Source organism: Sciurus carolinensis, chromosome 10 (genome assembly GCF_902686445.1).
Source record: "Sciurus carolinensis chromosome 10, mSciCar1.2, whole genome shotgun sequence".
NCBI classification, from domain to species: Eukaryota; Metazoa; Chordata; class Mammalia; order Rodentia; family Sciuridae; genus Sciurus; species Sciurus carolinensis.
This window is the reverse complement of record NC_062222.1, coordinates 42476006-42548094: the sequence shown is the minus strand read 5'-3', so window position 1 is coordinate 42548094 and position 72089 is coordinate 42476006.

The window sequence follows — 72089 nt, the reverse complement described above, 5'->3', positions numbered from 1 at the left end:
ATTTTATTTTATGTCATCAAATCCTGTTTCATTGATTTTAGTATGAGCATGGCAAACCAGATTTAGAAATGTAAACTAAATGAACTGACAAGGAATTATGCTCTTGACTTAATAAATCATTACAAGGAATTCACGTAACAGCTGTGGGTCACAATTTCCTACATTAATTATTTCTCTTTTGGTCAGGAAATTTTTAAGACACAGGAAAATTTTTGAGCATTTATGTTTTTTCTTTACTCAAATGTTTCCTGTAAAAGTTAGGCTTGTTTTGCAAAGCTGTTCCTGAAGATGATTAACTTGGAAGATAGCATGATTTATGGTGTTATTACTTTGTATAAACAGTTCTGTCTTATGAGTAATGCTGAGGTCATGATGTTTAAGCACTGATGGTTTACCTTGAACCCAATGAACTTGACAAAACATACTTTAGGAAGAATTTAAACTAACTTGGTACATTAAAAGGGCTTTAAACAGCTAACATATTTGTACATTACAGTTGAATTCACACTGAGTTTTAAATTTGAAAAAGTCCTCTGGTAACAGACATCAGTAATGTACTAGGGTTGTAGTCTTGTGTGATCTTGATTTAGTCACTCCCTGTGAGGTTCCATTTCCTGTACTGTAAAATGAGAAGTCAAAGTAGTTGATGCACACAGTCTCTTACAGGCCTATACAACAAAAACACAAGTTGTCTGTCTATAAATATGGATTTTTGTCAGGGGCGGGCTCTGAGGGCCCCAGAGCCGCACCGTGGCCTGATCTCTAAGATGGCGCCTGGCAGCTTGCCAGACATAGCTGCACTCATAAACAAGTTTTAGGAAGTAACTCTGGTTGGCTGTTGTACATGAGGCGATCCTGGTATCTGCCTGGAGACTGTTCCTTGGTAGGCTGACTTTCCTGGTAGTCTACTCTCTGATAGGCTGATGTTCTCAATATAAATCTGAGACTTGTGGAATAAAGCCTTTTTGGTTCCTGTGCTCAAGAAGAGCGTACGCGTTGTGATTGTCCCCGCGGGCGGTGGGCAATCATAAGTGGTGCCGAGACCCGGGAATGAAAACTTTACAAGGATAAGTAAGAAAACAAGGTAAGATACTCTAAAATTTTAACAAGTTAAACTGGTTATAAAAAGGTCAAAAATAAACAAGTGAAAGGCAGCCTTGACGTTCGCTGTACGAGACTATCCGAACTAAGCGAAAAGCGGTCCACATTGAAGGTATTAAAGTGAAAGTAGTACGCGAAAGGCGGCTACACCCTGGACTAAGCGGAAAGCGGTCCAAAAACAGTGAACTAAGCGAAAGGCGGTTCAAGGACTAGATAAGCACGCGGAATGCGGCTTACATTGTACAAGATGGGGTCTGAAATATCAAAAGTTCGTATGCAACAACCCTTATGGGAAAAGCGACGAGTTAAAGTTCGCGGGAAAAGCGACGAGTTAAAGTTTGCGGGAAAAGTGATGGAGTTAAAGTTCGCGGGATAAGCGACGGAGATTGAGTGTAAGTGCTTTCGCTTTTGTTTTGCTAGTTAAAGTGCTCTGCATTGTTAGTTTAATAGAGAAATATGGGCACTGAAATGTCACGAATGCGCATGGAATGTCCCTTAAAGGATTTGCTCCGGGCCAATGGAATTTCTCTTGAAACTAAAACAGCCCGAACCAAATGCAGAGAGGCCATAAAACAAGGGGAAGAGGTTTTGGAGGAAATAAAAGAGGAAAGGTCTAAAGCATCAGAAAGGGCGTCAATAAGATCAGAGACAGACAAGGAAAATGAAACTGGGTGTGAGGAACAACTTGTTAGGAAGAGGGAAATCAGTTTAGGGGAGGGTCCCCCATTAGGAGTCTGCCCTACGTTATCTGCCCTTAAGGCCTGCTTCTCTCCAGGACCTCCCAAAGGGGGCTCCAAGTTTCTCCCCAAAGAGCAGTCGCCTAAAGAACCACCGGCTCCACCCCATTGCATCTCCTTCCAGAAACTTGCCACATAGTAAACAAACCAGCCCAACCATCAGTGGCATGTCCTAGTAAGGAGTATGATATAGTAGCCCCAGACCCCACAAATATTGGGAGATAATTGTTTCACAATTTTCTGTGTCCAAACCTGAATTGATTACTAACCAGGATTAAGGGTTAAAATGCCCTAGGCATCAAGTTTCTGCTGGAACATTTTCTCCCCTTTCAGATCCAAATCTCAGTCAAGGCTTACATTGAAATGTAAATAGAGAAAGCCTGAAGGCTCAATAGGAGACTGGTCTCAAACCCAAGGAAAAAAAAAAAAGCAAAAAGTCTTACCTGAACTCCCGCAAAAGTAAATTTTATGGTGCTTTACTAAAGTACTTAACGGCCGCTTCATTTTTCCAGGACTCTTGTTTTTTTGAATTCTACATTTTTTTTTTTTTTTGAGCTCGTGACTTTTTTGATCAGTTCTATTTTTTTTTTTTACTCAACTAGAGTTTTTGAACATCTCTTACATTGCAATGGAGATTCACCTATAAAGTTTCAAGGCCTTTGATTTTGTGTTATGTGTATGTCGTGCTGTCTGATGTCATGTTTTGTCTGTATCAAAACTGAGCGCTCCTAAAATTAAAATTTAAAAATGGATCCAGATATTTTTAATTCACGTGATTTAAAAAGGTTCGATTTAAATTGGGTAAACTAGTAGAAGTAAAATGTCTTGAAAATAACTTGCAAGTCTCTAGGTGGTCAAACTAATATAATGTTGATGTTTATAAAATGTCTAACATCAATTTTTCTAGGACTTTCCTCCAACAAGAAAAAGCTGGTAAATACCATTCAGGACACTTGTCTAATATCTTGGTTTTTTTTAAGAAAATAAGTGAATTAGAATTGACATGCATGGGATTACTCAAATGTGTTTGTACAGAAAATTGTTTTGTGTCATCACTAAACTAAAAACAAGGTTACTAAGAGTTATGTCCTAACAGGTACAATTCTATACACAAAGGATCCCAAAAGTTTCAACTGTGTTTCAATTAGAGTACTATAAACAACAAAATATTTAATCTTGTTAAAATAGAGTAATTTATCTAAATTCAGAAATTTCATAAGAGTTGTTTCAGAATGTGAACAAAGAGGTCAACAGATCGGAAAGAAAAAAAAATAAAAGGTTCTAGATATGGAAATATATTTAGTGAAAAACAAAATATTTCTGGGTAAGAAAGTGCTTATGTGATAAAATACATGAGGGTCTAAATAAGTGCTAAGAAAGTCTGTAAATAAACAAAAAGGGGGAATAGGGGAGACCTTCAGTTCCCCTAAAGATAAACTTTCTCTTTGCCTCTTTATTTTAAATTTTTTAACTCTGGATAATGAGGGTCGCTCTGCCACTGAGAGACATGGCAATCATAAACAACATGATAGAGTAACGGTAAAATGGAAGGATGTTCTTACAAGACAATGGAACAGCCTGGACCCGGTGCTTTACTGGAGCTGTGGTTCGGTTTGTGTGTTTCCACAGGATAAAACATCGCCTATCTGGGTTCCTGAGCGACTAACCCGACCAGTGCCAACACTACCAACAAGTAGCCTTTCCCCCCTTGAACTAACTTACAACCTCTTTTTGGTCTCTTAGGAGGAACAGTTAACTAACGAAACAACTGCTTCTCTCAATTGTGCTTCAGATTTGTGCTATCAATGTTGGAATGCTTCTAGGTTCCCGCTGGCAATCTTAATGTGTGTTCCTACCTTCCTACCAGTCCCAGTCTCTGTTACAGATGCAGAATTGCCAGTGTTACTATCTAAGAGACGAGAGATTTTGGCATCACAGCGGCTGTGGTCACTGCAATAGTGGTTTCTGCAACAGCAGCACTAGCAACTGCCATACCTACAGCAACAGCAGTCAATCACTTGGCTGAAAATACAGCTACAGCCTTACAGACTCAAGAAGCATTAAACAACCATTTTAAGGCAGGCATACTCCTTGTAAATCAAAGAGTGGGCTTACTACAAGAACAAGTGGATATCTTGCAAGAACTTTTGGGACTGGGATGTGTTTATCCTTTAAGAGCAGTGTGTGTCACCCCTATTGCTTATATAACCTTAGCTCTGTGGTTATGTTATCTAAAAATCTCTCTGTCTACCTTACTGGTAATTGGTCATCTATGATACTCAGAGTCAATGCCACCAGGGTTCAAGTTGCATCGGTATCCGAGATGTTCTCTTTGTTATCTAAAGCCCTGGGATTGACAAAACAGTGGGCTGGAACAGTAGCTGTTCTAGTTATTATCTGCTTAGGGATAGCCTATGTTATACGCAGCCAAATCAGAGCTCACCAAGATGCCCGATGTCATCAATGGGCTACAGTACAGACTTTGACAGCCATTGAGACAGGCACATCCCCCCAAGTATGGCTAAGCATGCTGGACCAGTAGTCAAAGACGGGTAAGATCCGTGGAAATGCATACCAACCTAAGACAGGGTTCTGACGCCTGGAGGTCAGAATTCCAATAACGGGTAAGGATGTAATTTGCCATGGACAACCTAAGACAGGCATGGTCCCAAGTCATCTTTTCTTTATTTAAAGAATAAGGGGGAGATGTCAGGGGCGGGCTCTGAGGGCCCCAGAGCTGCACCGTGGCCTGATCTCTAAGATGGCGCCTGGCAGCTTGCCAGACATAGCTGCACTCATAAACAAGTTTTAGGAAGTAACTCTGGTTGGCTGTTGTACATGAGGCGATCCTGGTATCTGCCTGGAGACTGTTCCTTGATAGGCTGACTTTCCTGGTAATCTACTCTCTGATAGGCTGATGTTCTCAATATAAATCTGAGACTTGTGGAATAAAGCCTTTTTGGTTCCTGTGATGAAGAAGAGCGTAAGCTTTGAGATTGTCCCCACGGGTGGTGGGCGATCATAGATTTTTAAAAATTTTAATAAAATTTTAACTTGAGAATAGATTTAGAATTGCAGAAATGTTGTGAAGGTAGCCATAACTTGTTTCCCGTTTGCATCTTGTATTAGTGTGGTATATTCATCATAAGGACAGTTCCTCTGGGCTGTCATAGTTTCTCAAACTCTTTTTTTGATGGCTGCTCTGATAGTTTTGAGGGCTAATAGATTAGGTATTTTGTAGACATTTTCTGGTATTATTTTATGATTAGATTAAGACTAGATTAAAGAAAGACCATAGAGGTAAAGTAAGCTTCCTATCACTTATATCCAGGGCACCTACTATCAATATGATTTATCACTGTTGATGTTGATTCTGATGATGTAGCTGAGGTACATATTTTTCTTGGTCTCTCCACTGTAAAGTTACTCTTTTTATTTCCCCTTTCCTTCATTCTATTAGGAAGGAAGCCAATATCTGCAGCCCATACTTCAGAAGTAGGAGTTACGCTGTGAGTGGTGGCACACACTTGTAATCCCAGCTACTCGGGAGGCTGAGAGTTCAAGGTCAACCTTTGTAGCTTACTCTGTCTTGAAATAAAAATTTAAAAGGCTGCCAATGTAGTTCAGTGGCAGTGCACCACAGGGTACACTCTCAGTCCTGAAGAAAAAAAAAAAAAAAAGAAGAAGAAGAAAAAGAAAGAGAGGGTAGAATATCCACATGAATTTTTTACGACTCTAATGATTAGAATTCAGTGTTCAGCTGCCTTACCTGTGCCCCTAAACATTTATTGGACTTCATACATGTTTCTCAGTTCTTTCCCATGGGACAAAATAACTAGAGTGGGTTGAAATTGGGTATTTCCCTTCCACCAAGGTTAGTTATGCTAAACCCTAGTAGGTTAACTCTTATAAAATGGTTTCTCCCAAGCTGGGTCTTGTTAAAAAACAGAGTGCTGTTGTACATCTCAAAATGGCCCTTTTCTCCTACCGCTACTGGAAGCCTGAGGGGATTTTTCTCAGGTTAGAAACAGGTGGAGCTCCTGGAAGTAAAACTCACAAAAGTGTGGGGGTCCCTATAACTGGGTCCCCCTGGAGTTTTTAACTGTCAGACTTGTTTACACTGAGCCTCCTGCAAGTTGTCAATTACAGTTGGGGGGTTTTCCTACTGCCATCTAGTTCCCACCAAGGTTCCGCCAGGTCAGCCACAACCCTCTATTTTCATAAACATTTCCTGCCAGTCAGTCTGCCATTGTTACTTTATCAAGTCAGAATTTAAAGAAAACTCTTGCATTAAGATCTCACTAAAGCACAGTTAAATCATATTGACAAAAAGCCTACATTTGTAAGCAGAGAGGTGGTTTTAGAAATATTTTGCCTTAGGATAGAGGCCATTATGCAACCTGCATCAATAGGTTCTTTACAGTATAACCTCCTGAACTGCAGTATCAGTCTCACCTGGGAACCATCCTGAAATTCCAATTCTCAGGCCTCACTCCAGGCCTACTGAATCAGAAGTTCTGGGGTTGGGGTGGGGGACACACAGCAATATGTAGTTCAACAAGCCCCCCAGGTGATTCTGATTCTCCTTAAATTTGAAAACTCTCTTATGGGGATCCATTGTTTTCTTAACTTCCCCAATCCTGATCCTTTCTTCTCCTTTCATGTTCTCACTAGTCTATTTTTTCAATAATAAATATTTCTTTTTCCCTTAGATGTGGCCACTGATGAAAATTTAGTAGGACTAATTTAAGCACCCAGCATGGATTCTTACCTAAGAAGGTTATGTTTAATTGGAGAGCAGATTAGCAATTAGCACTCAATTACTTTTAAAAAGGTTTCATCTCAGTCCTGATTAAGTCATTCCAAGTAGTATTTTACAATTGATAGAAGGAAATGAAGGGAAAAGGACAGATTTATGTATTTCTGCTTTGTTCAAGCTCCATAAAAATGTAGACTTTATTTCCTGCTGTTAATTATAGCATCAAATGTGTACTTTAGCTTTTACTGTCATGATTATTGTTAAAAGGAGGAAATAACTAGACAGTGTTGCTTCTAGAATTTCTCCCATGCTAATTTGTAACATTGGAGGAAGGGGATGGGGAAAAAAAAACATAAAAGGAAGTTTAAAGAGGAAAAAAATAGGAATAAAAGCATTAAGAAGGAGAGGTAAACATGTTAGATGGAATTGGGTAGAGGAGATTTTTAACAGTAGAACAATGAGAAAAAAACACACCATATTTGCAAAAATAAGTCACTTGTCAAACAACTTGCAGTCAGAAGACTGGACCTAATCCCATCTCTATCATTGATTAAAGAAGTTCATTCATATCTCTTGCTAGTACCAGGCAGAAATTACCTTGGTTCTTTTGTTCTTGAAGGAAAGATTTCAGAGGAAACACAGAAGTCATGTACTATGTGATCAAGGAACTTTATTAAAGAGGTGAAAGTACACTCTCAAGTTTGGAGAGCCAGACATTCTGAGCAGGAGCAACAGCCCGAATTTGGGTTCAGTCTATCTTTTATACCCCTGTCTTATCTGAGTTTTGTTCTTCCCCTTTCCCAATATCACAATATTGGCAAACATGATTGACAGGCTATATTAGATAACCCCATGCCAAGGACACACGCACTGTCCCAACAGTTCCAGAAAAATCCACAAGGGAGAGTCAAAACTCCAATTGTAATCCTATTTAAATGGCATGGTAATTTTTCACAGGTTACCACCTGGAAGGGTTGTAGCTAAGTGCGCATGTCCAGAGGACAAGCTGGAACTGATTTAACGAGTTGGTGTGTGGCAACAAGGTCTTGTCATCTCCTCTTGGGACTTATCTTGCTTCATGCTTTATTTCCCTTTCTCTTCCTCTGCTCTTGCTCATATTTGTACAAACTGCCTAACATTGAAATCTCTCTGAAGACGAGGGATACTAATAATTGCCTATACCTGCTGCATGGGAAATGCAGTGACAAATAAGAGCAAATAACCTTCTTTTTCTTAAGCTAGGGGTGGAATAGGAGGGATTGCCTAAATTCTGTTCCCCATATCTTAGTGGACTTTGAGTACCCAAAATGATAAGTAAGAAAATAAACAACTTTGTATAAGTGAGAAAATAAAAGAAAATAAAAGAAGTAGGAAGAGATACTAGACATTGCACCAATTTTTCTGCTTTAAAATTCAGTGCAATTTTAAACCTCAAGAAATTAGCTTAAAGTCAAACACTAAGAACAAACACTAGGCTGACTGAAGCTCCTTTAATACTATTCTCTTTCGGGGAAACTTCTTTTGAGGCAAAAGGGAAAATATTGTATATTTAGCTATAGAAACTATTTTCTTGATTAAGGTTATGAATAACATTAGAGTAACAAGAGATGAAAAGCAATAACAATATTTCTGAAAATGCATTTTGATTTGCTAGCACACACACACACAACCCAACATGAAACTTTTATAAGCACTGATCTGCTCTGCCAGAGTAACGCCACGCATCACCTAAGCCGAAAGTTGTCCCAAAATAATTTGTAGCTTGAAAATGAAATTCAGTTCAACTCAATTAAAAAAAATCCTCAAATGCTTATTGAATTCTTTCAAGCAAAATCCTATATTCTTGGTAAACAAAATTGAATAAGCTATGCCTTTTATCCATAAGAAGTCTAGGTCTCATAAGGAAAATATAAACGTTTGTAAAGTAATTATAATACAGGGAAAACTCTGATAGGTGCTAGAGTTAAAATTCAAAATTATAAAAATAAATTGTATGTATGTGTAAATCACATATATATTTATAATTCATATTTAAAATATAACATATTTCCCAGACTAAAATTATTTCAGTAAGAAATAGGAAGAGAAAATCCAGATTTGGATTCATTTAGTAAGGGTACAATTAATGACATTGATGAAAGAGCATAATTTAGTAATAAAATTCTAGGTCATTCTAACTTCTGATATTTTGAAAACTGTTTTCACAGAGCTGGGCAAGATTTACATGATAGATAGCTCACTGTCCAGACTGCTCAAAGATTTTAGATAAAGTAGAAAATCTAGATGAAGACTGGATACACACACACACACACACACACACACACACACACGGATAAACACAAAATGTGTAAATGTAGCATAGGATTGGACATACAGAAGAAATAATAAAGTGAAATAGATTTCTTGCAACCTGTTCACTCACTATAGAAAATATCAAGTTTTGGCTAGTTCTGTAAGTCAAACATGACCTCATAGATAAATGCAGAGATGAGAACAGCAGTTGTTCACACCTGAATATAGAACAGTTTTTTATTTAATTGTCTTTGTGCAATCATGATTGAAAAATATTCACACATTTTCCTAGCACAACTCCTGATGGAAAAGTTCTTTAAATTCTCTTATGTGAGATAATTCTTAGTGCCTGCTTCTCTATCTATCACATGTTGGTGTTGTGTCTAGTTACCAGTACAAAACTTATGTGTCTGTAAGAAACTCTGGATTCCTTCCATATATGGTGGTAACAGAAAAGGAATTCCATTTCATTGCTTTGTAAATGGAAAATGCCATTTTTAGAATTTTTCTAAGTATGCCAAGAAAGTATATTATTTGGCCTGAGAAAACCTGATGACATGTATCTGCCAATTCCTGCTACTGTTATGAGGTCATTGCTTAGCATTTTATAAAGTGCTGTGCCAAGAGCTTTTCCATGCTGGAAATTAGTAGGCTTTTCCTGAGAAATAAATTTAATACAGCTACTTCTTTGGTTGATTCCAGATAAATTACAGTTAGAAACATAAATCAGTATATTCTTTTAACCAAGTATAAATACTCTGTTCTAGGTAATACATCAACATATGATTCAAACATACTTCGAAAAATCATTTAGTATGTCACCTATTTGCATTCAATATAATATCCAGAATAATATTCAAAATATGTAACAACCAGTCTATTCATTATATCACAAATTACTCCTACAGATAATGGATTAGGGCTAGTTTGGAGCTCTTGGGTGGAAGTCACATGAGCAAGGTAGTAGTGAAGCACTAGAAGGATAAATGGACCACTTTTTTATCAACTAACATTGTTCACATATTCAATATAATTCTATATTTCATACACTGGTACATATTTGCTGAATATTAGTCCTGAAAATATACAAACTAAACATGAAAAGTCTTCTTTTCTGAGACCCTAATACACATCTCTCATAGATCACGGCATCATTTTCTGCTGATTCCAAAGAAGGTATCAGAGTCTATCTCAGATTTTTTTCAGGGACTCTATCCATCAAAACAAGGTGTCTACATTGAGGAGAAACAAACAAACAAAAAAAAAAAAACTACTTTTCATCTGTGATCTGAAATAATTGTGGAGAAATGAGAAACTTTTGTTTTAAAGTTGACCAGTTTTTCTGGTGAATGCAATCAAGGAAAACTTCCATGTAACAGTCATATTCTGTTTTCAAAGAGAAGCCTATACCACTCCATGAGTTCACATTAGTATTTGCAAACATCTTTTTCTGGAATCTTACATTTTCTCTGAGTCATACAACTTAGGACTTGGTTACAATAACTTATATCTTCTACTTGTTTCATGTTCAGAATACTTATTTATTTCAGCAAGATGTACTTTGATTTAAATATTATATTTTATATTTGTTTTGGATTCACCAATGCACTGTGAAATATGTACAGAAAAATAGAAATTTTATTTCTATTATTTATATTTACTCTACATTATTTGTCATTCATGTTTGCTGTTATTTATTATTTATTGCCACTTTAACAAATTATCATAAATTAGTGACTTGAAACAACACAAATTTATTGTTTACAGTTATGTAGATCTAAAGTCCAACACGCATTTCACTGGATTAAAATCAAGATGTTTACTGGGCTAATTACTTCCTGGAAGCTCCATGGGAAATTCTGTTTCCTTACCATTTCTGACTCAGAGCTAATAATATTCCTTGGCTCCTGGCCCCCTCCTCCTTCAAAGCCAGCTATAGTGAGTTGAATACTTCTGACATTGAATTTCTCTGACATGGTATGAATTTACATGATTAGATTAGGTTCAAGCAGTCCAAAATAATCTTCCCATCTCAAAATCTTTTTCCTTAATCACATTTGTAAACTCCTTTTCAGCTATAACATCTCTACATATTTCAAACACCTTTGGAGCCTCATTCTGCTTACTATAAGGCTAATTAATTTATTCAGTCACATTCATCTTGTTCTGACCTCAGGAAAAACAAATAACTGCTTAATAAATGTAACTGAAACTATAAAAATACTTCATAAAAAACATGAAAAGCATCATGTCTCTCTAGTCATTAAGTCTTTATTTTCCTTACTTAAATGTATTCTAGGTAAATAATGAATCAAAGTTAATAATCCAATTGATAGGTTTAAAGTACCTCATTCTTTTCCACACACACCTGCCCCTTGTATGATTGATTCTATGGTTAAAAAAACCAAAAAACAAAACAACAACAAAAAAAACCTGTAAAAGTGATAGAAATTGGATGATAGCTATTTATTATGCCTTTCTAGTATTGGGAACTTGGTCAAGGTTCTCACAGGACTTTTCTTCAATCTTCTGTTCACCCATAATATACTCAGATTTTGGTTGTCACAATTTTCAAGGGTCCCACAAGGGAGACAGGACACTAGCATGAGAAAACCTAGAGGAATTTGCCAAGGCTGAGTTTTTGAGAATTATGTCTTTCTATCGTATTCCATTTTAATCCCTGCTCCATTGATTACTGTTTTGTTACTGTAGGTGATTTCTTAATTGTTCTTTTAGTTTTCTCATATATAAAATAATTATCATTGATACTCAAGAAATATTTGCTCACTTCCTCTTTCATATTTACAATATTTTAGAAGAAATGGCCAATATTGGCAACCTTATTGACATATTTTTTTACCATACATTTACTGCCTCACACATAAACAATCTTTGTTTATGAACACAAACTTTTACTGTCTTTTCAAACCAGTTGTGTCCATGAAAGGCTAGCATACTATTCATGAAGGTAAACTGTTAAGAAATTTTTATAAGCAATACATTTTCTTTGAATTTTTTCACATTTATTAAACAGAAAACATGCTTAAAGTTATATTTTTGTCTCACATAAATCTAAGAATTACTGTGTATGTGGTAGATGTGTATGGGATGAACATATAGTCTTTCAAAACATGACTTATATTTGATTTCCATACCTTTTGTGAGTTCAAGTTACAACAATCTTATTTATGGATAATAAATTTGTATCACGTTTACTTTCCTCATAACTTAAAGAATTTAATCTAAAGAACTTCTCTTTCCACCATCCAGGACACTTAGAATCAATATTTAGGCACACTTCACTCCCTGACCTTTCTTTACTTTTTTTTTTTTTTTTTTTTAAGATGGTTGACTAAAGTGCTTCCAAATTACTTGAAAGTAATTCCAGTAAATGTAATGGGGGCGGACACATTTGTGAATAAGACATTTGAGAATCATAAAGGTAAGGTGAAAAGATGTCAGGCAAAAGGGCTTGTGGAATTCAAATGATTTATAGAAATTGTTCTGTGAAAATTTTTCCACTTTTAATTTCACTGGATTCCAATTACAGAAGTCAATAGAAGCTTCACTCTTTATAGAGTATCTGAATGGATTTCATTGCACAAGTGGAAGAAAACTAAGTTACCAGAGACTTCTATTTCACGGCACACAAACAGTATCTTACTTGATACACGTGATGAACATATATATATGTATATATATATATATATATATATATATATATATATATATTCACCTTAATTACTTATCATTTATTACTCTTAACTACAACTTTAACCAACATCTTTTGGTTCCCTAATTCCCAGTCTCTGTTCTTCTCTTTCCTTGCGAGGGTCTTGGGATGGGCTCTGAGTTTGAGTGGGGCTGTCATTTGAATACTCCACATAGCACAATTCCAGCCCCTGCGCTTTGCTGAAACAAATGGTGGACACGCTTTGTGGTCCATAACCTCAAGTAGCTAGAAACTTCCAGAGCAGAGTGATCCTCAGCCTTTGTGGGTGGGCCGTGCTTCTGGTAACTGATTGGCTGCCTCTGTAAGATCCACCTATGGTCTCCATGGCAACACTGCCTTTCTAGGTGTACATCTCATCCAGGAAGTTCTGCTGAAGGGTTGCACACGGTGCTCCTTGAGCTTGAGGCCAGAGGCTTCTGGCTGGATGTTTCGCCTCGGGTTCTCTTTTCTCCTATAGTAGATATGGCACTGTGCCAACTTGGTGGGCAGCAGCAACACCGTAAAAATGGGACTATTTCTCTTGTCCTTCTAATGTGTTTTATTTGCTTCTGTGGTCCACGTTGGTTGGGTCTCTTGGCCTTATTTCCACGTTTTGAATTTTTTCACCAAGGTCTTCCTGTCTGTAGATAGATGCTCGTTGAACTTTTTGCTTGGGACAGAGAAACCTGGGATCTATTTCACTTACTTACTGATATCTCCCTAGGCAATCTCCATTTAAAAATATTTATCTTATGTTTTTAATTTAATTTGCTTCTGTTGTTTTGCAAAGAAGAATATGCCTAAAAGGACAAATGTTTTCATAATTTTATTGGATATATTAAGAGTGACATGGTTCTTTATTGGAAATAGATTGATAAGATAGTGGCAAAACAGTAGAAAAGGTTCAAGTTTGTAGAATTGGACTTATGGGCATAAAGAACAACGGTTTCTTCTAGGTTTCTAAATGTGTACATTCCCATTCCAAAATCTTATTGTCATTTCCTCCATTGCTAAGGTCACTGTGTCAAGACCATTGTGTCTCCTGTTCCACTGCCCTTGTATTTTCTATTACTAATTCTTTCTATTATGTAATCATGATAGAAGTAGCAATAGAAATAGAAAAGCTGCGGCTTGATTTGCCCTGGTCACTGAACTCTCTTTTAATGATCTCAATTTCTAATTTACTTGACTTTCTGCCGTAAGTTATTATCTTTAATCCATAGCACATCTACTTACTTTGATCGGAATTTAGGAAAGAGATAAACCACTCTGCCACTAAAAAAATTTTAAAAAGGCTTTCATTTTAATCTCATAGGACTATGTGCGTGTGAAATTGCATGAGAAGATAGTGCTTTCTCTAAACATTTTAAATAAGGAAAATAGCAAAAAAAAAAATGCCAAATCAAACTGGTGAGGAGTTGCTATTAACAAATGTGGGTAAAATCTCAATATTTCACATGAAACGTAGCTTTATCAGGTGAATTCTAATATATGTCGAAGTAATTCGTTAATTCCTTAAATATATTTTTGGATTTTTACTAAACATAAAGTCTGTTTCCAAAAATATTAAGTACTACTGTGCCTCTTTATCAGCTTAGATTTTTGGGATAATGTATTCGTTTGTGCATTCTCATTTTTATGTCATATCTTATGCAAGAAGAGTATCAAAATTGTGTATTTCCATTGCCTTGTGCCTAGAAGCAGTTAGTCAAATTAAAAAGTCACTAGTTAACCACTGCAAAATTATTTAGGAACATTTAATGGTGTAATAATTGTCATTTCCTTAAGTATTTGTTAGCCATAGACAGAAATAACCAGGCCACTTTAACTCACCTGTGAACATGCACAGGAGGCCTTCATTAGGAGTTGATGTTCTAACTGTTCACGGTACACAATCAGGAATCCTTGTCGACCTGTTAATACTGGCTGACTGGGCTGATTTTGTGCTCACAGAGAGGTATTTTAGCCACAGCCTTGAATTAAGCACTACGGATGTGAGTGGCTGTGTTTCTACTGTGAAATTAGAGAAGCCAGCATGACACTGTGTCACTGTGATGCTCACTGAGATGCAGCTAATTAATGTTCTCTTTCCTCTTCCTCCTCTCCTGAGTTTCATTGATTTTTAAAGTTACAAAAATAAATGATGGATTTTTATAAATAAGTTCCCAAGAAAGCATTGTCGATATGGCATTACACATAAGGCCAAGGGCCAAAGATATTTTGGATTTCTTATGACATCAGAGACCAGAACTTTTTGTCATCCTTCATACAAACAAAATCTACAGATGTCATAGCCAGCCACTGGGACCATGCTGCCAATTCAAGGACTGGGCCATGCAGTACAATTTTGTTTGGAACCAAGTCTGTCCTACATTTCCACAGCAAGGTAACCTAGGTTCTACACACACACACACACACACAAACACACACACACACACACGTACACGGATCAAGAGAGTTTCATGCTACCTAAATCTTCCAGGGTTTGAGGCACATGGAGCAAAGGCCATACATAGTGAATTTTCTCAGAGCACTGTTGCTGTGCCTGTTTGTTACCATAACATCAGGACATGGGTGTCATGGCTTCTCCTAAAGCATTTGTTGCTTATTTTAGCACTATGTTTTTGTCCTCACAAATGCTTTTGTCCTCAAATATAATACATTGCTGGATTTCCTCATCAGAAGCCTGCTTACATTCTTGTTCCTTGTTCTGTCTTCTAATAATTTACCAACAATAATGACTACCTTTATTAAACTGGGTTAGATCCTAAGTTAAACACTATGTACATGATATTGAAATAGCATCATAACCTTATAATATAGGTACTATTATCATCCTAATGTTTTATTTGTTTTTTTAAATTATTGTGCAAGTTACATTTATTTTTATTTACCAGGAATTCATAGATTCAACCTAATGTTTTAGATAAACAAACAAACAATAATTAGGCCCAGAGAGATTAAGTCACTTACTCTGGGTCACATAGCTAACGAGAGGCAGAGCAAGGATTCTAACTCAAATATGTCCAATTCCCAAGTACCTCTTCAAAACCACTAAGCGTTTCTGCTTCCTATTGAATTTCACTGTGCATAGAACTTAATAATTATTTGTAAAAATATGAATATCCTAATTTCCATACTTTCTACTACTTCAAGTTAAATAATTCTAAAATCTTACAGGCATACCCTTAAGTACTAATTGTTGTCTTACAATATAACATTTGAATAAATAATTTTTTCTTATTAAATCTTCAAAAAAATATAAATAAAATGTCAGTTCAAACAAGCACATTTTAGTCAGCCTAGAGAGTTTTTATTAAAGGCAAAAAGGACAGAACTCTATGCCTTAATTCATGAGCAAAATAAAACATGTTTTTAAATGTGAGTGACAAATGTTATTAAAATAACTGCCTCAGAATTTAAGCTTAGTTTAGAATACCTAAATATAGACCTCAAAGTAGGCACTTTAACCGTTCAACTTAACAATTCCTTCTTGAAAAATCTACTTGTATGCATTATTGTCCTCAAAGCACAGAATCCATTTTCGGTTTTCTGTAATTTTCTTGCTATGCTCCCTTCGCCTTCCCCTGTACTCCAAAATTAAGTCCACTCATGTTTTTTATTGAATTGAAATGCATAATATTGAGCCTGGGCAAAACATCAAGGTCATGAAGTAAAGTCTGTTATTTTAGAGATAAGTACTGATTCCACAATGATAAAAAGTTCGTGTTTGCATATGGCCACCCAGAATAAAGACCACGTTTCTCAGTCTCCTTGCAGGCACATGTGTCCATGTGATTAAAATCTGTGGAAGGAATGAAAGCAGAAGTACATTCTGGTAGTTTCCAGAGATTTTCCCAAAAGGACAACTGGAATGTTCCCTTTGCCCTCTTCTTTATTTTTCCTTTTTTTTTTTTTTTTTTTTTTTTTGCTGCCTGGAGCTCAGGGGCCACCCATTCAGGCTGGAAGAATGAAGACTATAACCCAAGAAGACTAGAACTGCCTGCATCCTGGGTATTCTGTGGAACAGATCTGCCAGATCTGTCCAGGACAACTTTCTCCTGGTTCATGAAATAGACATTTCCTTCCTTAGACCCTGCTATTTTTCTGTCACTCAGAGAAAACCTTAGTCCAACTAATATGTTACCACATGGAATACAATGAGTGAGTCACTCATCTTGGAGTTATTTAAGGGTCACCAAAAATCAGCTATAAATATTTTTATATATTCTTTTATATGTTCTTTTATAAAAAAATATCAAACTGACAAACTACAATCTGTGACTATTCACCTATTTTTAAACAAAGCTCTGGAACCAGACTTTGGAATAGGCTGAATTGAATAAATAGGGGTCCTTAAGAATCGGAGTTTGTCTTTATTTAAAATTTTGATATTTTGTTCATCATTTTTAAAAAAATAACTTTTAAAAAATATTGTGTTATTGTTATTTTTCTTGATTAATTAGTCTTGCCTTCCCCATCTGTACTCACTTAAATTGTGTGCCTGAGAATAGTATCTCACTCAACTCTTCTTAGTTCCAGGCCTAGTATACATCTGTGAAACTATCACTGCAATTAAAATATTAGAGATATCTATCACCCCCCAAAATTCCCTCTCATCCCTCAGTGATCCCTTCCTTTTTGCCACTGCCCACCTAGACCCTTGAATGTCACCACTGGGTAACCACTAATCTGTTTTGTATCACCATATATTAGTTTGCATTTTTTAGAATTTTCTATAAAGGTAACATGAAGTATTATTTCTCTTTTATTTGCTTCTTTCACTCAGTGTAACTATTACCAAGTTATAACATGTTCAGTCCTTTTTACTGCTAAACAGCATGCTATCATTTACCTGTTGATGGACATTGAGTTGTTCTAGTTTTGAGGTAATATGGGTAAAGCTGTTTGAGCACCGTGTATGTCTTTATATAGATATATGCTTCACTATTTCCTATGTCAATATCCAGGAGTGGAATATTCAAATTAAATAGCAGGTGTATGTCTAACTATTTAAGACATTGCCGAACTCTTTCCAAAGGAACTGAATCATTTTGTATTTTTACCAGCAATGTAGAAGAATTCTAGGACCACCACATATTCATTGGCATTTAGAATGGAGAGGAGTAGTAACAAGATCTAGCAGAAAAGAGAGCTGGAGAGGAGTCATGAGCTGCCTTTCTGCTAAGTCTGTTCTTTAACCCATTTCAGGATCTGCCAGCTAAGGGCAGCAGACTATCAGCTCACGAGGTTTAATTAGGCACAACTTCTCACAAACTCTTAGGTGACCCCTGAGATATATTGACCAAGGTGCAACCCCTAGAAAGCCAGGCTTAAAAATAAAACTAAAAACTAAAATGATTAAACTGAGCAGAATCAGGAATGTTAGGATTCTGGAAGTTACCACCATGTACTTCGCCTTATATTGCCTCCATAGATTTTGGACACATGTGACTGCAGGAGACTGAGAAATGTCATCGTTATTCTTGGTGGCCATTTGCACACATGAACATTTCATCATTATGGAATAAGTACTTGCCCTATTCCTAAAACAAGGATTCGTACCCCAACATATTATGGTCAAACCTTTGAAAGTCAAAAACAAAACAAGAAGAAGATGCCAAAAATGAGAAAAATGAAAAAATATGTATATGATAACCACAATAAAACCACAAGCATTACAGGAACAATAGAGGTCAGATGTCAGCTGGATTACATATTTAATCACTAAAAGAAAATATGTCAAATGTGAATTCTTCATTCAGTGAAACTACCCCTCAAATATGAAAGTGTAATAAAGATATTCCTCAGAAAACAAAGACTGAAAGAATCTGTGGTAAGCAGGCCTGTGTCATAATAAAAAGCAAAGGAAGTCCTTCATACTGAAAAATATTATGCCAAATTTCAACTCAAATATACCTGAAGAAATAATATTCATGGTAAAGGTAGTTTAAAAAAAATATATATATATATTTATAGAGAGAGAGTATATGTATACATATATATTTACACACACACATATTTCCTTCTTTTAACTAATTTAAAAAGCAAATGTATAAAATAACAATTATCAAACTATGTAGTTTGTGTTATAAGAAATATATGATAATAATAGCAAAATAGAGGGTGACTGAAATGGTGGTATGTTGGAGATAAGCTTCTATATTGTTGCACAACTTTTTAAAATTTACCAAAAACCACTGAATCGTACATTTAGGGTAGGAGAATTTTATGGTCTATAAATTTATCTCAATAAAGTTGGTAAAAAAAAAATCAGAGCCACATTTCTGCCAAATACCTCTTTACACTTTCATAAAAATAAATACTTTGTCTTGAGTTCTAGTGCCTTCCTTATTGGTCCTAAGGGCACTACAAAAAAAAATGCATGTAAATTATGCTTCTCCCTAACTATTTACACTTACTTGGTTTCAATGAAATGAAGCCAAAGCATAAAATTCCAAGTTGAAGTTAGATCATATGTTGGCAGTGAAAGTCTGTGTAGTGATGTCTGAATACAGAGGGGGAATATGTGGAGAATGGTAACAAAACAGGAACCCCAAAGTATCCCACCAAGCTCTAGCTGCATTCTAAGGATATCTGGCCTTGTCTTCATGGAAGACTAGCCCTGGGAATTGGGATATACAGGGATGTTTCTGACTGATCTTAAGGGAGTTTCACTCCACAACAGTGTGCTAACATCCTCCTGATGTAGCATGCTTTTCATCAACTGAAAGAAATTGTTTGTAACATGATGTGTTGGAATATGGTTTCACTCTAAAGTGGATGTTTATTACTAAGACTTAGGCAGAAAATATCTTGGAATTTGTACAAAACCGCACATAGCCAAATCATTAGTTAAAACTGCATTTTGCAGTTTTATAAAGCATCAATTCTAAAATACATTTATGTAACGAGCATAAAACCAAGCTAAGTAAAGCAAATACAATGTAAATCAGGAAATATTTCATTTAAGCTGCATATATAAACAGACCCAAGTCTAAATCAAAACCTCACAGATTTAGAGATTTCCTCAAGTAGAATAGTAAAAAAATCATATTTCTGAAATTCTTGGCAATTACTCACTTTCAAAAGGTTGTATGTTGAAAAATAAAGGCTAGTAAGTTTGAGTGACAGTTCTACAGTGAATTATATATTTGTTTTAAACATAATCATGAGAGTTAATCATTAGTTCAAAGACCCCAACCACCATGGACTTTTCTGTTTCTGAGATAAGAAAGAATGTGTTATGAAGAACATAAAGAAGATGATATTCTATTAATGACTTGTCACTTGATGATGTCTTATGATAACTTGAACATAACACAACATCTCTATATCTTTATACTGGGCATTGGGATCCTTATTCATTCACTTAATTTATTCATTATTTTTTTATTTTTATTCATTGTACACAAATGGAGTATAACTATCATTTATTTGGTTGTACATGAAGTAGAGTCATACCATTTGTGTCTTCATACATGTACATAGGGTGATGATGTTTGTCTCATTCTATTATCTTTCCTTCCCCTGCCCCCTCTGAATGGTAGATGGAAGTGAATAGTATTTCAGTTCCAGAGTTTATCCCTGGGTCTGGTTCTTTTTTCCTTCACTTTCCTTTCCTTTTCCTATCACTCTAACTTCTTGTTTCCACTTTTTGCTAGGGAAAAACATTTAAAACTGATAATAAAGTAGAGGATGAAGGCTCTGTGGTAGCCTTGACCTTGGCAGCCATCATTTCATTTTTCTCTGCTGTTTTCTTTTCTCTTATTAGAGCAGGAACTAATTTCCTGCATAGTGATAACTGAATCTGTAGTGGTTAGGGGTTTGTCACATGTCCCATAGCTTTCCTATATCCCTCACTGCCTTCAGGATAAGGGGCAATACAGCAGCAGAAAGGAATGCTATTTGCACCAGCCAGAAAGAAACTGCCACTCTCAGGCTGGTAATTGAACTGCTCACCTGCTTCTTTGCTACTCTGAAGATAGCCACCCCCCGCAAGGAAGCCCCAGCTGATCAATTAATGATCCAGAAGTCAGAGGGACGAGGGGCCAGAAGAGGGACAAGAGGCCAGAAGAATACAGCTGCATTGCATGGAGATATCTTTCTCCGTATCTTTTCCCATATCTACTCCATACCAGACATCATACTGAAAGAACATGGCTTCCTGCAGATCCAAAAAGCACAATAAAATCCTTGCAGGATAAAGAAAAACACATCAAAGTTCCTAATGCCCATTTCTAAAAACTAGTGGTAAGTAGAAAATATAAGGGGTGGGAGTAAGGAGTACATCAAAGATTTTACCCCACCCTCAACCTGCCAAATTCAGTCATTGATGCCCTAACACTCAGTACTTCAGAATGTGACAGTGTTTGGAGACAGAGCTTTTCAAGAGGTAAGTTAAAAGAGGTAGTTAACTGAATAGGCCCTACTTCAGTCTGATGGTTGTACTTATCAGTAGAGGAAATTTGAACTTACAGAAATATCAGGGAAATGTACACACAGAGAAAAGACCATGTAAGGACATGGCAAGTTGTTCCCATGCAAACCCAAGAGAGAGGCCTCTAAAGAGGCCTACCTGCCAACACCTTCATCTTGGACCTTTTTCCTCCATAACATTGAGAAAATACATTTCTGTCCTGAAAGTCACTCAATCTGTGGCACTTGGTTATGATAGCCCTAGAAAAGTTTGGAACAAAGAAATAAAGAATGACCCAGAACCAGCTCTTCATATCTATAAAAAATAAAGGGAAATGTCTCGAAGATGTGTATCTATTTATAGCATCATTTTGAAAGCATGGAAGGAGAAGGAACTAAACCACTGGTGGACCTTGGAAGCCATGAAGAAGGAGATCTTGTAATCTTATAATTATAACTTGCCCAGCATTTTTTCAAATATGATCCTAAGGATAAGTGCTCTAGAATGATAACAGGTTTTCTTTGGAAAATGTAGTTATTTTGAACAGAGGTTGCACTGAGGGTGAGGATGATGATGTCACCCAAAGAGCACAGACATTGGAGACCAGGCTTAGAAGGCACAGATCTAATTTTACTTATGATTGTACAAGACATTTATAGGCACATTATCCAATCAGGTTAAGATGCTCATTAAAACATAACAGAATCGATTCCTGGCATTCGGCACTAGGATTCACTCTCACTTTCTGTAGTCCCCGGTTGCTCTGCTGTGGGGATGCTGAATATCCCCAGGGAGCAGGCCTGGTTTTTGAGCACCAGGAAATGGGCAATCCAAGATGGCGGACTAGAGGGTGACTGCATCTCCACTCGCTCCAGAACCCAGGATTCAAGAAGGGGAGGCATTGAGAGACTCGGACTAAAATAGAGTCACGGGTGAGTCTCCCCCACCGGGTGAAGCTCGGCCTGGGCGGCAGGCCCGGATAGAGGTGGCTTATCAGAGTAGGGCAGGGCAACTAGAGTCTTCCCCAGGCAGCCCTGCACACTCCGGTGGTGGGCTCCTCCCACATGGCCAGATTCTCCAGCTTCTCGGAGCAGGCACCCCAGTGAAAGGCTTTCTGCACAGAACCAGCTCCAAGTCCTGGAGCCAGCCCGGCGAGCTCCGGCCCACAGGCAGCTTCAGGGACCAGGAGAGGGCAGCCAGGGACTTCCCCAAGCAGCCCAGACTCCTCCTGCAGGAGGCACCTTTCAAGGCTAGCTTCTCAGAGCAGACCGCCCAGTGAGAGCCTTTCTACACAGAGTCAGTCACAAGTTCCTGAGCCAACGGAGAGCTCCAACCCGCACGCAGCCTCTGGGATCAGGGCAGGGCAGCCAGAGATTTCTCAAGGCAGCCCTGCTCCCTCTGGCCGCAGGCTCTTTCCACATGGCAATCCAAGATGGCGAACTAGAGGGTGACTGCATCTCCAGTCGCTCCAGAACCCAGGACTCAAGAAGGGGAGGCCTTGAGAGACTCAGACTAAAATAGAGCCACAGGGTGAGTCTCCCCCATCGGGTGAAGCTCGGCCTGGGTGGCAGGCCAGGATAGGGGTGGCTTATCAGAGCAGGGCAGGGCAGCTAGAGTCTTCCCCAGGTAGCCCTGCTCACACCAGCGGTGGGCTCCTCCCACACGGCCAGCTTCTTGGACCAGACCGCCCAGTGAGAGCCTTTCTGCACAGAGCCAGCTCCAAGCCCTGGAACCAGTAGTGGGCTAGGGGCAGCTTTCTTCGGAAGCACTGCATTATCAAGTTCCTCCAAGACTTCAGGCTACTGAAGGCTGGGAAGTAATACACTGGAAATTTACAGGGACACTATAACCCAATAGAGGAAATCTGCAGTATCTCAGAGTACCACTGATATCTGACCAATATGAGAAAACAAGGGAAGAAAATGTCCCAAACAAACCTAGATACTATATCAATAAAACCCAATGACAGCACAGCAGAAGAAATGTCAGAAAGGGAGTTCAGATTGTACATAATTAATACAATCAAGGAAGCAAACGAGGAGATGAAAGAGCAAATGCAGGCATTGAAGAAGGAGATGAAAGAGCAAATGCAGGCATCAAATGATTGCACCAATCAATAGTTAAAAGAGCAAATACGGGAAGCAAGAGATCATTTCAATAAACAGTTAGAGATACAAAAAAAAAAAAAAAAAAAAAAAAAACAGAAATCCTTGAAATGAAGGAAACAAAGAACCAAGCTAAAAACTCCATAGAAAGCATAACCAATAGGATAGAACACCTGGAAGACAGAATCTCAGACATTGAAGACAAAATATTTTATCTTGAAAACAAAGATGACCAAACAGAGAAGATGGTAAGAAATCATGAACAGAATCTACAAGAATTATGGGATATCATGAAAAGGCCATATTTAAGAATTATTGGGATTGAGGAAGGCTTAGAGAAACAAACCGAAGGAATGAACAATCTATTCAATGAAATAATATCAGAAAATTTCCCAAATCTGAAGAATGAAATGGAAAACCAAGTACAAGAGGCTTATAGGACTCCAAATATACAAAATTACAACAGACCCACACCAAGGCACATTATTATGAAAATACCTAACATACAAAATAAAGACAGAGTTTTAAAGGCCACGAGAGAAAAGAATCAAATTACATTCAAGGGGAAACCAATAAGAATATCAGCAGATTTTTCAATCCAGACCCTAAAAGCTAGAAGGGCCTGGAACAACATTTTTCAAGCTCTGAAAGAAAATGGATGCCAACCAAGAATCTTATACCCAGCAAAACTTACTTTCAGATTTGATGATGAAATAAGATCCTTCCATGATAAACAAAAGCTAAAGGAATTTACAAAAAGAAAGCCGGCATTACAGAACATTCTCAGCAAAATATTCCATGAGGAAGAGATGAAAAACAACGATGCAAATCAGCAACAGGAGGCGCTAGCCTAAAGGAATAGCCAAATAAAGCAGAAACCAAATCATGTCAAAAACAAATATGAGTCAATTGACTAGGAATACAAATCATATCACAATAATAACCCTGAATGTTAATGGCCTGAATTCATCAATCAAAAGACACAGACTGGCAGATTGGATTAAAAAGAAAAATCCAACAATATGCTGCCTGCAAGAGACTCACCTCATAGAAAGAGACACCCATAGACTAAAGGTGAAAGGATGGGGAAAAACATACCATGCACACGGACACAGCCAAAAAGCTGGAGTATCCATCCTCATCTCAGATAATGTGGACTTCAAACCAAAACTAGTCAGAAGGGATAAAGAAGGACATTACATGCTGCTTAAGGGAAGCATAAATCAGCAAGACATAACAATCATAAATATCTATGCCCCGAACATTGGCTCATCCACGTACGTCAAACAAATCCTTCTCAATTCCAGAAATCAAATAGACCACAACACAATCATACTAGGTGATTTTAACACACCTCTCTCACCACTAGATAGATCGTCCAAACAAAAATTGAATAAAGAAACTATAGATCTCAACAACACAATCAGCAATTTAGACTTAACAGACATATATAGAATATACCATCCAACAAAGAACGAATACACTTTCTTCTCAACAGCACATGGATCCTTCTCTAAAATAGACCATATTTTATGCCACAAAGCTACTGTTAGCAAATACAAGAAGATAGAGATACTACCTTGTACTCTATCAGATCATAATGGATTGAAATTAGAAATAAATGACAGATTAAAAAACAGAAACTTCTCCAATACTTGGAGACTAAATAATACACTATTATACGATGAATGGATAACAGAAGACATCAGGAGGGAAATAAAAATATTCTTAGAAGTAAACGAGAACAAAGACACATCATATCAAAATCTCTGGGACACTATGAAAGCAGTACTTAGAGGAAGATTTATTTCATGGGGTGCATTCAAAAAAAGAAGTAGAAATCAACAAATAAACGACTTAACACTACAGCTCAAAGCGCTAGAAAAAGAAGAGCAGACCAATACCAAAAGTAGTAGAAGACAGGAAATAGTTAAAATCAGAGCCGAAATCAACGAAATCGAAACAAAAGAAACAATTGGAAAAATTAACAAAATAAATAGTTGGTTCTTTGAAAAAATAAATAAAATTGATAAACCCTTAGCCACACTAACAAAGAGAAAGAGGGAGAAAACTCAAATTACTAAAATTCGGAATGAACAAGGAAACATCACAACAGACACGAGTGAAATACAAAACATAATTAGAAGCTATTTTGAAAAACTATACTCCAACAAAACAGAAAACCTCGAAGACATCAACAAATTTCTAGAGACATATGAATTACCTAAACTGAACGAGGAGGACATACACAACCTAAATAAACCAATTTCAAGCAATGAAATAGAAGAGGTCATCAAAAGCCTACCAACAAAGAAAAGTCCAGGACCAGATGGGTTCTCAGTCGAGTTCTACAAAACCTTTAAAGAAGAGCTCATTCCAACACTCCTCAAACTATTCCATGAAATAGAAGAGGAGGGAACCCTCCCAAACTCGTTCTATGAAGCCAATATCACCCTGATACCTAAACCAGACAGAGACACATCGAGGAAGGAAAATTTCAGACCAATATCCTTAATGAACATCGACGCAAAAATTCTCAACAAAATTTTAGCAAATCGCATACAAATATATATTAAAAAGATAGTGCACCACGATCAAGTGGGTTTTATCCCAGGGATGCAAGTTTGGTTCACAATTCGGAAATCAATAAATGTCATTCACCATATCAACAGACTTAAAGTTAAGAATCACATGATTATTTCAATAGATGCAGAAAAAGCATTCGATAAAATACAGCATCCCTTCATGCTCAAACACTAGAAAAAATTGGGGTAGTGGGAACATTCCTAAACATTATAAAGGCAATCTACGCTAAGCCCATGGCTAATATCATTCTAAATGGTGAAAAACTGAAAGCGTTCCCCCTAAAAACTGGAACAAGGCAGGGGTGCCCTCTTTCACCACTTCTATTCAACATCGTCCTTGAGACTCTAGCCAGAGCAATCAGACAAACCAAAGAAATTAAAGGGATACGAATAGGAAAAGAAGAACTCAAACTATCCCTGTTCGCTGATGACATGATTATATATTTAGAGGAACCTGGAAATTCCACCAGAAAACTTTTAGAACTCATAAGTGAATTCAGTAAAGTAGCAGGTTACAAGATCAATGCTCATAAATCCAATGCATTTTTATACATAAGTGATGAATCTTCAGAAAGAGAAATTAGGAAAACTACCCCATTCACAATAGCATCGAAAAAAATAAAATACTTGGGAATCAATCTCACAAAAGAGGTGAAAGACCTCTACAATGAGAACTACAGAACACTAAAGAAAGAAATTCAAGAAAACCTTAGAAGATGGAAAGATCTCCCATGTTCCTGGATAGGCAGAATTAATATCGTCAAAATGGCTATACTACCTAAAGTGCTATACAGATTCAATGCAATTCCAATTAAAATCCCAATGATGTACCTTGCAGAAATAGAGCAAGCAATTATGAAATTCATCTGGAAGAATAAAAAACCTAGAATAGCTAAAGCAATCCTCAGTAGCAAGAGCGAAGCAGGGGGTATTGCAATACCAGATCTTCAACTCTACTACAAAGCAATAGTAACAAAAACGGCATGGTATTGGTACCAAAATAGACAGGTAGATCAATGGTACAGAATAGAGGACATGGACACAAACCCAAATAAATACAATTTTCTCATACTAGACAAAGGTTCCAAAAATATGCAATGGAGAAAAGATAGCCTCTTCAACAAATGGTGCTGGGAAAACTGGAAAACCATATGCAATAGAATGAAATTAAACCCCTATCTCTCACCCTACACAAAACTCAACTCAAAATGGATCAAGGACCTCAGAATCAGACCAGAGATCCTGCATCTTATAGAAGAAAAAGTAAGTCCAAATCTTCACCTTGGTGGCTTAGGATCAGACTTCCTTAACAGGACTCCCATAGCACAAGAAATAAAAGCAAGAATCAACAACTGGGATAGATTCAAACTAAAAAGCTTTCTCTCAGCAAAGGAAACTATCAGAAATATGAAGAGAGAGCCTACAGAGTGGGAGAATATCTTTGCCACTCATACTTCAGATATAATGCTAATTTCCAGAATCTATAAAGAACTCAAAAAACTCTACACGAAGAATACAAATAATCCAATCAACAAATGGGCTAAGGAAATGAACAGACACGTCACAGAAGAAGATGTACAAGTAATCAACAGATATATGAAAAAATGTTCAACATCCCTAGTAATAAGGGAAATGCAAATCAAAACTACCCTAAGATTTCATCTCACCCCAATTAGAATGGCGATTATCAAGAACACAAGCAACAATAGGTGTTGGCGAGGATGTGGAGAAAAAGGAACACTCATACATTGCTGGTGGGGTTGCAAATTAGTGCAGCCACTCTGGAAAGCAGTATGGAGATTCCTCAGAAAGCTTGGAATGGAAACACCATTTGACCCAGCTATCCCACTCCTTGGTCTATACCCAAAGGACTTAAAATCAGCATACTACAGAGATACAGCCACATCAATGTTCATTGCTGCTCAATTCACCATAGCCAGATTGTGGAACCAACCTAGATGTCCTTCAGTTGATGAATGGATAAAGAAACTGTGGCATATTTATACAATGGAATATTCCTCCGCAATGAAGAATGATAAAATTATGGCATTTGTAGGCAAATGGTCAAAATTGGAGAATATCATGCTAAGTGAGATAAGCCTATCTCAAAAAACTAAAGGACGAATGATCTCGCTGATAAGCGGATGAGGACATATAATGGGGGTGGGAGGGGTTAGCATTAGGTTTAGGGTTAGGTTTAGAGTTAGGCTAAGGAGAGAGGTAAGAATGAAGGAAAGAAGGACTGTATAAAGGGAAAAGGGTGGGAGGGGTGGGGGGGAAGGGTAAAAAAAAGAAACATCATTACCCTATGTAAACGTAAAAAAAAAAAAAAAAAAAAAATATTCCATGAGGAAGAGATGAAAAACAACAATGCAAATCAGCAACGGGAGGAACTAGCCTAAAGGAATAGTCAAATAAAGGAGAAACCAAATCATGTCAAAAAACAAAAATGAGTCAAATGACTGAGAATACAAATCATATCACAATAATAACCCTGAATGCTAATGGCCTGAACTCATCAATCAAAAGACATATAGACTGGCAGATTGGATTGAAAAGAAAAATCCAACAATATGCTGCCTGTAAGAGACTCATCTTATAGAAAGAGATACCCATAGACAAAAGGTGAAAGGATGGGGAAAAACATACCATGCACATGGACTCAGCAAAAAAGCTGAAGTATCCATCCTCATTTCAGATAATGTGGACTTCAAGCCAAAACTAGTCAGAAGGGATAAAGAAGGACATTACATGCTGCTTAAGGGAAGCATAAAGCAGCAAGACTTAACAATCATAAATATCTATGCCCCGAACATTGGCTCATCCACGTACGTCAAACAAATCCTTCTCAATTCCAGAAATCAAATAGACCACAACACAATAATACTAGGCAATTTTAGCACACCTCTCTCACCACTGGATAGATCTTCCAAACAAAAATTGAAGAAACCATAGATCTCAAAAACACAATCAACAATTTAGACTTAACGGACATATATAGAATATACCATCCAACAAAGAACGAATACACTTTCTTCTCAACAGCACATGGATCCTTCTCTAAAATAGGCCATGTTTTATGCCACAAAGCTACTGTTAGCAAATACAAGAAGATAGAGATACTACCTTGTACTCTATGAGATCATGATGGATTGAAATTAGAAATAAATGACAGATTAAAAAACAGAAACTTCTCCAATTCTGGAGATTAAATAATACACTATAATATGATGAATGGATAACAGAAGACATCAGGAGGGAAATAAAAAAATTCTTAGAAGTAAACAAGAACAAAGACACATCATTTCGAAATCTCTGGGACACTATGAAAGCAGTACTTAGAGGAAAATTTATTTCATGGGGCGCATTCAACAAAAGTAGAAATCAACAAATAAATGACTTAACACTACAGCTCAAAGCCCTAGAAAAAGAAGAGCAGACCAACACCAAAAGTAGTAGAACACAGGAAATAGTTAAAATCAGAGCCGAAAACAAAGAAATTGAAACAAAAGAAACAATTGGAAAAATTAACAAAATAAATAGTTGGTCCTTTGAAAAAATAAACAAAATTGATAAATCCTTAGCCACACTAACAAAGAGAAAGAGGGAGAAAACTCATATTACTAAAATTTGGAATGAACAAGGAAATATCACAACAGACATGATTGAAATACAAAACATAATTAGAATCTATTTTGAAAATCTATACTCCAACAAAACAGAACACCTCAAGGACATCAACAAGTTTCTAGAGACATATGAATTATCTAAACTGAACGAGGAGGACATACACAACTTAAATAAATCAATTTCAAGCAATGAAATAGAAGAAGTCATCAAAAGCCTACCAACAAAGAAAAGTCCAGGACCAGATTGGTTCTCAGCCCAGTTCTACAAAACCTTTAGAGAAGAGCTCATTCCAATACTCCTCAAAGCATTCCATGAAATAGAAGAGGAGGGAACCCTCCCAAACTCATTCTATGAAGCCAATATCACCCTGATACCTAAACCAGACAGAGACACATTGAGGAAGGAAAATTTCAGACCAATATCCTTAATGAACATCGACGCAAAACTTCTCAACAAAATTTTAGCAAATCACATCCAAAAATATATTAAAAAGATAGTGCACCACAATCAAGTGGGTTTTATCCCAGGGATGCAAGGTTGGTTCAACATCTGGAAATCAATAAATGTCATTCACCATATCAACAGACTTAAAATTAAGAATCACATGATTATTTCAATAGATGCAGAAAAAGCATTCGATAAAATACAGCATCCCTTCATGCTCAAAACACTAAAAAAAATTGGTCTAGTGGGAACATTCCTTAACATTGTAGAAGCCATCTATGCTAAGCCCATGGCCAATATCATTCTAAATGGTGAAAAACTGAAAGCATTCCCCCTAAAAACTGGAACAAGGTAGGGATGCCCTCTTTCACCACTTCTATTCAACATCGTCCTAAAGACTCTAGCCAGAGCAATTAGACAAACCAAATAAATTAAAGGGATATGAATTGGAAAAGAAGAACTCAAGCTATCCCTGTTCGCTGATGATATGATTATATATTTAGAGGAACCTGTAAATTCCACCAGAAAACTTTTAGAACTCATAAGTGAATTCAGTAAAGTAGCAGGATCAATGCTCATAAATCTAATGCATTTTTATATATAAGTGATAAATCTTCAGAAAGAGAAGTTAGGAAAACTACCCCATTCACAATAGCCTCAAAAAAAATAAAATACTTGGGAATCAATTTCACAAAAGAGGTGAAAGACCTCTACAATGAGAACTACAAAACATTGAAGAAAGAAATTGAGGAAGACCTTAGAAGATGGAAAGATCTCCCATATTCTTGGATAGGCAGACTTAATATTGTCAAAATGGCCATACTACATAAAGTGCTAAACAGATTCAATGCAATTCCAATTAAAATCCCAATGATGTACTTTACAGAAATAGAGCAAGCAATTATGAAATTCATCTGGAAGAATAAAAAACCCAGAATAGCCAAAGCAATCCTCAGTAGAAAGAGCGAAGCATGGGGTATTGCAATACTAGATCTTCAACTCTATTACAAAGCAATAGTAACAAAAATGGCATGGTATTGGTACCAAAATAGACAGGTAGATCAATGGTACAGAATAGAGGACATGGACACAAACCCAAATAAATACAATTTTCTCATACTAGACAAAGGTTCCAAAAATATGCAATGGAGAAAAGATAGCCTCTTCAACAAATGGTGCTGGGAAAACTGGAAAACATATGCAACAGAATGAAACTAAACCCCTATCTCTCACCCTGCACAAAATTCATCTCAAACTGGATCAAGTACCTCAGAATCAGACCAGAGACCCTGCATCTTATAGAAGAAAAAGTAGGTCCAAACCTTCACCTTGTTGGCTTAGGATCAGACTTCCTTAACAGGACTCCCATAGCACAAGAAATAAAAGCAAGAATCAACAACTGGGATAGATTCAAACTACAAAGCTTTCTCTCAGCAAAGGAAACTATCAGTAATGTGAAGAGAGAGCCTACAGAGTGGGAGAATATCTTTGCCACTCATACTTCAGATATAATGCTAATTTCCAGAATCTATAAAGAACTGAAAAAGCTCTACACCAAGAATACAAATAATCCAATCAACAAATGGGCTAAGGAAATGAACAGAAACTTCACAGAAGAAGATGTATAAGCAATCAACAGATATATGAAAAAATGTTCAACATCTCTAGTAATAAGAGAAATGCAAATCAAAACTACCCTAAGATTTCATCTCACCCCAATTAGAATGGCGATTATATAGAACACAAGCAACGATAGGTGTTGGCGAGGATGTGGGGAAAAAGGTACACTCATACATTGCTGGTGGGGTTGCAAATTATTGCAGCCACTCTGGAAAGCAGTATGGAGATTCCTCAGAAATCTTGAAATGGAACCACCATTTGACCCATCTATCCCACTCCTCGGCCTATACCCAAAGGACTTAAAATCAGCATACTACAGAGATACAGCCATATCAATGTTCAGTGCTGCTCAATTCACCATAGCCAGATTGTGGAACCAACCTAGACGTTCTTCAATTGATGAATGGATAAAGAAACTGTGGCATATATATACAATGGAATATTACTCAGCCATAAAGAATGATAAAATTATGGCATTTGCAGGCAAATGGATGAAATTGGAGAATATCATGCTAAGTGAGATAAGCCTATCTCAAAAAACTAAAGAACGAATGATCTCACTGATAAGTGGATGAGGACATATAATAGGGGGTGGGAGGGGTTATCGTTAGGTTTAGGGTTAGGTTTAGGGTTAGGGATAAGGAGGGTGGTAAGAATGGAGGAAGGAAGGACTGTATAGAGGGAAAAGAGAGGTGGGATTCGTGGGGGGGAAGGGAAAAAAATAACAGAATGAATGAAACAACATTGCCCTATGTAAATTTATGATTACACAAATGGTATGCCTTGACTCCATGTACAGCGAAACAACATGTATCCCATTTGTTTACAATAATAAAAAAGTTAAAAAAAAGCATAACAGAATCAACCTATCAGTAAGCTATACATTGTACTAATATAAACAAACCAAGTATCCCTACGTGATTCTGTGTAGCAACAAGTCTGAGACAAAGGAGTAGGAGAAGGGCAAGGCTCCAGCACACAGTATGAGGCGAGGCACTATGGGCGAACTCACATCATAGCTTGCCGTGATGCCTGTTGAGCGAAGCTTTCCCTCAGCTCGTAGCTCATCCTCAGTAACTCCAAAGGTTTACAATCCATGGTGAGTCTTTACCATTTCCTCAGTCTCCCCATCCAGACTGTTGAATTTATTTAAACCATTGTATCAGCAACTGCTGTCAAATAAGCTTGAGGAATGTTCCCTACAGGAAAATATAGAAGGCTTTCTAAAATGTTATAATTTACTACAAAGCAAACAGTACAAGATAATAAGGATGCATTTTCACTGGATTACCTGAAAACCAACAATATAATCCATCTACTTAAAACTTGATAAATGTTCACTGATAATATTTGAAAACTGCAGGAAGGAAGTATATTTTCCTTCTGGCATGTTTGTATAATGCTAATTTAATCAAAAGACGGAACAACTTCAAATTAAATATTTGAAATATTTTTAGTAATTCTTGATTGTCCCTTAATCTTTGTTTAATTGTCACCATGAGCTTGAAGTTCCAGGGGAGACAAGAACAGCATTTCTTTTTTAATTACATCTACATGTATAATTAAGTGGACTTTGAACCACATTTTAGAAGAAGGGAAAACCAATTCCAGGAGGAATCTGTACTCCTAGTTTGGCATTTTAAGATATACGAGGGTTTTACTGGTAACTATCTTGCTGATCATCTCATAAAATGATTTCATGAATAAATTCACAGTATGGTAGTTTTATGGTAAAATGAGATGTAGAAAGCATTTGAAAATTTCTCCTAGAATCAAACTCACAGGACTGCTGGTTAACATACCTTCATTAGATTAGGAATACCAGCCGTACTTCTATTTTATCAAATTATTATTTGATGAAGTATTTCCAAAGATCTGTGTTAGTTCTAAATTCTGTAGATTTTATTTTGTGTGTGTGTGTATACCAATTCCTTTGAGTTTAGCATGCTTTTAATTCACTGTGAAGTTTTAAGGACTCATAAGACTCCCACCTGGTGTAGAATATCAATTGTCTGTTCAAAATGATCACCATTTTCTTGAGAAAGAACATGACCAAGATGATATGGCTTTTCTAGTTTTCTGTTCTGCTAATTAGCGGAACTAGTTCTATTCTGCTAACAGCTATTAAAGAAAAAAATCAGACTGACATATTTATTTTTTAAAGCAGAGAAAATGTAAACTGTTTTATGGGTTTTAGTTTAGTTTTAGTCATAGGGCTGCACTTCTTGTCTTGATTATTTAAATATGAATTGAAGTGAATTCCTTCAAGATTGATACAGAGCCAAATGCTTGATTTAATAAACAGACTTATGAACAGACTTCATCCTAAAGAAAACAAATGGTGAGAGAGGGGTGGGAGAGCTGAAATAAACAACAAAAATGTCCCCATAAAATCACAGAAAGTTAGAACTTTCCATTGTCATAGAAACTTAATTTTCAGATAAATGGACAGATAACTAGATTGTTAGGTAATTTGACAAAAATCATTCAAGTAATAGATTCTGTGGGGTTATCTTTGACTTAGAATATTTTGTGTGCCAAATAAACACCAATACATAATTGATTTCATCTGAAGTATAGCTCAACAATTAGGAGCTTGAGAGGTAGGGCTTGTCATTAATGTTTCCTATAGTTCATTCCTCAAGAATAAGTCTGGAAAATTCCTGCTTACGCCAATACCCAAATTAAGAAGATCATTTATTTATAAATGGTTACTCTAGCCAAAGACTTGTTCTCTCCATGCAACAGCTGGCTTCAGAATGGTCTCTTACCAGTTACTCTTGAGATTTTCCTACTTCTCTGGATTTCACAATTTGCTGCTAATTAAAAAAAAAATTTGAGCCTCAGTTTCCCCATTCGTAAAATGGAAAGCATAATAAGATAGCTTCCACCCACAGGGCTGGTATTAAAATGAGTTATGATCTTATAGGTAAAGCATTTAGCATGATGCCCTAGAGCATGAGTTATCAAAATGTTTGCTCTTAATTCTAAAAGTGATTTTGTTTAAAAAGCAAGTAATTTATTAAGAATTTCCCTTATTTATTTCATCTACACTCTTGCTTCTGAGGGAAATAAGCAATCAAGCGTGCAGAATCTTGTCATTTTGCTTTGTTATGATGAAGTATTCCTGTCTTCAACTATCTGATTGTTTAATTAGAGATAAATAGAAGGGCAGAAAGGACAGAAAAATAATTTTTGTGAATATTGTTTCTTAGTGGTGCCTCAGTATATAATTATAACACTAGAGTTACTTTTCTCATTTCAAATGTAAATGTTTCCTTTCCACTAAATATGTTTGTTATTTATTCTGGAAGCACGGTTAGTACATGTGTAAAAATCTAGTTACCATGGTGATAAGTCTGTTTTTATCTCTTAGTTGTCACTGCTTTTCTTTATAAATTTATCCCATAACATTTTTCTAAATTTCAAATTCTAATTGTCAAAATAATTATTCCAAATAATGAGATAAAAATTTATATAACTTCAGGATCCTCTTGATTTTACCAATTTACTTGAATTTAAAACTGAGGAAGAAGGAAAGAGGGGGTCAAACTTTGAGGTTGTGGTTAGTAATTTTGAACTGTAGTGTGAAGACTAGAACTCAGATAGATAGAAGAAAAAGTAGCCATCATAGCCTATTTGTTCAGTTATCACTTATTATAAAAGAGATGATCATCTACTTGAATGAATTACCTCTGACTCTTTTCCCCTTCACTAGGACCTTCCCACCACCAGCAAATCCTGAGTCTAGCTTCATGGCTTGAGTACAGATGGTTTTGGGAGCAGCATGTGTCCAGAGAGGAGAATAACCCAAGCATAACTGTGCAATGATGACCGGTGACCAGTCAGAATTTCTTCCATGAGAATTTAAAATAAGGCATTCAAAGAATGCGGATTCATGGTCACAGTGACCATTTTAAGTTGTGTGAACTTTTGTAATATCCAGTGCTTTGAAGCAATAAGTAGAGGGCGTGCCAAGAAAGGAGAATAAGAAATAATGATTCCAGAGTGATAGAAAGACCAGCTATCTCAGGACTTGAAAGCTTATGATCCATGACTTCCTTCCAGGAAGTTGGATTTTGCTTTCCCCTCACATTTCTTTGACAAATTTCCTTCTTATTTGAAAGCAACTCTGTATCTTAGAAGAAATGTCAATATATATATTTCTTTTAGTGGAGCCCAGGAATGCAGGGTCATTTCAAAAAGACACTGTGGGTCAACATTACTGGAACATAGGACAAGATATTCTGCTCACTGAGTTAAATCACATAGTTTAATTGCTGGAAAATCAGTAAAATGTGGCGATACTTTTTTAGGGATTAACTCTTGAAGTTGAGTAATGTTTTCAGGGCTTGTCTAAAAATGTTACTAATAGGGTATGAAAATACTGTCTTAAGATTACAAAAAATGACATTCGTGAGTGTGATTTTCCAATTCCAAATGAGTTAGTTTTAAATACCAAAAATGAATTCTGAACTCATACTCTTCAATTACTCATACCCTTTTAAACAGAAACATAAATGTTTAATAAAAATTGAAGTATTTCTTTTTAATACTGAGTTGAATATAAACAAGTTACACTTTCACCATGTGAAGATTCTCACTGTCCAGGTAGTAAAATCTATGCGGTAATATAAATGAAGGCATAGGTAACTTAAGTGCAGGTTAGTATGCCTTTCTAGACTTAGCATCCTCACACTGGCCACCCTCTAAGTCATAATGAAACAAAGCACTTGCCACTTGCACAAAACACCATGATTTGGGCATTCCAATACCATCAAAAAAACACCCAAGCCCATCCCAGTTTCTGCTTTCTTAATTTCAAGTATGGAGTTACATAGCAGTCAGCATTTGGGGATAAATTTATTGTATAAGGAGATAAAAGATTTGGGAAGAAATATGGCAGCTGGTGTTTGTTGTTTGCAAGCACAATTCATTTGGGTATGATCAGGCTTATTTGGGATCTTAAAGTGAAAAAATATCTCTGCCATAGATAAATGTTTATTTTCTTGTTCTTCAGAGACCACAGAAATGAGAGCAATTGATTCTTGCTAATGAATGGTTACACTAACCATAAAACATTTTCTAGTTAAATTTTTTATTTAATTTTTTTTTCTTGAATAAGGTTGCCAGGTCCAGAGAAATCTCTGAGATTAAGTGTGAAAAGATTTTTGGCATCTGCATTGTTAGTTCCTGGAATTGGTGTGTGGCATGGAATTGAAAGTCTCGGAATCTGTAGGTTTTTAAAATTTTTCAAATCTTATATGTGGGTTTCTTTTTCTTGCCTTTTTCCCTTCCTCCCCTTTCCTAGTTGAGGTTAAACAAATGATTTCATTCTTTATTGGAAGTCAGGTCCCACTATATTCAGAAATAAACAGAGCAAGGATGTTAACAAAGCCTCAAGAAAAAGTCTCTAAAAAGAAGTGTAAAGACAATGTTGGAGTCATTGTTTAAAATTTGGTTTCTAATATATGGGCTTGAGAAATGCCAACAGCAGCGTCACAGGACTGAGCTTTGATTACGATGACATTTGCAAGAAAAGCACATGGTCTCGTTCTTATTGATTCTTAGGCAGGCTGTAGAGGCAGAGATTATGAAGTTCAACAACAAAAGCACAGAGATAAAAAGATATTGAATTCTACAGAGCATGGTGAAAAGTATATGACAGTAAAATTAATTGATTAATAGAATTTCCTCCTCAAATTGAGTTTTGTTATGAACTTTGAACAACTAGTATGCACAGATGGGTATCCTGGACAGTATTAAGCCAATAAAGTTTTTTTCTTTTATCCTCTCTCTGGTCTCCACTTGCTCATTAACTGACCTTTGATATGCAGGTGACCTGTTACCCTCCAGTGAAGCTAAATCTCAGGATAAGATATTTTTATTTTAACTCTTAGGCAGAGCATATCACTTTCTTCCAGAAATGCTACTGTAATTATATACTTTGAAGTAGTTGAGGACCACATTGCTAGGTTTGCCTATGGATGCAGGATTCAGAGAAGATGCAGAGCCCCACAGATGGCAAGGGGGAGAGGGAGAGAGGGAGGGAGAATTGATGTCACAGCTGGAGTCTTCACATCCAAGAGTATCATAAACTGCTCTGCCACATATATTTTTTCTATTAACCAGAGTTGAAGTCCTGTCTAATACCATCATTTCTCATAGGAACTTGCATTTTTCTCATGTAAAGAACTAATTCTGTGATTTTTTTTGTTTCTTGTAACCATTTCAGGTGTTGAAAAATAGGACAATATGAGACTTGGGATTGAATTAATCCAACCTTGGAAATGCTACAGATGGTAGTTGATGTCTCTAGAGATACATGGTGAAAAACAAACTAAAATTCTACTAAGTCCCCTGAGTTAGAATCTGTTTGCTAAGAATGAGAAAAATTGGAGGATAATTTTAGGTTTTAATATCTTTTTATTATAATCTAAAAATGGGATTAATTTTAAATTTAATTTTTCTGTGAAACTTTAGTAAGGAGAGGAGGGTTCCAATATGGAGGTGTTTTTTTTTTCCTTAACTGCTTTTGTACCATGTGGTACTAATTGAAAAACCTCCCCTAGTGAATGTGGTGTAATATCATGGTTAGGCATATTTTGCAATTCATAGTAGATTAGGGAGTGATTTTTCAATCTTGTATATGCTGCAGCCTTGGAGATAACCTAACTAATGTCTGTTCAGATGTATTTCCCAGGCAAATTGCCCATCTCTCCTATCTTGGGAAAGCAGCGATTGTGTTTATTTAGGGAGTAGGGAGAAGATGATGGGAAAAGAATTGCCTTGATATGCTTCAGGATCTCATCTCTGTGTGTTCTAAAAGCCAAATGAGTATAGGGGAGATGACAGTTGTCAGTCTTTACACACCAGGTTCACATTTCTTTCTTAGTTTTCAGTGAATAATAATAATGATAAAAATATAATGTGTGGCACCCACTGTGTAAGAAGCAGTGGTCTAAGAATTTTATATATATTTATTTATTGAATCTACACAGAAGCAAAATGAGGTGGGTAATTTTATTCTAAATTTGTGCTTGAGGAAAGAACATTGAAGGCTAAATAATTTGTCCAAAGTCACAGAGTTCATAAGAAGCAGAGCTGACACTTGAACACTGATGGCCTGATCTTCAAGTTCCTTAATCCTCTAAAGGAAATGGAGACACCAATATGATGGAGTGAAGTGTAAGAAATTCATTTTGTGAATGAAGGGGCTACTGGTCCTCTTTAAATATTTCTGATCCACTACAGCTGTGTTAAGTATGAACATGGAGTCTTATGAAGGACCCAGATATCCATCTCTCTTATATTATATAGTGTCTCTTTCTCCATCCCCTCACCCACTTCCTCTGTCTCACCTTCTTTTTACCTCTAAGATACATCTGGACATGTTGGTTCCAATAATAATATTTAAAAAGCAAATTAGAAAGCCCCATCAAGCTTAAAGCTTAAACTCAGTAGAGATTCTGTGCATGAATTAAATCTTTATCAGAAATTTGCATTGTTCAGATATGAAATCAAAGACCATTTGATCCCCCTTCTACCATGTTTTTGTGCATAATTGTATAGAAACCAGGTAGGATTGATCATGATAGATTGGTGAGGCAAGATTTGAATGCTTTTTGTTGTTTGGAGTTAATATCATCAAATGGTATCAAAGCTCCACTTTTTTTTATTATTAACTTGCCTTACATTAATCAAACCTTTACTAAAGATTTGCAACACAATGTGAATAGTTCTATTCATTGATCATCAGACTATATCCCCAGTTGAATATGAAAAATACCTAAAAGTTGGTCTTGCACTAGTTTGAAGATATGCATAATTCAAAATGACACAGCAGGGAGGAGTTTCCTGATTATCTTCAATTATCTTAAAGCTACACCTTACTTCTTCAGTGATGTATCTTTTTAAAAGAGTTTTGATTTCATTGCCTCATGGTTGGAGATAAGATTATTTCTTAGTGGATTAAAGAAAACTAGTTTATACATCATAGGCCAGAAATACAGTAATGCCAGATGAAAAAATAAACCAGAACAGAATTAAGGTTTGGACATCTTGAATCTGTGTGTAGTACCCGGGTTCACTCTTTAGGTTATATGTCTTTTTTTTTTTTTTTTTGGGTACTAAGGACCCAACCCAGGGGTGCTTTAGCACTGAGATAATTCCAAGCCTTTTTATTTTTTCATTTTGAGACAGGGTCATACTAAGTTGCTTAGGACCTTGTTAAATTGCTGAATCTGGCCTTAAACTTGTGATCCTCCTGCTTCAGTCTCCCAAACTGCTGGTATTACAGGTGTGTGCCACCATATCTCATAGGTTAAATGTCTTTGATTAAGTAGTCCTGAAAACTAAAATATGCTACACTAGTGAGACTAGTTGATGTCCATTAGTCAAAGACCAACATGAATGCACCTGTTGATGCATGGATGTTGGTGCAGCGAGGGAGATCCTACAACATGGTAGCTGTGGAGTGCTCAGTGCTACCCTTTGAATGTTTATGTCCTTTCCAAACTTCATGTTGAAACTCAATCCCCCATGCAATAGGTTTAAGAGGTAGAACCTTTTGGGAAATAATTAAGGCATGAGAGTTCCACGTTCCTTTTAAAAAGGGCTCCAAGAAATGAGATAGGACCTTTTTCCACCTTCCAACATATAAGTATGCAGCAATAAGAGCCATCTATGGAGCAGAGAGCAGCCCTTGCCAGTCACCAAATCTGTTGGCTCCTTGATTTTGAACTTCCTAATCTCCAGAACTGTGGGATATGAATTTCTGCTATATCCAGTTTCAGGTATTTTGTTTTAGCAGCATGAATGTACTAAGACACTCAATATGAAAGTAAGAGAAGGAACTTGCTATAGGATTTAGGCTTGTGGCAGGTGATCTTGAAGAGAGTTCAAGAAAACAGAAGTTTTCTGTGTTTGGATATCTTAATGAATTTTATCTTAGATGCCAGAAGAGTGAGACTAAATCTATAATTGATGTGAAACTTATAAAGTTGGTTATCCATCTTAGCTGAGAGAGGGAGGCATTTGATGATGTTTGTGTTTTTACAGTGACCTGATTTGTAGCTTGCTCAAGCATGGTTGTGAAATGGTTTTGTTTTTGTCTTCTTTCACAGTCACAGAGTGGCCTTCTCTGATGTTGCTGGTCTGATGGATCAACAGAACACCATGGCTTCTGTGTGGGTTCAGGCCAGCTCTGAGTGTCCTTCCTTCAAATGATAGAGTATAATAAGAGTAGAAATAAGGATAATTACTATTTTCTTCTAAGAAAAATGTTGGAGTTGGCTGTTTTGTTCATCTCAAGGAATGGGAAAATAAATGTTTGCTTGAGGGTGGTAATAGAGCTACCATGATTTCAAGTAAGACAAATGTTCCACAGCCTCTTCCTTCAAGGCAAGTGAATGCCTCTAGCTCTACACAATTGGCATTAGAGTCACCCTTTCTACTCCTTAGACTACACAGTGCTCATGAGCAGAAAGACTACTGTTTTAGGGAAATAAAGAATATAATAGGAGCCTTGTGCAAAATGTAAAATACTTCATTGAGGAACTGTGAATTCAGCAGTGTGATATACAAATGTTCCAAAATCTTTCTATAGTTTACTTCATAAATCTCTATCTTTTGTCTTTATGTATGGGAAAATTGGAAAACTTCAATGGTGACATCAATTTCATTGCAGCACAATGTGATTTATGATGTCTTCTACACTGTGTTAGGTGAGGACAAAGTCATGAGCCAATGTAGGCCAACAGTTTATTTAGCTTTAAGAACCAGCTTTTCTTCTGTCAAAATTCCATTTATTAGACCGATAGTTGAAAAATTTTCTAAATACATGTTTCTATTTGTTAAATTTTTAGCTAGCTATTCAGTAGTCAGTAAATAACTAAATATTTTTAGTTAACCAGAATAATGGGATATTCTTTCTTACCTAAAACTAATTTTAAGATTTTCTCTTCTGCAACTTTTTATTTGAATAGCATTTTAACTAAGGGCACATTGGTTGACTGAAATTAATTATGGTACACTGAAATATGTTGTTTTTTAACTGAAAATTTATTTAGACATTCATCTAAGATTTTTGACTTTCAATCTAAAATAAAAATCCATATGAATGAAATACTGTGTGTCATAATTTACCAAAATATATAATAGGATGTGGAAAACTGTCATATAATGATTTTAATGTGCTAAATTTTTTTCTTCTGTTTATAATCAACCTTTGCATGATAGCAAATCAAATGATTATCTGATTCATGGAAACCTACTGGACTCACAGTGTTAAGAGTCTACAAGTTTCAAAAAAAAAAAAAATCCTGCAAGAAAAAGAAAGCCTTTAGATTCTTAGAGAATATTTACTTTGCCTAAAAGAATTCATTCTTTTTTATGTTTAGTGAAATTTTTCACTTGATTTATGTGTTCTTTTGTTTTTGTTTTTTCCAAACAGAAACACTAAATCCTAAAAAAACAAAAACAAAAACAAAAACAAAAACAAAACAATTACGGAGTATTAAGAAACAAAGAAAAGATTGCACTTAATGTTTACCAGAGGTCCAAGAAAAGAATTATTCACTGGTAAATCCTCAGAATATATTCTTCGATTTGATTAGAGGTGGTCTTGGCTATTGTTTGCCTCAATTTTGCACTTGTATTCAATAAATATCCAATTCTGCCTTATTGTGCTTCAGATTTTTTTTATTTGGGAATGATTTTGTTATCTTCTCATTCTAAGTCAATATGATTTATGAATAACTATGAAAAAGTTTTTAAATTTGAGTACTTTTCAGTTCTTCCTTAGAACTTATAGTTAAGGACTACCATCTCTCCCAGTTGCAGATGCAATTGGAAAGATATACTGAGCTATTTAGAATCTCAGATAACACAAACTATTTTTTAGGAATCCTAAAATCCTAAAATTCTCCAGCTGGACCCAAGGAGAGATTAAGCCATTTCTAATAGGTTTTAGAATAGGATTAAGAGTTTGTCCTAATCATCTCAAATAGATTGTTATTTATTGATGCAATGCTCTTTATTACAGTTAGGCCATTCTCAAATATGCAAGAAACATTATCTTTAGGAATTGCTTGAAATAGTCAAGTTGTTTTCATTGTTAACAAAAGTTATTGCTGTAACATTACCTTTGTGAACTTGTTCTTGCAATTAATTGCAAAAACATAGTTTCTCATAAATATCATTATTTTAGAGTAAGTAGAGATTTGCATTCTAGCATATAGTAGAAAGGATTCAATATTAAAACACATTTCTGTGATAAGTCGACTGTATAGAAAAATATAGACTGAAAATCAGAGAAAGAAATATTCAGAATTGCTGAGAAAGATATATAACAGGTAAAGGGAAGAAGCAAAGATTGTATTTAGTCCCTTGCCAGTGCAGAATAGGCATTTAAAAGAATATTCTATCACTATTAGTTACATGGAATAAATTTCTCTCTATTGAAGTCCTGTCAGTACCTATGTGTGTTCCTGGTACCATAGGATGTTGCTTTCCTATATATGTAGTCCAAGTACATTACATCTAAGGTCACACAACCTCTACCTACAAACTCAGCCCTAGCTTAACCCATGGGATTATTTTGGTTCAGGGGCATTAAAAAATACAAATATTCTTGGATTCATAGCTTGACAGTTCAGTAGTAAATCCACCTTATTACTTGTTGCTGGAATCCTCCTTCCTTATTGTGCGCCGTGGTTCTGTTCAATGTTTCTCTTTGCCTTGTTCTTTGTGACTTGGTTTAGCCAGATAACCCCTGTCCACTGAATGGTTTTTGTCATATGATTTACGAAATTACCTTTCAGCCAAAAGAATCAGAAAAACCCACTCACTTATTTAAATAGTAATGGAGTTTTTTTTTTTTTTTTTTTTTTTTTTTTTTTTTTTTTTTTTTTTTTATTGGAGGATTAAGGATAGTCTGAGTTTCAAGGAACATTTGATTCAGCAGCTCCATTGTATCATCAGGGGCAAAGTTGCCTTTCCATGTTTACTCTGTCTTCCGTATGTCAGCTTAATTCTAAGGCAAGTGATTTAGCATTAGAGTAAACAAATCTTGAATCCCTGGAGTCTTTACACAATGAAAAATAACTCCTGCTCACATTATCATCCAATGTGAATGTTTTCAGTTAAACAACTTTTGCTTGACATCATTTAGGGTCAAAATTTCTTCCAACTTCTAAGTCCTCAGTGTTATCTCCATTCAGTTGTATTGCAGCAACACAGAGCTGAGGAGGGGGACACACCTACTTACCATTATGCCCCAAAGTGATGCAATGTTTCTGCATATTGCAAGTCCCAGAAATTAGCCACACAGATATGTGGTATCCCTAAGTATAAACGTGCCCTCCAAAACTCATGTTGAAATTTAATTGTCACTGTAAGTGTCAAGATATGGGACCTTTAAGAGATCAAGGGGCTGCTGCCCTCAGGAATGCATTAAGGCTGTTGTCAAAAGAGTGTGCTAGTTATAAGGGGGAGATAAATTCAATCCATTGTTTTTCCTTCTTTCTTCCTTCCTTTCTTCCTTCCTTCCTCCCTCCCTCCCTCCCTCCCTCCCTCCCTCCCTCCCTTCCTTCCTTCCTTCCTTCCTTCCTTCCTTCCTTCTTTCCTCTCCCATTCTGTCTCTCTTTCTTTCTCTCCTCAGTCTCTCTCCAAGCTCTCACTTCTCTAACTCTGCAAAACTAATTGATTGTTCCTTGACAGCATAGGCATTTTTTAATTTTAATCTTGAAACTCTCACCCCAATTCAGCCTTTCAGACCACCTCCTAGACTTCAGATCTGATTATCTCCAAATTTATAAGCAGTACAGAGCAAGAAAAAAAAAAAAGGTGAGAAGAGGAACTGAGGGTTTTCTATGTAGAATAGTACTTGCAATAATTTTTGAGCTCTTATCCATCATGGACCAGACAATGATATAAAGTCTTATATTACTGATTTTCATAACAGCCCTATATGATATAATGTGCTTTTGCTATTTTACAGATGAGAAAATGGAAGCTTAGAGAGGCAAAATACCTTTTTCAACATATTTAGACCATGAGCAGTGGGTTCAGGACATAGACCCAGACGAAGACTAAGACAAAATACAAGGAAAAAGTAGACTGGGAATCAAAAGTCAAATGTAGTAACTTCTCAATTTTGACTACTTATAAACCTTTTGATTTTTTAAAAATCAAAGTTCTGTTTATTCATGTACTATTTTGAGATACTTAATATTGCAAGACACTCTGCAAAAAAAGTGTGAGTGGATAAAAAGATGAATAAGACATAGGATGATCTCAGGAAATTTCTTATCTAATACAGGAAAAGTGATATATTAAATGGGATATTTAAATACATGATTTAAATAAAATGTGTTACCTATGAAATATATAAACATTTTAAAATATTTAATGTATGTCATGTGTATATTAGTAGACTGGTGACCCACTTACAATAACTAAAGCATAAATAGTGGTGGGGAAGCAAAGCATTGAGCATAGGTGGTTTTACTAAGAATTTCTGCAGGAAGATGTGACGGTTAATCTTGGTTGTCAACTTGATTTGGTTGGAAAACATGTAAAAAGTTCTTAAAGCACACTTTTGTGTGTGATTTGAGGCATTTATAGAGATATTTATTGATATTGATTGCCCTAAATGTGAGCAACATTGCCTAATAGTCTTGAGACCCAGATAGAACAAAAAGCAGAAGTGGGAAGTTCAACCAGGCTCACACTTGACTCTTGGGCACATGCAGTTTTTTGCTGTTCCCACCTCCCATGAACATCTGACTCTGGATTCTTCAGTCTTTTAATGTAGATTTGCACTGCAAATCTCCAGGAAGTTTCAAGGCCTTCTGTATCAGTCTAGGACTGCATCATTGGTTCCTCTTGGACCGAGCTTCCAACTTCTTAATTGAGAAACTACTGATTTCCCTGACTCCTCATCCTGAAGATAGTCATCCTGGGACTATTCATCCTCTAATCATGAAATACAATCTAATAAATCCTCCTTTATAATTATGTATGCATTCTATTGGTTCTGTTCCTCTGGAAAACCCTAATGTAAAATAAAATAATCTGAGGATTGGCACAAGGTCAAAGAAGGGTTATTACATACGTTATAATCATTATTTACAATTTCAGGAAAATGAATTCGAGAATTGAATGAATTAAACTCACATCAAGCCAAATCATCATCATCATTATATCCATGTGAGATTCTGCTCTTAATTCATTTACTCATGCATTTGTTTCTTTTTATTTTATGACCCACTCCTGATTTTCCTCTTCTCCTATATCCCAATATGCAACCATTCGAATCAATTTTAATACATTTATTTTTGTTTCATTGCACTGTGGAAAATATTGCCAGATTTTTTTTGTGTGTTTATAATTTGAAGGTATTTTTTGAAGGTATTAAAATGGTGTTACTCTTGCCTGTTTAATTTTTGTCTCCAGTTGTCTTCATCTTTTATTTCCACTCAGCACTATATCTTTAAAGTTGTTCATGTTGCTAAGCATTCTCCATTGCTTTTACCTAGTGCATGATTCTCCATGGTGTTTCTGACCCTCCTCTCACCCTATGGTGATGGAACCATAGAATTTCTCCAACTCTCCACCTTTATGAATAATACTGCAAAGAACAGTCTCTTACAGGTCACCTACAGCTTACTATTATGTTACATGCTAATATAAAGACAAGTTTGTTGATTTCCTCAAACACATCTACTAGAACATTAGAATGAGAAAATACTGAATATACGAATTGAAGAATGTATAATTTACATATTTATAATATTATCCCATCTCGTCCAAGAGCATAAAAAAATCCCTCCAATTATTTTTTTCTATAGATGTTTTATGTATATTTGATTTATATATTGTTTAGGGCATTTAGTTTTTCTATGACATTTTATTATTACCTGCAGTATCTCACTTTTTATTGTGTTCTGAACTGTTCTTGCTAGTGTAAAAATAATATGATTGATTTATAGCCTGAAATTTTGTTATTGATTCTATTTGTCTATCAATTGTTTCTATTTGTTTTTTCCTGCTAATCATACAATCTTTGAATGAGAATTTACCTCTTCCCTTCTAATATTTATAACTTTTATTTTTTTGTCTTTTATTATGATTTTGACCTAGTTTTCCAGTGTTACTTTAAGTGATATCAGTGAAAGCAGTCTTTAGTTCCTGATCTTAAAAGTAGTACACCATATGTTTCTCCATTATGTTAATATTCCATAGATTTTTATATAGAAATTTTACCAAGTTAAGGAAGTTTCCTTCTCTTCTTGGTTTGCCAAGATTTTTTATTATAGGTACAAGCATTTTTATTAAAAATTTTCATTTTATATATATACATATATATATACCATATATACACAGACATATACATAAACATAATCATACGCATGCACTATCTTGATTATTTTATTTTTTAGAGCAGTGACTTTTAACATTTTCTGAAAAACACAAAAAGTAAATATTTTAGATTACAGATGACATATAGTAGTCTCTGGCAAATATTCCTTCTTTTGTTGGTTTGTGCACAACCCACTAAAAAGGTAAAAGTCATTCTCAACAACCACAAAAACCAAACTACATTCTGGATAGTGTTGTAATTTACTAATCCCTACTTAATGTTTTTGTTTGTTTTGTTTTATTGGTGCCGGAGATTGAACCCAGAATTGTATGATACTAGGCACATACTCTGCCACTGAGCTATACCCTAGTCCTATTTTAGATTATTAAAGTGATAACTTATAGAGACAAATTGTCTAATGTCTAATGTCTAATACTAGAATTAATGTGATTACTTTGTGTCATTTTTTAAAATAGTTTAGTAATCTAGTGTTAAATTTTGCATCTACAATAGGTCTAAAATTTTACTTTTTTGAATTATTTGACTTTGGATCAGATCCACAAGTATAATGCTATGTTGAATTTTATGAGATTTCCAACAATAAAATCAGCTGTATAGTTTTCAAGTCTTTTAAAATTATTTCTAGAACTTGTCTAAGATGGTAATTAGCTGGTATTTTATAGATTGAATTACTCTATAAAATTACTCTGTGGGTGCAGAATTTCTTAAAAGGGAAATATTTTGATTGATACTGCAATTATTTAATGCTTATTCATCTATTTGGTGAATTCCATATTTATTTTTATCTGAATTTATAATTTTTTTGAGAAATTTATTCATGTGGTATATTTTTCAAATTTGTTGGCAAATAATTATTTTAATGGTCTTGCTATGCTTTCAATTCTTGACCTCCCAGTGGTGATTTTCTATTTTAATTTTATATTTTATTTACAACTTTCTCTTTTTTTCCCCCTCATCCTTTTTCTCTCTTAATAAGATTTCTAGGCATCTATTTTATTAATCTTTTTAACAACTGTAATGTGAAGTTATGTTTTTGATTCACTAAATATATTTCATCTTTTCTGTCCTCTTTATTTCCCACCTTCTTCTTTCTTCAAGGCTACTTTTTTATTCTATTTTCAACTTCTCAAGTTGAAAATAAAGCGTGTTAATCTTTCTGAACTCCTAATAAAAACATTTGAAACAATCAATATTCCTCCAAGTATGGCTTTAGCCCTTTCCTACCAATTCTGACTTTTCCACAACTTTTTATGATAATTTTGTTACTTTATCTATGTTTCTGGTTTTGTACCTGTGTCTTCATTATCAAGTTGCAACTATCTTTACATTTCTTTTATGATTTTCTGTGTTTGCCAAGGATTACTTAGCAATGTGTCATTTAGTTTTCTAAACATAGGGGTTTTCAGAATTTTAGTGGCTTAGAAACACAACTAATACTATCAGAGAAGAGGTGAAGAAAGAAAATGACAGAAAAAAGTGGCTCTTAGAGTCTCTGCTGGGAAGTGGTGTGTGTCACTCATGCTCAGACCTCAAGGGTCAAAGCAAATCACATACTTCCTGACAGGAACAGGGCAATGTGATTCTCCTGCAGGGAAGGGTAGCCAAATATATTTTTTTAGAGATAGAATTTACCATAAGTATTCTTATTTCTATTATCACAAGTAGATTTCTTTAGCAATCTAACAATAAAATGATTACAAGAAGATGGTTCAATGTATAAATTAGAACTATAATTTGTGAGAAAAGAAGTATCTACTTTGATTAACTATCCTATTGAGGATGACTATAATAGTGTCTGAAAATGGTAGTTTTTAACAAAAGTTTGATAAATTATTATTATGCACAAATTATGGTACATTAAAGACCTACATCAAAGAGCTAAAGTGTCTTTTCTCTTCTTTCAATCTATTCGAAATGTTCTTGTCAGATTCAGTTTCTTAGGTTAAAGTTGACTGAAAAAAATATCTGAATAGGATTTTGAGACTAGTACTTCATTTCTTGTTCTTTTTATCCTAGGTTAGCTACCATCAGGTAGATGGTTTATACCTCAAGGATGATTATTTGGTGTCTTGTAGTTATTGCTAGCAAACTTTTAAAAAATAATAGTAAAATGGGAAAATATGCAACAAAGCTCTGACTATATTATAGTACTATTAAGCAATTTAGACCAACATTTAGATCAATATAAACATGGAGAGGCTATTTGTATAAAATTTAAAAAAATATGGATTTTACTCTTACTCTTTATTTCTAATTTTACTTCATTTTGGTAAGAGAAAAAACTCTATAAAGTACTGATTCTTTGGAACTTACTCAAACCTCCTTTATGGGATCATGCGTGATCTATTTTTAAAACTGTGTATTGTATTCTGGAAAAGAATGTGTATGTAGTATCAATGTTATGGGCCAAGCTATAGGAGCAATGACCAAACAGACTCCATTTTACCCTAAGACTCCACATCATGTAGGAAATGCTTCTCCCATGAAAAAATTCCACCTCTGAACCCATCAACAGTTGCCTAGCATAGCATGTTTGGCAACACAAAATGGCAATTCTTATACAATGTAAAATTGTTCTCCCTTTGGGTTCCATTTTTCTTGGACAGTGTACTGCAATGTACCCTAACCACATAAAATGTTAATATTTGTTTAAATGTCAATAACCATTCTCATATTGTACCCAACTGAAGCTATTGTGACCCACTTCCCCTTCTGCTTATGATCTGAGGGTTCATGATTTTTGTTTATGGGATTAAATCATAGCAACTGTCACTTATAATTAGTGAACTGATATGTTTTACTTGTGATCTATAAAAGATTTGCTCTGATTCTTGGAGGGGGGTCCATGGGTGCGAAACTTGAAGTTTACCTCTTGGCCCACCAGCTGGTGAATAAAGACAGCTTCATATCATTGCATTAAGATCAACTCAGTGATTTATTGCGATCTCGCTATAACATCAGTACAGCAGGATGGATGAATAGATAAACAAAGTAGCTCAAGAATTTTCATTAAATTCTTCAAGTTTTTGATACTTATGTTTATTTTTGGTCTACTTGTTTATATGTTTCTGAGAAAGGTATTTTGGAAATCAACAACTACAACTGGTAATTTGTCTTTCTTCAAGCTTTTTAGTTTTTTGTCTCTTGATATACATGCAATGCATGTTATTAGATGGGCCTATGTTTAGCATCATTTTGCTCTATTGTATCTTTTACAAAAACAATTCCCTTATGATGCCTTTTTACACAAAAATCTATATTGTCAGATATTGATATTGTTTCCTCAGCTTTCTTTTAATTTCATATTTCCCTGTTATCTCTCCCTCCATTCTTCTATTTCACCCTGTTTGGGGGGGTCTCAAGTGAATTAATGGAGGAAACATATTAATGGATTCCCTTTCTGAATTCAATCTGAAAGTCCAAATTGCTATGTTTTATTTTTGCTCAGTTTTAGCCACATTTTTTTGATTAGAGCTTCATCTTTAAACTCTCAGGGAGAAATGGATCCAAACCCCAAGATGCTGAAGGGGAGGTGATACAAGAGCAAAAGACAAGTCGATCTGTGCATGTTCCCATCACCTCAGTGGGATTTCTCCTCCCTGTTAATTATTCCGTCAGCACCAACATCAGCAGTCAGGGATGTTGCTGCCAATTTCCAGTAATAAAGAGCAGGAGACAATCATCTAAAGGGAATAAAGAAAGGATCAAAGGTAAAAATTATAAAAGACTTGCCTCCATTTATTTTCTCACCCCCACCTTCAGTGGACTCCTGTGCCAATTTGCAGCCATTTGTCATCCAGGCACATACCAGGGTGGGACAGTCTTCAGACCCAGAGTGGGCTCTCACATTGTTGTTAATTCTTAAATTGTTCCTCTATTGCTTTTATAATCCTGTCAAGACTGACTGAAAGAGAACCAGGAGCCGTGCTTGTTCACCACACCATTTTGACAGGTTTTAACAACTCACATTAATGTTTTAGATGGAAAAGATGGAAAAGTAGATCAAGAGATTTTGGTATTTTCGAGACCTAGCATGCACAGGTGTTGGTAATAAAGATTCACTAACTTCACAACATTCCCTTTTTATCATAATACAAGTAATTGTCATATATTTGCCTTTATTTTAGCCTTGTGCAATTATTTTGATCACGCTTATTATGGCTATGGCAATTTGATCAGACATGTATGCTATATTAAGTGCTTTTCTCAGCAGTTTTCAAAGAGAGGAAATCAGTACAGGATTTTGATGAGCCTTTGTATGCTTCAAATCTTTAGTTTGCTTAAATAATTCAAAAATTGCAGTTTGATCAAGGTAATAGATCAATAAGAAAGGAACATACAACAGAGAGATTATCTATAAACAGTGAAAGAATTTCTTGGCAGTAGAAAAAGAAGAGTACAGAAATGGAAGAAAGGAAATAAACATGACAAAAGGAAATGTTAATGAAATTTGTCCTCTCTTATGAAAAGTAGTAAAATATCTATGGTGCACATGTTTTTGAATAATAGAAAAAAGTATTTAGTGAATTGTATGGCCTCCAATATAAAAATAAAATTAAAGAATTGCCTCATTTTCTGCCATTCTAGATAGGGAAAAATGTCCAAAAAGCAAGAACTTGGTAGAGTGAGTATGAATAGAAAAGAAATGGCAATTGCCAACCTCAAATATCAATCAGTGAATTAATGTTGAATTTTGAGTTTTATTTACATATGCTAATATACTTCTGTGACATTAGCACTACTGAAATATATATGTATGCAAAATTCCCCAGATTGAATTTATTGACATCATAGTAGATTATGACAAAATAATACCAAATAAATCTTACCTTTTGTAATGCCTTCCATGCAAATTTTGGTCTGGCAAGTTTTATGACTTGCATGGGCCAATAGAATGCTTCCTTGTACAGAACATTCAATAAAGTACAGCTTCAATTCCTTAAAGAATTTTCAGTTTCTACCTTTACTCTCTTGCTGTGGAACTTCATTTAATGAAGCCTGGGAAAGTCTTTGAGGATGGTAGAGAATCCCAGTAAGATGAAAGACAGAAGCAGAAACCCCACCAACTAGCCATGTATTCTAGCCAAGCCAGGTGGGGTCCCGACCTGGGGTGAGGCTTTCTCTAACGTAGTCAAGAATACAACAGCTGGCACCAAAGGAAGCTGAGACAAGAAGTTCAGCTGAGTCCAGATTTGATCACAGATTCACAAATGAACAAATGTCACTGCTGTTCAGTTTGTTCCTTTTATAGCTTTGCTGAAGTATTATGGACCTATAAAACTTTCTTCTCTGTCAAGGGTATAATTTATGAGTTTTAACATAAGAATACAATTGTGACGTCAGGAATGCAATCGAGATAGTAAGTATATCCTTTACCACCCCCCCTAAATTTCTCATGTTCCTTTGAAATCTCTCCTTCCAACCCCTCCCCACATCATACCCCCATCCTGGCTTAAACCACTGATATCCTTTCTGGACTATAGATTAGTTAACATTTTCTAGAGTTTAATATAAGTAAAGTTATACAATATGTATGCTTTGTGGGGAAGGTTGGCTTTTCTCACATAGTTTAATTATTTTGAAATTTGTTGTGTATGGACTTCTTTGTATTGCTGAGTAGGAATCGATCATATAGACATACTGCACTTTGCTTATAAATTTATAACAGGGACTCAGAGGCTGCTTTTGCTAAAAAGCACTGTTTTTTTTTTTCATTGTCTCGCAGATGTTCAATCAGTAACTAAAAGCAGTATATGAAGCTTGGTATCTCTGCCTTCATTTTGTATCTGTCTCTTTTATTACCTTAAACTTTGGGTCAGATTCCTGATCAACTCTGTGCATACACATATCAATCATTTAAAGAGTGTTCATCTGCAACTGGTGATCCTCCCCCTTTAAAGGTGAAGACACAAAACTAAGAGTAACTATGGTATTTGACATCTTAATTAACAGCTTGTAAATGGCCAGTTTTTACAGTGTCCTGTTCTAGATACCTAGAACAATGCCTAAAGTTTCCAGTCATTGCTCTAAACCTACCAGGAACAGAGGGACCTTTCAGACAGATGAACCCATGTTGAGTCTGTTCCTGGCAAAGAGGGTGCAACTACCCCATGACAGGAACTGAGGCTGCCTCCCCACAAGCAGCAACGATCATCTCGTATGAACCAAATTGTTCCCTCAAGTGTTAAGACTTCTCAAGAAACACCTCACAGAACCAGAACCAATATAATAATTAACCAGATCACAGTTTAAACTGCTTGAGTATCTATACTCCACACTAATTCTTTCTCTACTTAAACTTCAAGCTCATGTCAGTACCTCAGAAGACAGGGCTTAGTAACACTGGTCCCTTTGTCTTCCCATTATAACTATACTAATCGAAGTGCCTTTTCTGCCTTCTGCTGCTTGGGATGTGTGTGGCAGAACCTAGTCTATTGATACCTCTGGAGATGGGGCCTTTGTCCTAAAACTCTGGTGACATATTTACGTGTAAATGGACATTAATATTATTTCCAGTGTTTTACTATTGCACTCCAAGTTGTTCTGAACATTCATGTACAACTTTTCTGAAGACATATGCTTCATTTCTCTTGTGTAAATAACTACAAGTAAAATGTCTGGCTTATGAACTAGACATATGTTTGACTTTAGATAAATGTTTAACCTTTTAAGAACTACCCAACTGTTTTCAAGAGGCTATATCATTTTACATTCCCACCATGAGTGCATAAGAATTCTAGTTGTTCTTCATTCTTGCCAAAAATTGATGTGGAGTCTTTTCAATTTGGGACAATCTAACTTGTGGGTAGTAGTGTTTTATTATGGCTTTAGTTCACATTAACATAATGACTCATGATGTCATCTCTTAATTATTCAATTTGTTTTTCATTTTTCTGTCATTGAGTTTTGAGATTTCCTTATGTATTTTAAATACAAATCCTTTATCAGATGTGATCTGCAAATATTTTCTTCTACTGTATAATGTGTCTTTTTCATTTCCTTAACAATGACTTTTGAAGAGTTCTTAATTTGGGCAAAGTTCAAATTTTCTGTTTTTTTTCTTTCATGGATAACATTTTTTACTGTTGAATCTTGAATATACCACAATGAATCGTGTGTGTGTGTGTGTGTGTGTGTGTGTGTGTGTGTGAATTTATAACATTAATTCAAATAACAAAAATAATAGAAGGGTGCTCAGTAGAGTCAAGCAAGCAGATCAAGGAAGGGAGGAAGGAAGGAAAAGTGAAGATACTGAAGAATGAGATTGATGGAATTATACTTTGTGCATATATGAGAATGGCATGATGAATCCCACTATGATGTAGAATTGTAATGCACCAATCATGAATAAATAAATAAATAAATATTTCTCTTTTTAAAGTATAGCTAACAATTATCTTAGTATTATTCCCGGAAAAGGTTATTCTTTCCCCCATTGAATCACTTTATCATCATTGTCAAAACTCAATTAGCCATACATGTGTGGGTCTATTTCTGGATCCATTTATCAGTTTTTTTCACCTTATTTCAATAACACCCTATTTAATTACCTTAAGATAAATCTTGAAATTAGGGTTTTGCCGCTAAAGTTTCTCTTTCAAAGTCATTATGGACTTTATATATAAAATGTATTCTACATAAATTTTATAATCTATTGATTTCTATAAAAATAAAAGCTGTTCAGCCTTTTCAGAGGGTTGGTGAAGTTGACATTCAACCTATAGATTTAAAGGGGAAAATTGATATCATAATAATGAGTTTTCTAAGCCTGAACATGGTATATCTCTCCTTTTACTTAGAGCTTTTTGTTGTTTTAATCTTGCTATGGATTGAATGTTTGTGTCTACCCAAAATCCACTTATGGAGGTCCTAATCCCCAGTGGGGTGATACATGAAAGCAGGGCCCTTGGAAGGTAATTATGGTTTAGGTGAGTTCTTCTAAAACTCATCCACAATTGGGATCCCTATTGTGTTATTCAGATTTGCATCACTATGATCAAAATGCCTGACGAGTACAAAGGCAGACTGACTGACAAACTAAGATGGACTGATTAGGTTACAATTTTCATGACCCAATCATTTCATCCCCCAACATTCTTGGATTAACACAAGAGCTTCTAGAGGGCACCTCACATCCAAACCATAACAACTATGATGGAATCAGTGCCCTTACAAGCTGAATAAGAGAACAATGCCCTCTTTCTCTCCACCATGGGAAAACTCATTAAGTAGGTACTGTCTGCAAACCATAACATGAGCTAGAACATCAGGGAACAGAATTGACAGGCATCTTGATCTTGCATTTCCCAGCCTCCAGAGCTGTGAGAAATAAATTTTGGTTATTTAAACTCCTTAGTCTTTGACATTCTGTTACAAAAATCTCAACTAAGACAACTCTGTCTCAGGAAGATTTCTTGGTTTTCAGTTTAAAGGATTTGCATATTTTTGGACAAATTTGCCATGAAGAATTTCATAATTTGATGCTACTTTAAATGATACTTTACATTTTAATTTCAGAGTATCTTACTAGTAGTATATAAAGTAATAACTGATTTTTATGTATTAACCATCATAATGTTGAATAGAAATGAGTGAATATTTTTGCCTTATTCTTGAGATACAACCTTGTTATTCTCAAGATTTATTTTTACACATTTATTAGTGTTTTCTACATAAATAGGATATTCTTAAATATAGTTTTACTTGATCATTTCTAATCTGGATACTTTTGTATATCACCCATTGTACTGAATAAAATCTCTAACATAATGTTGATTAGAAACGAGTGGATGTTTTTGTCTTGTTTTGGGTTTCAGACTCTCCTCTCAAGGCTGAGAAAAATTTTTTTTTTCTTCTTGTGTTTGCTGATGATGTTATCAAGAGGTTTTTCTGAATCTAATGAGGCGATTCTATGGAGGTTGGAGATTGAGGTCTGTGAATATGGTGAATTACAGTGATTGAGTTTTGAATAGTAAACTGTATTACTGTGATAAACCCCACTTGGTAATCATGTGTTATCCTTGTTACAAACCACTGTAATAGATTTGCTAAAATGTTAAAAACTTTAGCATCTATTTTTGTGAGGTTTGTGGGTCCATGGTTTTCTTTACTTGCAGTGTTTTGGTTTAAGATCAGAGAAATGCTTAGCTCATGAAATCAACTATAAAGTTGATGTTATTTCTTCTTTAAATAGTTAATAGAACTCATCAATAAAACCATATAGAAATTGAGTTTCCTTTGTGGGAAGGTCTTTACAAATCCAACAGTTTTAATTTATGTGGGGACATTTAGTTTCACTATTTCTTCCTAATGAGTTTTGGAAATGTGTATCTATCTATGGATTTTGCCTAAATTATCAAATTTATTGTCATTAAGTTGTTCAGAATGTTTATTGTGATTTAAACATCTTAGTTGGACCACTTCTGACATTCCAACACCAGCAATTGTGTCTTTCCTTTTTTCTGACTAGTCTGTCTAGACAGTTATCAACTTTGTTGATCTTCTCAAAGAACCAGCTTTCTGTTCCATTGATTTTCTCTATTGTTTTTATGTGTTTTATTATATTGATTTCTCCTCTTTGTTTTTTACTCTCCAGCAAACTTTGGATTTAATTTGCTCTTTTTTTAAGTTGAAGTTATTGATTTAAAATCTTCTTCCTTTTCTAATACAGGCATTTAGTTCTACAAATTTCTCTTTCAGGAGTAGTGCACTATCTGCATGCCCAAAATTTTTAAATGTGTTTTCATTTTCACTTAGATAAATATTCTTTCTAACTTCTATTCTAATTTTTCCTTTGACCCAACAATTACTTAGAAGTGAGTTACATAGTTTCCAAATGTTTGGAGATATTCTGAATATTTCCTGAAATTGATATCTTGTTGGACTTCTTTTATCTTTTTAAAGCTACTCTTTTTAGTATGTTATACAGCAGTTAGGTAAACAGCAAATAAATTTTCATAAATATCTAAGAAAATGAGATACTGTGTCAGTCTGAGTTTTGCAAAGAAAATAGAGATTTAATACACACACAAAAATCACATAAATACTAAACCATTAAAAGGAAAGGAAAACTAACTTCCAGGAAATCTGGCAGTTGCAGACAATGGCAAAGGAACTGATAGGAGTCCTTGAACAACACTGCAGGTGTCTCAGTTGCCTGAAGCACTTGAGCAGGTGATTCTTAGGATACCCGAGGCCACTGAAAAACATGTCTACCATTTGCTTACACAGTCAGAGAAGAATGTCTGGGATCCTCTTTCACCTTCCAAACACTGTGTGGCACTTCTTTCTCTCTCTCTCTCTCTCTCTCTTTCTCTAATTGGAAAAGAAATAGACATGCTTTTTTATTCAGGTATTGAATGAGAAAATCTAATGCTGGATGTAAGAGATAATTTTGTGGTTGTGATGAACACAAAAGGAACATCCATGTATTTGTAACAATTATAAATAAAATTTGGCCATACCTATGATTTTTTTCATTGTTATATATTCATACATGCACACAGCATAAGTTGGTCAATTTCATTGGCCAATGCCTCTCCTTTCTGTCCCTTTCTCCTTCCTACTTGTCCCCTTCCTCTACTCTTCTGGTATCCCCTCTGTTTTCATGAGATACCACCCCCCAACCTGCCCTTTTTTTTATCTTAACTTCCAATATTTGAGAAAACATGACCCTTGACCTTCAGAATTAATTTCAGTTAACATAATGTTATCTCTCAGTGGAACCTAAACTAGTATATTGCTGAAAAGGAATAATGGGGAAAATATCTTACTGACTTTCTGGATGCTGAAGAGACAGAAGGACAATTCTTCATCCCCCTTTGGCTATATCCTAAAGTACGAATTCTCCACTTCTTTCTTACCTTGTTGGAGGTTTTCCTCCTAAGTTATTCTGGAGTGGTGACCATCATTTCTGGAGTGACCAGACGAAACATGATGGACCAGTTTTGTCTTCCCAAGATCCCAGGATATGTCAGAGCAGGTGCCAAAAGGTGTGTGTGTATGCAAACTGCATACTATGCAAAGACACCTGGTGTTCTATAATTTACAAACAAATAATCAATCATTTATAAAGCACTTCCACACAAACCTTATGTAATTCTTATAACACTTCTCAAGTTTGGCTAGAAAAGTATTTTTATTCTGAATTTGGAAACAGAAACTTAAAAGAGATGAAGCAAAATTCTAAAAGTCATATGACTCATGATTACCTGGAGTACCAATACCAGCTGATGACAATTCAGTATTCATGTTTGTTTTTAATTTTCTCATCTGTAATATAAAAGAGTAGGATTAACTGATAACAGGTCACACTTTTAAAATTTACATAATTTCATATTTTTGACAATAAGGCTTCTGGGAAATAAAGATGAACAAGTGATAATTGTCAGAATGAATTTTAGGGAGTTGCTCTGGTAACCAAAATTACCTCAAGCAACTATTAAAGGTGGTTTCATCAATGTCATATGTCACACAATGCAACGACATATCAGAAATATTCCACCATTCCCTATAGTGGCCTATGATTTAGCCAACATAGTGATTTTGATATTAGTATTGAGTTATTGATGGGTTCTATGATTCTTTTCAAAATTTAATAACAGGACATAGCTTTCAATGTATTTTCCTTCAAGATGATGAGTATATCTGATTGCTTTCAAACACCAAAGTGAGTGTAATGCAGACCTTACAGCTGATAAAAGAAAAAAGAAACAAAAACGATCAGGTGAGGCACCCTGAATTTAAAAGGAGTTTCGGTACAATGGTATTTTCAGGAGCATAATTTACTTCTGAATATATTAGCTTGAAAAAAATCTTCAATTATCTTAGTTCATCTAGAAACGGATATTATTATAAGATTAAGAATTACATAAAAATGCCTCATTGAAGGTTTTTGTAGCAAATACCAGTACTACATTGAAACATCTGTATGATAAATGAGAAATGAAATTTGACTCCTATAATAAATAAATTTGTATCTGGAAATGAGTTTGGATTTAACTGATGTAAATCAAGCAGAATAATAATCTATAATAATTACATATTTGAACATAAAAACACATTTTAAAGATTTGCTGTTTAAAATGCTATCAGATTTTAAGGCATATACAATAGTAACTTTTATGAGATAAAAATATTAAAACTTCCAGTAGATTCTTATTAGAAATCTAACACGGAAATAATGATCAATATTTATTAAAGCTTTTTACTCTTATTTTCTGTGCAGTCGGATTTGTGATGCAAACTACTTTTGGCTAAGCTTTTGACCCTGAACCTTGGATCTGTGCCCTCAAATTTGTAATGACAGATAATGACCTAATTAATGTGCATAAATCTAGGTTTTAGAGATGATGCCAATTCCTGTCATCATAAAAATTTCTACAAATTCTGGAATATGCATCTAATTTCATTTGCTTCAGGCTGAAGTCTAAATGGCCTTCCAGGAGTCACATAGGCTTCCTCAAGGATACTAATCCATGTCCTATGTTAATTTAATTATAAAGGTCTGCTTTTAATCCATAATATTAAGAGTGGTTCTCTAAGTATTTTCCAGAGTCTTTAATCTTTGTCACTGCTACATAATATCTGTAAAATGGTAAGAAAAAGGAGAGTTTTCAGGGGACTTCCTCATAGAATACGCATTCAATACTGTGGAGCAAAAGTTTTTGAAGAGTTTTTGCTGGTTTTTGTTTTTGTTTGTCTTATTTTGTTTGACTTTTAGTTTTCTAATGAAAAGAGTTTGTTTGAGTGCCGAAGGCATTCACATACAACATATTGCATACAATTTCAGGGATTTTGTAGACCTCCCATGAAGCATAAGATTGCTCCATAGATTCCAGGTAAGCACTCTTTCTACTGATGCACATTAAAATATACTGTGAATCTATCCGACCTACACACACTGACATGTTTGGATTCCCCTAGATCTCCTTCTGGAGCAAGTCCTTCGAGGGTATTGAGAAATTATGTTAATTCCTATAAGGATGTGGTGAGTAAATAGTTAATATTCATTCAACATCCTCTTTCTAATGCCTTTGAGGGAGGTATTTTCTGATCTCAGGAGCAATATAGTACTATGCACAACCTAAGTAATAGTGTTTATCTTTTGGTAACTGATTGTGATTTAGTCTGGGGGTTTTCTCAGTGACCCACAGTAATTGAGTAGGTAGGCCTTCACTTCATACCACTGATATTGTGGGTTTGCCTTACTGCTGATTCCATTTTACATTGATTCTTTTTTGTCTTTTGCCATGTTATTCTCATTGTTTTTAATTTGGGTTATAGTACTATATATGTGAACAATAACCTAGATCTATCCCGAAATAAACACAAACATCATACTTTAAATTAGAAAATACTATTGTACACTAAAGGAAAATAAGTTAACTGATACTTTTTTATGAAGTAGCAGAGTAGTGATAGAATATGACAGTGGAAAATTCACAGGTCTTGCCTTCAGATGTGTCTGAGTTCAAATACTCTTTTTACTGTTAATAATCTTAAAAATTTGACAATCTCTGGAGATACTGGTTTCTTAGCCTTTAAATGGAAAAAAATAGTTTTACTAAATGTCTCTTATTTGTCATACATGAAGTTATTTATATAAAGATATCCATTATCCAATTCTTTTGATGATCTCTGAAGAATTTATTTATTTCTTATAATTGTGAATATTGAAGCTCAGAATAATTAATAAGCTTTTCTGAGATTAATAGACATAAAAACTGATATCTAAGCCTAATTTAACTACAAAATCATGCATATTATTTTGTTTAAATGATTCTGACTTGAGAATACTAAACTTGTGAAAATTCATCTAAGTAACAGAATATGTATCAAAATTAATGAGTAAGACTCACAGCTAAGAAATTTATGTTCTAAATTAGAGAATCTCTGACTGTTAAGGCCACTTTTTTCTTGATCTATAACTAGCATCACCCCTTCATAAATAAAAGATGAATATTATGTACAAAATAATGTACTGCCTGGTCTCTCCTGGATAGGTAGAATATTTTCCTTCTGAAAACAAGTATAGGAATCTAAAGAGAATTCCTTATAAGTCTGGGATACTGTACACTAAGAGACCTTATATTATGTTTTCAGGTTGAATGTTTATTCAAACATTAGATTTCTACCTCTGTAGTTCCAAATAGGGGTAGAGAATATGAGCCATATTGATTTTTCTGGGGTTTCCAGGCTGAGAGAGGAAGAAGAGAAAGAGTGCCCTCTCAAGGTGTAGTCCCACAGGATCTCCTCTGAGACTCCCCAAGAATAACACAGAGGCTATAGTTTTACAGGTGACCATAGGAGTGTGGGTCACAGACATGCATTTTTCAGAACAATGTACAATTGAGGCTGGCAGATGGGCTGAAGTACGTGAATTCAATTCACAAGGGAACACAAGTGCCCAGGTGAGCTGCCTGGAAGTGAGTCCTTCACCTGCAGGGCCCCACATGTCAACGTCAAGCCTGTAGGTAATGAAAAAGTTGGATTTTTTTTTTTTTTTTTTTTTTTTACCAGTTTTGCCACGGACAATCATTCAAGGAAACTACAACCTATCCCTTCACCCAAATCTGTTTTCTGGAAAGATACATACTAGAGAATGCATAGGGTAGAGACTGAAAACCAGAACATTCACACACCTTCCTCACCAATACCACACCCACACTTCCAAACTTCCAAGTCACTAGAGTTCAACATGCTAGGAGTGAGGTGGGTAGGAATGTGAGAGTGATTGTTTTAATATTAGGAAGTATCTGAAAATAATTGTGCATGTGGATTGGGTTTTAGTCATGGAATAGGACTTCAAGATGGATGGATGTTTAGTCATTAAACTGTCAACTGTGGAAGGACTGCCCAACACAGCTTGGTTAGTTTGGTCATTGCAAAAGTAAAAAATAACCATTTGACCTGCTATTCCACTCCTCGGTATATACCCAAAGGACTTAAAGTCAGCATACTATAGTGACATGGCCACAATATAGCAGCTCAATATGCAATAGCTAGGCTATAGAACCATCCTAGGTGCCTTTTAACTGATGAATAGATAAAGAAAATATGGTATATATATACACAATGGAATATTACTCAACCATAAAGAAGAATGAAATTATGGCATTTGCCAGTAAATGGATGGAACTGGAAACTATCATGCTAAGTGAAATAAACTCATTCAAAAAACCAAAGGACAAAGGTTCTCTCTGATGTGTGGATGCTAACTCACAATAGGTGGGAGGGGGTGAAGTTTCACTGGATTGGACAGAGAGTTTGAGGGAAAGGGAGGGGCAATGGGGATGGGAAAGACAGTAGAATGAATGGGACATAACTTTCCTATATTTATATATGAATACACAACCAGTGTTAATTCCACATCATGCACAATCACAAGAATGGGAAGTTATACCCCACGTATGTATGTCAAAATACATTTTACAGTCCTGTATAACTAAGAAGAACAAATAAAAAGTTTAAAAACAACTAAATAAAATAATAAAAAACTAAGTCCATTTTACATTTGTATATCAACATTGATGTTCCTTGGTTAAATTAGTTGCTATATATAAAGTGCATAAGTGGTTGCCACAACTAAGTCTGACTTGGTAATTAACCACTTATACTCTTACTCTAAATTCTAATCAGGTCTCAGAATAGCATTATTATGGAAAACCAGTCATTCTTACCTACAGAATATGAAAAGTAAGAAAACTGATCTGAGGGTCAAATCCTAATTCAAAATTTATCTCAAATCACTTGCTCATCTGAACTAAATCTCCTGACTTCCAGAAATATACTGTCTGGTGGCTCTCAACCTTTGTGCATATGTGTGTGTGCATGTGTATATATGTGTATGTGCATGTGCATGTGTGTTCCTAAGGATTGAACTCAAGGGTGTTCTACCACTGAGATATGCACTAGATATGCACTTTTTATTTTTTTATTTTGAGACTGGGTCTCCCTCAGTTGCTGAAACTGGACTCAAACTTGCCATCTTCCTTCCTCAACTTCCTTGGTTGCTAGGAGTTGGTCCTCAACTATTTAGGAAGGTAGGGAAGGTTCAGTAAAAATATTTTTCTCCAGCCTAGACTAATCTCAAAAGACCATTTAAAAAAGGGTTATTAATTCTTTAATAAACTGATCCATAGCTAAGCCAGAGGAAAAAATGTTGCTAGCATCATTCTCATTAAGTTGATCAATAATCAAATGTTCCATCTCATTCCTACCACTGGAAATTGTTAAGTGAATAAAGAAAATTATTTTAGTATTATAACATGAGGAATGGCAAACTGGTGGGTAAAATAGCTGCCCGGAAATATTTTGGAGTCAGCCTTGGACCAATGAAATTATAATATTTAGGAGTAAAGCCGCTCATTACCCATATGATGGCATATGACTTCTTTTTCTGTAACCTTCCAATTTTTACTACTTCTCTAGAGAAAAACTGCAAGCTGGTGGAATAATAATACTAAAACGCTAAACTGAAAACACAGCAGGCAAACAATAAATAATAGTAATGGTGATGCTGATGGGGAACATAAAGCTTTTAGCAGAAAAAATGGTGAACATAGATTTTCTGTTTCAGAAATTAAAGTAAGAACTATTTAATCCAGAATTTGATGGTTCCTTCCACATTTACCCAAACTTCATTAAGATATTCTGTGAAAATTAGGTTATTATTTTAAAAAACTATGTTGTGACTAATGATTATTCAAATGCTTTTCCGTTTTACATGGCTATTTCAACCCAAAACATGTGCTGCAAAGCCCTGAAGGCATTTACTTGTATGGGGCACTGTGCAATCTATTCATACATCCTTTCAATTAATCCTCATCACAAGCCTGTCATTCAGTTTCTGGCCTACAGTGTGGAAACAACACGGTCTCTGTTTCATGGAGTTTACGTTTTAGCAGAGGTAGGATAACTCAGAGAAAAGTATTAAGAAATATATGTATTTCTTAATGAAATGTCAGATGGTAATAAGCACGATTCACAGAAAAATAAAGAGGAGTGTTTAGTGATTAGTGATGGTAGAAGGGTGTTGTTTTATAGGGGTGGACAGGAAAGTTCCCACTGATAAGATGGTCTTACAGGAAAGACTCCAGGGAAGCAAGGAAGTTAGCCTGTAGATATTTGGAGTAGAGCTTTTCAGACAGAGGGAGAAAGGAAGCTTATGATCCTGAGAAAGAGCATACTGTCCTATTGGAGTAACCGTAAGGAGGACTAGAATCCAGGAAGGAAATAGTGTCGAAAATTGAGTTCAAAGCAGTAGGGACAGGTGAGCACATTGCCAGGGATTTGCCAGCCTTTGCAAGGAACTTTGACTTTTACATGCAAGAGGTGGTAAGCATTGGATTGTTTGCACAGGAGAGTGAAAGGGTGCATCATTTCTTAGGATTATTCTAGCTAGTGTCTTGAGAACAAACTGCAGTTGCATGAGGATAAAGCAGACAGACCACTGACAAGACTAATACTACAGTCCAGGTGACAGAGAATGGTGATTTGTGCTTGAGGTGTAGTTGGAGCAGTTGAGATGGAGAGAAGCAGTAAAATATTGATTGAGTAGGTTTTTAAAGGGTGAGCTGATAAAATGATAGATTAAATATGAGGTATGAAAGTCAGAGAAGGTCAAGGATGAGACTGAGGACTTTAATTAAACCATAATGTCAAAAAGTATTCCCCTAATTTAGCATATCAAAGGATTTTAACTGAAAACTTCTAAAAACTCAGATAGTCATCTCTAAAATATCCAACTGAGGCATTAAAGGACATTATTTTTCTTTTAAAACTGAAAAACCCTAGTGTTAGACCCACCATGAGATTCCTTCCAAAGTTGTGTTGAGTAACAGTTATATAAAACAATACCAACAATTTCCTTAAAAGAAACATGGTAAAATAATTATGGGGATATATCCGAGATTTCTTTGCTACTGAAAAGGAAGAGAAATTGTAAGAAAGAACTATCAAGTTGCTGGACTTCTGCATAAATAATCAAGTACATCAGAAAGGGTCAAGAACATGGAAACATGATACTTTTAAAATACTGAGTTATTTTTGGAGATAGGGTTAAAAATAAATTGAAATAAATTAAGGATGAGGGCTAAAAAATTAACATGTACAATAAGTAGAACATGCAATCTAAAGTTAATCTTTCATATGTACAATAAATGCCATGAAGTACTTGTTAAAATTATGAGCAAGCTATAATCCTATAGCAAAGATCAAAATCAACACAAAGAGAAATGAATCGTTTCTGTTTCTTGATCTGAGTATTTACTCATAAGTAGTTCAATGCAATTGCTAATACTTGTTTAGTTACAGTCACTAATGAAAGTAATTTTATTGTGTCTTTCATTCATGGTTACATATATATGTTCATTTTCAAGTTGCTTATAATTGGCTTTCAGGAAAGGTCTTCCTTAGAAGCAGGTGAACATTAAGTAGAAACAAATCTGTACCAATGGAAAAAACATGTAATTCATTCTACCCAAAGTAGTGAGCAACCAACATGTTATACACAATGACTCATTTTAGGGCTCTCTTAATACCACCATGTGCTACTGGAACTTAGACATGTATTGATTCAGGTTGACAGAAAACTAACATTACTTGGAACAGCAGCATGAAATTTCATTTTTCCTAAAGGCTGGAATAGTCATATAATCATATATCTAGTGGACTAATGTATTTCTTATATTCTTTTAAGGCCTACAAAGAAACTGCTCTTAGAAAAATCTCCAAGATGGAATTATAAAGAAAATACTTATATCCTTTCCATCTCATCTATATCAGGAGCTAATCTAAGCAGAGCTATAAAATTTCAGTTGGAAACAGGAATACTGTAAGGTTTCTTATAATTATGTCATTACTTTGTCATGACATATGAGACATTTTTGCTAACTCACGGCACACTCTGCATTTACATTCCTGATCTCCATTTTAACAAGTAACCTCATTAGAATCACTTTAGATGGAAATGGCATTTTGTTGATGCACCTGGTTAGATAGAGAATCATTTTCACACATAAACATTTGTGAAAGTTCTCACAATGTACTACGATCTGCAGACTATCATACAGAAAAGACTGATGGAACACACGTGAAACCTGACTGGCTGGCAAATATAGCACTGTTGGAGATTTTCAGTATGACTACACTTTAAAGAGTTGGTTTCAAATTGAGGAAATGCTTATCCTTTCCAAATGACAACTGAATAGTTAAAAATCAAAAGGGGGGTAGATGGGGAAGAGAAAATGATTATCTTCTATCCCATTTGCTTCCCCCAAATGAACTTTTCATTTTAAGTAGTGAACTCAGAAAACTTTCCAATACTCAATAACTGATCCAGATGTTTGAAGGGATGATGGAGTGTTCTGATCGTAAGTACTTGTTAGAAACAACAACAACAACAAAAAAAGAACTTACTCTTCTTGGGTTGACTTCACATTAAAAAGCATATTTCTTGGGTTGACTTCACATTAAAAAGCATGTTGGAAACAAACATCATGACTTAAATAACATCATGTAGAAAAAAGGAAGTGACTTAACACAGGTGAAAACCAGAAAAGAAACTCATTGTGTGGGGCAGTTTCCCATGGCCAGAAGAAGATTTGGAAAAGGTGGAGAAATGGACTAACACCTTTCAGGGAAAGCTGGGTGGCCCTGAGGACAGTAAACACATAGGGATATTGACATGCGAAGTAAACCCACAGTTCTGAGAAAGTAATCAGTATTGTTAAAGTTAAACCCATCACTCTTGGTACTCTGAAAATCTGAACTTGTTCTCTGCCAGTTGTCATCTGGCTTTTGAAATTCATAGAACAACCCCAATGTCCCATCTCTGTCTTTTTCTCCTCGATTTCCCCCATCGCCCACCCACAAGGTGAGCTCAAGCACAAATATTTGTATTAAGGTGCACATTCCACATATTTCACAGAAGAGCAACAAATCAAAGAAAGCAACAGCACATGGCTTCCTGGTGAGCCATCACCTCATAACTAACTGTAATAACTCTGGGGGGAAAGTGGTGACGCCAGTTTCCATGAGATGTATTTTTGTCAGTTATGTCATCTGCAAGAAGACAGAAGTGATAGTGATGTTAGTTTTATAGCAACTTCTGTTTATTCACTTCCTCCCATTTTCTAAATGAAATCATGATTTTCTTTGTGCTTGTATGAAGGGTTCTTATTTCCCAACAGTTTACTATAAGTTAAAATCAATAAGTAGAATACACAATCTAAAGCTAATCTTTCATATTCCTTTGCTACAAACAAAAGTAAATGACAGGATTAAATCCATATTGAATGAAGATTTACAGAGAACACTATTCATTGAACGCTTACCATATGCCAAGTTGTGCTAAGAGCTTTAAGTGAGCAATCTCATTTAGTCTTGACAATGGCTGTAAATAGGACAAGTCTTTACTTCCACTTGGCAGATGGGGAGACTAAGTAAGGTTAAGGAATTGGTTGAAAGTAGACCATGCTGAGCATAGTGGTGCCTTATCATCTCTCCCACTCAGAAGGCTGATATGGGATTGCAAGTTCGAGGCCAGCCTGGAGAATTTAAACCTATCTCAAATAAAAAAAGGACTGGGATGCAGCTCAGTAATAGAGTGTTTGTTTAACATGTGCAAAGCCCTGAGTTTGATCCCCAGGACCTCAAAAAAATAAAATTATTGACAAGTAGTGAGATTGAGATCTAACTAATGGTCTGATTTCACAATTTTTGCTTTCAACCTCTACATTTAATGATTTTCAATATAGAGGTTTGGGAGATTTTACATGTGAAAGAAAATGAGATAAAACATTCAGAAGGAGTAATGTTACCTGCTTGGTTTCAATCTCCAGCTTCTACTTTAAAAAGAACATTTTCCATTTATATTGGTAACATTGAATCTAAAACTACTCTCCAAGTATAATAATGAAGATTGATTTATAATCCAGTATTGACCTTGTAGTCTCTTTGGATTTGGAAAAATAGACAATTTCATTCTACTATTCTCTTCCTGACTTTGTTAGTCATCTACAATCCAAATTGAAGGTAGCTGATTATTTTATATTAACCTCAGAAGGAGGCCCCTCCCTATGCCACTGCTGTGATAATTTAAGTTTTGTCCTTTAAAATTTCCACAAATTTAATTATGCAAGAAATTCCTGACTTATGAATGGATTTTATTCCAAAAGGTTTGTTTGTAGGTCAGTTAGAAACTTGGAACATATTACAAATGAGAGTTAGATTCCCAGGCTAGTCATAAAAGTCTTGAAAATCCATAATGAAACTGCATTACACTACTCGTTTTATTGTCCTGAGTTCCAAGTCATCAGAGAAGGTCATTAGTGATTGAAAAAAGTTAGAGCAGAGGAGAAAGATGATTCAATTAAATGCAAATACTTAACAGACGTTCTCAATTTGCAATGAGAAAAAATACATTTAAAAAACTTTCAAGAATACTTTAGCTCCTTGTGTTATAAAACTTTGCTCAGTGTGATAAAATGTCTGACTTCATAAATACAGATATCTGCTGCCACTATACCAACCATGAAGGAGATGGATCAGAGAGAAGCACTTGCAATAACTTTGTGAGACTGGCTGCAGTGCTATGTATGTGGTATCCATATTGAATTCCTCAACTCTCCTGTACATACCAGTGGTCTCCAAAGTGGACCCTGCACTTCCCAGTAAGTGTGCAGAGCAATACTTTGGAGTAGAAGAATAAATTCTTATAGATTGTATTTTTAAAATGCAGATATATTGGAATGTAAGATTGAAAGCCCTCTTGATATTTAATACTCAGTTTTCTGCCAATGTGTAATATGTACTGGGGTCTGAATTAGCACAAGATATATTCCATGCTTTTATAATTATGTCAACATGGATTTTTTTGTCATGTATAGTTAAAGAGAATGAATAAAAATGAATTTAAAAAGAGACCAGTGGAGCTAAAAATGGTGTTCTTCTTTAAAATAAGAGCTTCTTTTAAAGTAAACTCTTTTTATTGAAATAAGCTTAGAGTAAAAAAATTATAAGCACAGAGTTTAGCAAATTGTTACACAGAACACACCCAGGTCTATAAAGACAAACTCACCAATAGCTGAGAAGGCCTTCCAAGTGCTTTCTCTTCAAAAATGAAGCTGAATTTAAACAAAAATTGATAATTAATGCTTTTCAAATAAAAGTACAGAGATACCAAATAGATAGCATATTAAGAAATACTTCATGTTTTATGACTGTGTTGTTGAAAAAATGTCATAAAACTTTAAAAAAACATTTTAAAATGTAAAAAACTGGCAAGAAGATTTTCTAACTTGTTAAAGAATTTTATAAACAAATAATTTTGGTTAAGTTTTGAACATATGAGTTACAAACATAAAAAATATAACACCTAATTCCTTTCAAGAATAATTGATTAATATCAAGAAACATAAAATTTGTTATATGAATTTCAGCAAAACCCTTTTCATAACTGATAGAAGTAAAAAAGAAGTAACACCAACTAGTAAGCTCAGCCAAGATTTATGTATCTTTGTAAGTTATCTTTATTAGCTATCAATGAATAAAGCCAAGTACTAAAATAAAGTGAACTCAACCAGATCTAATCTCTCTAGTGCTAAATCATGTTTTATCAAAGAGCCGTTCAATTACATTGTTCTAATAATGGTATCAATGTTACTGTTTAATGAGGTATATTGGTTTTACATTGATGCACATCAAACACCACAAATCTGGTGGCTTAAACAACTCTCCTTAACTTAGTCTATAAGCCAGAAGACCAGTACAGTGTGGCCACGGTTTCTGTCAGGGAATTGCAAAGCTAATCTATCAAAGTGTTGAGTGAGCTTGAGTTCTCATCTGGAGGCTCTGAAGAAAAATATGCTTTCAAGTTCATTCTATTGGTGGTGGCTGTGGGACTGAGGTTCCTGTTTCCTTACTGGTTGTCAGTTGGGGGCTGCTCTCAGCTCAGAGACGACCTGTGTTCCTTGTCATACGGCCTCGTTCATCTTGAAAGCAGCAACTGTGCGGTGAATCTTTCTCATACTTTGAGTCTCAGACTTCCTCTTTTAGCAGCCAGAGAAATTTCTCTGCTTTTAAAGGTGTTATGTTTGTTTCTCAAAATAAGAGATATGAATAAACAACATCTTTTATTATTATTATTTTTTATTTAGCTTTTAATTTTTTACAAACTGCATTTTGATTCATTGTACACATATGGGGTACATTATTTTGTTTCTATGGTTGTACATAATGTAGATTCATACCATTCTTGTAATCATACATGTACATAGGGTAATGATGTCTGTCTCATTCCACCATTTTTTATACCCCCTCCCTCTCATTTCCTTCTACATATTCTCAAGTTCCCCCATTCTTCTCTCATTCCCCATCCCCTCACCCCCATTATATATCATTCTCCACTTATCAGGGAAAACATTCGGCCTTTGGCCTTGTGGGCTTGGCTTATTTCACTTAGCATAACCAACCAATGACCCTCAACAGATGATGGATAAACAACATCTTTAGCAATCAGGGAAATACAAATAAAAACTACATTGAGATTTCAACTCACTCCAGTTAGAATGGCAATCATTAAGAATACTAAAAATAATAAATCCTGGCAAGGAAGCAGGGAAAAAGAAACACTCACACATGGTTGGTGGGATTGTAAAGGAGAAAGCACAATGAAGATCAGTATGGACATTCCTCAAAAGACTAGGCATGGAACCACCATATAAACCAACTATCCCATTGCTAGGCAACTGTTTTCCACTGAGCTATTCCTCCAACTCTTTTCAATTTTTATTTTGAGACAGGATCTCACTAAATCGCACAGACTGACCTTGAACTTGTGATCTTCCTGCCTCTATCTCCCAAATAACTGGGATTACAGGTGTGAGCCACTCTACCTAGCCAACTTTTAGTATTAGAACAATGACTTTGTACATATGTTTAACATTATAATTATGAAGCTATATTTTCACACAAGAGAGCTATTTGGTGTACAGTTTGTTATTTAATTTATGACTTTTACCTGTTTAAGATATAACGTATAGGCAATCCTAGGATGGGCCTGTTTTCCAACAAATATCTTGCCTTCTTTTTAAGCCATGTGATTAAAATGTTTACATGTGGTGCAATTCTGAATCCAAAAAAAAAAATAAAAATTGTTCTTTGTCACCATAGTTAACTTACAGCATCTCTGTGCCTGCTAAATCACAACTCTGGTATGTGCAGAACATTCCTCTAGTAACTCCTGGTCACTTTCTTCTAAGTTATATCCTTGAATTTCCCTTTTGGGATTCCAGAATAAATAAAATGATCCTGATACAAAAATGGTTTACCAAATAATTTTCTATCTTTTATGTTCAACAATCCCATTGCTGCCAGTGTGGATGGTATTGAGCTCTTTGTAAAAAATTATCTAGTTGAAGTGACTTTTACTTGTTTATTGTACAACTAATTTTACTATTTGGTAAAGATTTCCTATTATAAACATTTTTTAAAGTTTGACTTTTCTTTCCCAATGAAGTTCTACTTAGTAGCATTTCAGCATCATTAAGTGATGGGAACATGTAGACAGTCTAAAAAGAGGTGGAGTCTCTGCCACAAGTTTACCAGAGGAAACTTCATTAAGCTAACACTTTTTCATCTCAAATTCCATTAGCAGGAGTAGCAACCATGGATGGTATGAATGGTTTACTTGTATGTTGTAAGGAACATACAAGTAATCTGCCTAGACAAACCACATTAACCATAGATCATATTTTAACTTACAGTATTTAAGGGGGACGCAATGTGATGCTTGCCAATGAAAGTCCAATGATCTCCACTTGAGACATTAAAGTTGTGATATTGTATTAACCAATTTGGAACATAATATAACTAATGTAAATTAATATAGGATATCAGGGCAGAGAACTGAATCAAGAAACCAAGAACACATGGTCATCAGAAAGTCCAATAGCTTGACTATTGCCTCTGATATAGGCCTACAATTCAAGTTAGTGACTATCAGATGATACTGTTTTCAAATCTTCCATTTCTTACTGTTCAGTGCTCCAGGCACAATGAATCCATGGCTAAACCCTTATATATTTCTCTTTTTCAACAGCTCCCTAGAATCCCACAAAGTCTTGGAAGTGTTTTGCTTACTCTGGGACTTTAGAAATATCTTATCAGTTCTCTGGCAGGAATATGTTAGTGCTCAGAATAGAACCTCTATATTCACAGTCCATTATGTTAATAATGATGCCTCAGATTAGTTAGTAGATTCCTTGTATTCAAATGAATAGAGCATGTCTTAATTATT